The sequence below is a fragment of the Gallinula chloropus genome (assembly GCF_964237585.1).
Source record: "Gallinula chloropus genome assembly, chromosome: 3".
Classification (NCBI taxonomy): Eukaryota; Metazoa; Chordata; class Aves; order Gruiformes; family Rallidae; genus Gallinula; species Gallinula chloropus.
In genome coordinates, this window is record NC_140087.1 from 33,490,220 (window position 1) to 33,562,308 (window position 72,089).

The 72,089-nt window shown below is 40.0% G+C and overlaps 1 protein-coding gene across 1 annotated transcript; it reads left to right on the plus strand.

The window, feature by feature from the left end:
* The first annotated feature begins 757 nt into the window (after window positions 1–757).
* Window positions 758–53,508, plus strand: SHPRH (SNF2 histone linker PHD RING helicase). The gene is made up of 30 exons (XM_084262256.1): window positions 758–876; window positions 2,947–3,618; window positions 3,975–4,104; window positions 10,478–10,696; window positions 10,986–11,064; window positions 11,200–11,350; window positions 13,027–13,132; window positions 13,569–13,825; window positions 14,228–14,923; window positions 18,033–18,284; window positions 19,071–19,149; window positions 20,972–21,135; window positions 21,233–21,489; window positions 24,824–24,945; window positions 27,544–27,632; window positions 29,390–29,482; window positions 31,935–32,042; window positions 32,980–33,122; window positions 34,701–34,874; window positions 35,194–35,256; window positions 36,336–36,561; window positions 39,020–39,163; window positions 40,391–40,492; window positions 41,317–41,388; window positions 43,030–43,218; window positions 47,968–48,060; window positions 48,747–48,833; window positions 49,293–49,471; window positions 51,482–51,562; window positions 52,776–53,508. Exons 2-30 carry the CDS (start codon window positions 2,977–2,979, stop codon window positions 52,867–52,869), a joined length of 5,091 nt encoding a protein of 1,696 aa, XP_084118382.1. The 5' UTR covers window positions 758–876; window positions 2,947–2,976; the 3' UTR covers window positions 52,870–53,508.
* Window positions 53,509–72,089: the final 18,581 nt, after the last annotated feature.

A 72,089-nucleotide genomic window follows, 5' to 3' on the forward strand; every position in this document is an offset into this window, starting at 1 on the left:
ACCGCTGCTCCCAAGACCCATCTCCCAGCACCACCTTCTCCCTGCGTGCGGCTGGCCACAGGAGCAAGGCAGCGTCTCCTCTGCTCCACGAGTTTCTACGCTGGACACGCTTTGTAAGGCGGCGACGAGCACTGCCAGTGAGAGCACCGGCGCTGAGCCACTCGCTCCCCGAGGTCCCTGCCAGCCTCCCCCCGTCCTGCCGCCAGCCCTCACGCAGAAACCCGTCGCCGGGGCCTGAACAGCGTGGGGCCTTAACCGACCGACCGAGGGGCCTCCGGTCTCGTTCCTCACGGGCGTAACCCAGACCGCTGCCCCCCTCAGCCCCATCATGCGGAAGGCTTTGCCCAGGGAACGCAGACCGACTGACACGGCTGCCGACGGACGGGCCGACGGACGGAGCTGCCGCCATTCCCATACACGGTGACACACACACCCCCCTCCTCCCCCGCGCCTGAGCACGCAGCCAATGACGTTACAGCCTCAGTCCTGATCCTCCTTCACCCACGCCCCACTAAGGGCAAGGGTGTTTTCCCCGCCCCCCTTTCCCCCTGGCGGCAGCTTCTGCGCCTGCGCTGCTCTGCGCCCTCCCGTTGCTTTTTCCGTTTCTGCGAGGGGCGGGGAGAACTGTCACCTCCTTCGCAGCCCATTGGCCGCCGCTCGGGCCAGGGCGGGTGCGCGCGCATCCCCGTGCCCGCCTACCTCTCCGCCGCCCCGGGGGTCCTGCCTACTTTGCCAGCGGCTGGGGGGTCACTAACCCCTTGTTCCCCCTTTCCCATCAGCCCCCCCGCCGTCGCTGTGCGGGGGGGCGAGGGGGCCTGCCCCAAGCGGGGAAGGAGCCGCGGCCGAGAGGCCGGGCACAGCGGCGTTGCTCCTCCGGTACGTTGGTGGCGGTTGGCTCCGCTCCCCCTTCCCTCACCCGGGGGGTCGCGGCGGCGCTGGGGAAGGCGGTGGCCGGGTCGCTCGCTGGCCCCGCGCGCGAGGCGACCTGCGGGCTTGTGGCGAGGCGCAGCGGCCTTGCTGCGGGGTGGCGGTGCGGCCGCGGCGGGGCTGGGCGGCCTGTGCGAGCGCCCCTGGAGAGCGGTGGGGGCTCCGGGACGGCTGCTGGGTTCTCGCGTGGCTTCCCGGGCCGCGCGGGGTCCCGGCGGTGTGCAGGCAAAACCGCAGCCCGGTCGGCCTCTCCGGTAGCAGGTGCCGCGGGAGTTAGAAGGCTGGTTGCTGAGGGGCGAGCTCGGCCGCTGCTGGCCCGAGTTTCCAGTAACTTTCCTCACTGGGGACAGCAAGACCTGCCCGCGTCCTGGCGGCGGGCCGGGCCGGGCCGGGGGCGCGGCACAGCCGCGGGCTGCTCGGAGCGGTGACTTCGCGCAGCTGAAGCCCGGCCGTTCCACAGGCCCCGTGGGTAGCGCCGGCAGCGGCGCGGCGTTACCTCCGCGGACCGCCACAGGTTGCTCCGCCTGCCTCTGTTGGCAGGTTGGTCGCTTCACGTGGCAGACGCGGCCGTCTCCCGGCCGCAGGAGCTTTAAACAGACCTAAACCGGGCAGAGCGGTGCGCGCCCGTTCGCGCATCCGAGTGGGATGCGGAGCTCGGGGTGTGCACTGATGCTGCTGGTGCAGGAATCCTTCCTTCGGTGTGAGTACGATGTTAGGGTATGTGTGTCAGCAGCGCGAGCGTTATTTTGAGAAAGTTGACGTTTTGTTTCCTTCTGTTGTGTCTGAAATTCCAACACAGCAACGCTCGTGTATTCAGGTTTCTTTTGACCGTCATCAACTACAGAATTTAGTGTTTGTTTGTTGTTGTTTTGTTGGGTTTCTTTTTGCTTTTTTTTTTTAAGACCCTTTTAACATTATTCAGAATTCTAGGAATTCTGCCCTCTTCCATAAGGTTAGGATGTGGTGTAAGGGATTTAATAGCTTAGAATACTTGCCTCATCTTCCTACACTTCTCTAAAAATTGTATGCAGAAGCTGAATTGACATGGATATCTAAATACTTCCCTTTCTTTGCTGAGAAGAAACAGCACTGTAATATAAAGTCATAAATATATTCGAAGGTTCAGGCTTATTGTAAAAATAGATTTTTAAAAAATTTCCTACTTGTTTGAGTATCTGAGTATGTAGTTATTAGTTTCCCAGATGTGTCTTTCATAATCTGCTTCATGTAAATTGTTTAGCATGTGTACTTTATTTCCTAGTATTTTATCCACATAATCTGCTCACTGCCCAGGTTCAGTCATGGAATTGGATGTGTGTCTTAGCTTTGCAGTTAGTCAAAATCAGGAAGACTATGCATTTAGTTTGCTGATTGGTCCTGCTGAAATGCACAATAGAATAAGTAAGGGCTCCTGTCTCTGCGAGCATTTTGTATATCCAGGTCCCAGGATGCAGAGTTTCCTGGGAAAATGTTCAATACTTGTAGGAAGGTTGCTTGGGACCTTTAAGGAGAGAGCTGATAGTTAAGCTCTAAACCATATTTTAAGTAATGACAGCTTCAAACTAGCCCTGTGTGAAGTTTGCTTGAAGTTTCGTCTCAGTGTACACTTTGGAAGGACTCTCAATGAATCTCCTGTACCTCCTGCGCTTCTGTTTGTGGAATTGCTTTTGCTCTCACCCTCCACCTTTGAGGCTTACCGCCTGCTGTTCATTTTATATCTGTTCCACAAGATTCTCTGTAACAGCTGTGAAATGTAGCATTCTTGTTGATATCTGTCAGGAGATGTCTGGCTAAATGCTATAGTACAAGGCAAATGCTTCGTGTCCAGCTTTGCGTGATGGCACAGGGACAGGAGAGGCTCTGTAAAACTGAAGTCCCTTTTGAACAGGTAGTTTTAGTTAGTGCACATGTCTGTGTACAAACCTTTTGCAAGTTAAGCAGCTACTGCCCAAGGAAACTTTGTTGTGTGCATTTGATTTTTGTAATAGTTATTGATGCCTAATGTGCTTCATCTTGCAGAGGCCGAAAATACGTTGAGAAAACGGCAAAATGAGTGGTCGTCGGAAACGTGCGCCTCCCTCAAAAATAGATGAGGAGAAGAAGAAAAAGCTCTGCTGGAATATGCATGAAGACCGGAGGAATGAGGTGATAACGTTAGATGATGAAATTACTCAAGAGGACCATGTTCCAGGTCCAAGCACTTCTTCTGCCTCTTTCATTGTTATAAATGATGATAGTACTGATGAAGATCTCATGCAAAAACAAGGCAGTGGCTCAAAATCTGTTAAGTTTTTGACAGTTAATGAAGAAGATGACTCTTACTCCATCCTGACTCCTGTGGCAGTACAGCTAAACATTACAGTCTTGCCGTACCGTGTGGATGGTTCCTGGAAAGCTTTGTTGGGAGAATTTGCTCTTCGTCTTCCTTCTGAGCAAAATCTAGCTGAGGAATTGCATGAGAGGAGCTTTACTTTGATGAGAGGAGACTCTGGTGATCAGCTGCAGGTTTGTGTTCATGAAAGAAGCGAAGAAGAGTACAGTAATGAGACAAAAGAATACCTGGGTGCTTATGAACAACGTATTTTGGTGGAACCTACCTTAGGTGGTGAAATATTGGAAGGCTTGAGATGGCTGCAAAAGAAGAAGATAATTGGGCTTTATCAAAGACCTGGAGAGGCTCAAGCTTTAAAGGTATGGGTACATGTATTTGTTTTGCATTTTAAAAACTTTTTTGTTTGAAACACAAAATTAAAGCCCTGAATAATGAAGTCTAATAGTTACCATATATTTTAATAATGTGATGAAGCTTTGTAGTTTTTGCATGCTGATGTAAATGTTTTCAGGGTTGTTTTTTTGTTATTAATGCATTACCCAAAGGAATCATGGAAGCTTTTCACTGCCATGTTCTGTATCCTTTAAATGGTGATATTAGTGGATTTATTATGTGTCTACCTCTGCTATTTTTCAAAGACTGTGGTTATTTTCATGCATTTCAGTTTATAGTATTTCTATCATTCTAACAGTATAACTGTATAACCATTCCACAGGTTGGAATTTATCTTCTGGAGGCTGGGCTAAGTAAAACAGAGTTTCTCAGCAATGCAGGTGGGAGACCCAAGAGAGCTAATCAGCTGATTCAAAAACTCATGGAAAAGTTCTATAGCTTTTTAATTCCAGGTAATGCAATTCAGTTGAATGTTGATAAATATTTTTTTTTCTTACCAAAAAATAAGCAGTAGCTCTAAACGTAAGACAAAGTAGTAAGTTATTCCTGCCATCTAGAGCAGCTTTATTGTCAAGGTTACATTATTAATTATATCTGTATTACTGTCTGACCATTAATTATATGGTAATACACTTATGGTCAGATTACAGGTGATAATGTTTATTCTCTACAGATAAGGCACTGAGAGACACAGAAGTTGGAGACCTTACGTTTTTTGGAATAAATATAAATTTCATTGATTCATGTAGGTTGTTTGAACAAAACTTCAGTCACTTGTCTGATTTACACAGGAACCAGATGTTAAATTTTTTGGTGCTGAACACACAGCTGAGTCAACAGAACTTGTTTGGTTTATATTGTAAAGTAGTTGTAATGTAAAACTCTACAAAATGCACGGTTATGACAGCTTGAAGAATATGCCACTGTAGGTTTACAAATATGGGTCCCTTCATCGTTTTGGAATTGAAGATTGTTGCAGTTTTGCATAGCTGGGTGCTGAGAGAGAGACCGGGGGCTGTAGAAAATGGCTGCTGGAATGCTCTGTCTGGCCTCAAAAATGTAAACATCAGGCAATTCAAGGCACAAGTCGCTCTGACCAGGGCTGAGCCAATCAGAGATGGATTCATAGCGCCTCTGAGAATCACATACAGGAAATGAAAACCCAAAAGCAGCTGCATTTTGCCACCGGAGAAGGGAGCGAGAAGATGTAACGAGCTGTGCAGACGCACCAAGGCCAGAAAAGGTCAGGGGAGGAGGCGGCCCAGGTGCTGGAGAGAAAGATGCCCCTGCAGCCTATGGAGAAACCCATGGAAAAGACCAAGATCCCACCTGCAGCCTGTGGAGGGGCTCCATGCTGGATGGAGCAGGTGGAGACACAGAGAAGATGCTGTGACCCCATGTTGGAACAAGCCCCTGCCAGCACTTGCAGCCTCAAGGAGAATCAGAGACACAGAGATGAGAGAGAAATATTTGTGTCGGAACAGGTTTGCTGGGGGGAGGCTTGGAATCCCATGGAGGACTGGGACTGAGAGACACTGTGATAAAGAGATAAAGCCCTGTGGGAAAGGATTCACATTGAAGAAGTTCATGGAGGACTATCTCCTGTGGGTGAGACCCCACAGTGCAGCAAGGGGAGGGTGTGGAATGAATGCCCCCCCACCCCCATCCCACCCTCCTGCCCCCAGCCAAGAAGGAAACCAACTTGCAAGGGACCGACCGAAGCCCCCATCTCCCAGTCCCTGCCCTCCTGTGCTGCGACCAGGAGGAAGAAGGAAGTGAAATCATGACTAGAGTGAAGTCTGCTAAGAAGGGAGCTGGGGGGGGTGAGGTTAGAGGTGTTTTAAGATCTGGAAGAGGAAAACAGCTCATGAAGAAGTAACAGAGAACCCCATTTTCCCCAGTCCCTGCTCCCCTGTACTGCAAACAGGGGGAAGAAGGGAGCAAAATTCTGACTGAAGTCTGCTAAGAAGGGGGTGGTGGAGGGAAGGTGTTTTAAGATCTGGTTGCATTTGTTTTAAGATCTGGCCATGCTTCTGATTCCAGTTTTTCACTGTTCTTTGTAGTGTAGTGTAATAAATTAGATAGTTTCTCTCGTCTTCTCTTTGTGTTGAGTCTGTTTTGCCCATGTCATTGCTGTCAGAATGATCTCTCCCTGTTCTTATTTTGACTCCTGGGCTTCTTAATATATGTCCAACTAAGAAGGGGAGTAATAGACTGATTTTGGTTGGTGTCTGGCCTCCAGCCAGGGCTAAACCACCACAAAGATGTTTACCAGATGATATCCATAGTGATATAGGGTTTTTTGTAGGGTGATCACTGACTACTTCATGATGTAATGGCTTAGGAAACTCTTAAAAAAACCCAACAACCCAAAACCAACCAAAACAACCTGCCTTGGTCTTGTTTCTGAGCGCAGGGTGGATTCCAAATGGTGGCAGAAGGCTTAGTACCAGTGACTGTAATATACTGAGTTTCAGTGCTTTTGCAGAAGCAGCAGAAGCCTAGCACCCGCTACGTAATTGTTCTTAATTTCAAAAGGCATGATAGGTAGGTTGCTAAAGAGAAGCTAAAAGGGTGAGCTAACAGAGTAGAATCTGATAAATTCATGCCTGCACAAAAAGAATAAACTGCAACTGTCAAATGTGAGAGAGAAGAGTCAGTATAACTAAGTGTGTGGGGAAGGGAAGACATTGCAGATGAGTCATTAAAAATAAAGTACACTGATTGGAGCAAATTTGGCAGCTTAGGTTTAAAAGCACAATGAAGCAGGTCCAAAAATAGTTTGTTTGCAGAAAATGAGCAGTGACCTATTTTGAGACCCAAAATAATTTTCTGCTGAAACTTGAGGCATTTTTCCTCAGTACACAAAAAAATGGCTTTTCCTAGACTACAAGGTTGAGTGTAGCTTAGAGGTGAAGAGGCAATAGAGCCTGTGAAAGGGAAGATGTGCACCTCAAACTTACTGGACCGAGAACGTCAACTGAAGTGATTGGGTGGTTGTGTCTTAATTTACCTTTTCAGAAGCTGAGTAACTAGTTCAGGTTCATAAAGGAGCTGTTTTACCAGCTGGTAAATTTTCAAACTTTTTCAGCATGTACATTTTGACTTGGTGTAAAATAATAATACAGTCTTATTGTTTTGGGCAATGACTGCCATATACATGACTAAGTAAGAGAGATGGTGTGCAGACTAGAAATAAATGGTGGTTAATGTGTATGAAGATCACCCATCAAGTCCTACAAAGACACGTGCAGCTTAATGTATCCCTGATGCCTTGGGAAATACAGTGATCAGTGAGATGGCATTATCAGCAAACTTAAAATGTATTATTCAGCTTAATAGAGACAAAGAACAGCTGAAGGCTTCTAAGCAGACTAGGCAATAGAGATTCAGTATAAATTCAATACAGATAAATAGAAGTGCAGTGCAGAAAAATCCTTACTTCACATTCGAAAATGGCCTCTTTGCTGACTGTATTTCAGTGGTAGGTGTATAGCTCAGGAAATGCATCATCTTAGTGCTCAGTGTCAGTCAAAACAAATCGAAGGCATTGTCCTGAAAGTAATAGAGAACAAAACAGGATCGTTAAACCACTATATAAGTCCACAGTGTGCATTATGCTATGCTCCAAATTCAGAATTTAAGCATATCACAGACATAGAAAAGATTCGGGAAGGAAGACCAGAGGCAGTTACACAGTAAAACCAGGTATATTTTCTGACAAGTTATGAGCATGTAGGGTTTTTTATGTAGCATAGAATAATATAGCCTTGATTCTGTGCCAAAAACTTACTCTGTGTTTGAATTTCACCTGGTTTTAAACAGATCTAATTTAATTTTTCATAAAACTGCAAACAGGCATGTATCTTAACACTTGTCAATATCCTTCTAAAAGTGAACTTTGTTATGCAACAGTGTTCCAAGGTGAGGCTTTGTGTTAGCAAATTCTTATGTTGGCAAAACTGCCCACAAGCATTTACGTAAGTAAGGGATGTAAAGTCTTTATCCCTACTTACAATTTTACATATTTTTTTTCCTCTATGTACTTGTCCTATTAAATGTATTTCTAGGTGGTTTTGAGACTTTGTGGCAGGAATTCCATCTCAGGTTGTGGTAACCATAGGATAGGTGCATTAATGGGCATGCAAGAGTGACAAAATATTTAATATGCAGAAGCTTCATGAGTCCTGAACGTTAATTGTAGACTTAACGACTTCTTTGAGAAATTTGTGTACAGAGGTTTGTTTAATAAATAGCTGTTTTTATAAAACCTTGTATTCTGTACCTGCTGTATGGTGTTACATGTTGCTTCTTGTTTCAGTAAACTCACAGGCATAGATTATTTAGGTATTCAGCTAGCTGCTTTCTTAAGGTCCCTCTTAAGACCCCATAGTCTTTATAATTATTTTTTTATAAAGACTAAAATATCTGTTTATTTGTTGTTTGTTCTAGTGAATGGTAAAGTTGTTTTCCCACAGTGTCATGGGGCTATAGTATGACATACACTAGAATGATGATAGCATATGCTGTTGTCCTTCAGTTTTCCCAAGAATAAATTTTTATCCAAAGAAGAATTTTTTTTTTTTGCCTTTGTATGGTAATTTATGATACCAAATGTGAAACACTAGGTTATCCATTAATCTAGAATAAAGGGGGGGAGGGGTAACATTATATTTTCATTAATACAAACCAATCTGGAACCAACCAAGCCCTACAGATAAAACTGAGATCCTACCGCAGACTCAATAGTAGAACTTGAGTTCAGTCATTAAAGGAATTAAGTAGAATTCTTGATTATGAAACATACCAGAAAAACTGAATTTTTAGGTAGTACAATGCCATCTGTTCCTCAGAGGTAAAAAATTCTAAGATGAAAGCTATGGAATTGAATTCCACTTTGAAATGTTTGAAAGCATAATTAAGTATTCACTGTTTCATAAGTAACAAAGAGAGATAAACTTCCTTAGCATCCTTTTGAAAGTCTCTGTGGTACAGAGAACCATTTAATCAGAACAAAAATATGTTTGAGAGAATAAACAGAGCTGTAAAGGTATGGATAAAACACAGACAGTTGTATGAAAAAAAATTACTTTGAGGTATGTTGTAGTCTTTGCTCCCCTGTAAAACTTTGGATAGACATAGTTTATATAGAAGTCAATTTATTATGCTCTGAAATGTGAGATTTGAAAAATGTTATTTTAGCAAGTACAATGATAGGTGTCATCATAGATGAACTTCATTGACCAAAGTTAAAGGCTGCAATCACTCCAGTTTCTCTGTTCTTTCCATGAAGTGAAGAACGTGTGGGAGAGGATCCCTTGGAATGTTTCTGTGGTATATAAAGCTGCATGCTGTGCCTGCTGCTTTTCCTTTGGATGGAACATTAGTAGCCCCACACATGCACTGTGATTGCTGCCTTTGTGTTACAAGTCTTCTATATATAGTTTTCATGAATTTGTAGAAACTTAATGTCTTTCAGAGCTCCCCTTTGCCTTGTGAAGCACTGGAATTTTTCCATTGACTGAAAAGGATTAGAGTAGGGAACTGGTGGCTGGAAAACATAGGCACATCTTTTCCTGTTGTTTTGGAAACCATTCTTCACGCTCACCATTCCCTTGAATGAAGGGAAGTGTTTGCTTTACTTGTAAGAGTCCTAATAGCTGTCTTAGCTTAATATTGAGCTCTGGTGTTTGTACCATCTTTATAGGGTATAACTTGATTTAATTGTGCCTGCCATTAGCTATTTACTTTTTATCAGTATATTATACTTTCAAATATATCTTAAGATCACCTTGTGATGAAAATGATGGTAATGACTTGCTTGGGGTTTTTTTGTTTGGTTTTGGTGTTTTTGATTTGGTGGGTTTTTTGTTTGTTCGTTCTGCAAGGTGGCTTTCTCTCTAATACTATCAAGGGTTAATATCTTTTTTTGAACTGTAGAGTTGTACAGCTGTTCTTTGCTAAGTGCTGACAACTGTTTTATTGGTTCTGATGCTTTTTGAGACCTGAAACACTTTTAAAACCTGTTCCCAAAGTCTTTTGTTCTCTCCCCTTATGTCAGTTTCCTAGAATGCTGCTGCTTAAATTCTTCCTCCCTTTCTCTTCACAGTTCTCTGTAGGCTCATATATCCAAATTATGTGAAAAATATATAAGCACAAGGTCTTACCTAGAGGGTAAAAAGAAGGGTGTCCTAGAAGGTGCATCTATTGAGGTGGGATATTAATTACTGATGTATGGCTCGTCTGAATTTTTGCAATGTTGCAAGCAGTGAGAACTTCATGTTATCCTACTGCTATAATTTTCTTATCTAGATAGATAATAACTTCAAATTAACATGAGAGCTTATGGGAAAGAATCTGTTTTTTTTAAAAAATATATTGTTTTATTGAGAAAGGCTCTATTTCATGAAAAATGTACAAATCCTTGGCAAACCACTCTATTTTTTTCTTCTTTCTGTGAGATTATTGACCCATGTTAACATCTAAATCTGAAATGTGAGTAATTTGTTGTTCTATATTAGTTGGAAACGTTTAGTGGAAGGTCTGAATTAAATAATGTCTGGTCATTCTATCCCTGAATTCTGAAGGAAGAGCTTTGGTGATTATGTATACCTCTGTGAACACTGCGGCATTTTCATCTTAACTTTCAGGAAAGTAGTGCTCATTGTTTCCTACTGCTGCTAGCTTAGCCAGGTGCACTCAGATAATAGGTTTAAAAAGCTGTTTTGCTTTCATGTGGTAACTAAATATATTGCAGCAAAGTTTACTGAAGCGTTGACGAAGTTGAATCAGTAATGTGTGTCTTGAATGGCTTGGTGTGTGCAGATGTGCTGGAGGAGGACGAGGAAGAATCTGACATGGAACTAGAGCGGCAAAACATTGAAGAGCTTTATGACTTTGTAAGGCACTCCCATCAGCAGGAGATCCACTTACTGAGAAAGGATGTGCAGCACCCTGCCTTAATTCCTATCCTGAGGCCGTACCAAAGCGAGGCTGTCAACTGGATGCTTCACCGAGAGACCCTCGCAAGTGATCCAGGCAGTGGCAAGTACATGGGTCTCAAACTTGCATAACTGTGGGAAGTGAAACTGTGGCGTCAGCAGTAATGTTTTCTTGCTGTTTGATTAGAAGCTTTAATTATTTCATTACTGTTTTCATAAGCTGCTGTGTGGGTAAACTGTAAACTAAGCTTTGCTGAACAGCAGTCGATGTTGGTCATGAAGCAGTGTGCTGCTAGATGTCTGCTTTTTGTCTGTAAATGGACAAGCAATTCTGAGTGGTCTGCTGTTTGTAGGGGAACCTCATAATAGTAACATGAAGTTTTTCTCCACAGAAAATGCACTGCACTTCTTATGGCGAGAGGTCGTCACTCTGGATGGAGTAAAAATCTACTATAATCCATTTACTGGCTGGTATGCTTTCATAGTTATATTCTCCTAAGAATACCTTCAAGGTTCACACACTCTGTGTGTCCCTGAGCAGATGCTTCTGTAGCTACATCATTCTGTAGTTACTGACTTCAATTTGGGAATGTACTTGAATTTTAGCATTATCCGTGAATATCCGATTGCTGGACCCCAGTGGCCTGGAGGTATTTTGGCAGATGAGATGGGTCTTGGAAAAACAGTGGAAGTGTTGGCTCTTATTCTGACTCATACTCGACCAGACATTAAACAGGATGATCTGACATTGCCTGAGGTAAGAAAACCAGGATGAGATTTAGTGTTAAGAAAATGCTTCTCAAAATTAATGGAAATACACTTCTTCACTTGAGTTTGTTACTTTGTTTTATAGAAGTCCAGTTTTAAATCTGGATTAAAGTACAGTGAAAGTATTTGTTTTGTAGGACACGATACCTGGTGGCATAAATAGTGGAGTGGCTTGCATGAGAAGTATTTGATAATTTGATATTGTTGAAGGGCACCTGTGCTGTTAGCAGGCTTTTGGTAGTTTACGCTCCAGGAGTGTATAAATATGTAATTTAGCCTGCTATGTTGGAAATCATTCTCCCCTTCACCTCATTGTATTAAGGGGTATCAAACATGCATTTAACACTAATTCTGTGCTAGAATTGGGACAATTTAAACTCAGGGAATAAAGATTTCTCTACCCTTCTATATCATATAATAAATGTGCCTATTTAGCAGCGGTTTTCTACCTTTTCATTTTTCTTGTCATGCATCTTGTGAAAACTTAACACAACCACTAAACCAAAAAAACCTCTCTCTGGACGAGACAACTGTTATCCTGAAGTGAACTCTTACCACTTCTGTTGGGTCCATCCTTTTGAAATCATGACAGCCAGTTTCATTGTACATCTTTACATAATGATCTCTTGTCTGCTTGTAATTTTATCAGTTAAAAAGACCCAAATCTCAAAATAAGATTTGTCAGCACTGAGGAGTGTGAGGAAGGATAGATTACCGCTAAAGCATCTGGACATCAGCTGGCAACAACAGCTAGAGACCGTAGCATTTGGCAAGCTGAGGTTATGAAATTGTTTTATGATTTGAGTAGCTGGGACAGACAGCTAGTATTTTTGGCATTGTAATGGACAGAATTATGTGACGTTGCCTGTGGCTAAAAGGTGCTATTCCATTAATTCAGAAGGCCTCTTGTCATCTGTATTTTTCTTGTCTTCAAATATAAAATATCTTTGTATGATGTGCTGGAAAAAAAACCCAAAACAATACAAGTGCTTTATTTCTGGATGACTCCTGGCTCATGTAAGCCAATTGTCAGAATTGCTCCCAAGTATTTCAATTCACTGTAGGGTTCAGTGTCTGGAGTTTCATTTCAGTCACTGTTAAGAACATAGCAAAGCAATCAAACAGGGCAAAGGGGAGTGTCATTTGAATACAGCTATAATGCAGAAATATTGGCACTGCATTTTTTGGGATTCTAGTTCTTGAGTATGCATCTCTTTGAATGAAATTACTATTCCCTAATCACTAATAGTAATTTGGAAGGCAGTCCTTAAAAAGATAAATTTAGTTGCGATACAACTATGTAGGGCTTTTTAATATGCATTGTGTACCTCCTTCTGTGTTTCTAACTGTATGTTATATATGTATTTTTCCCCTATAGCTACCTTACAGCTATAGATTCCTGCAGCTTAATTCTGAAGTAGTGGAGGACCCAATCAGCTTGCTTTCAGTTCTCAGTGTAGGGGCTGAACACCATTTGCCAAGGAGCTGAGCTGCATGGCGTATCATTCTGTACACTGAAAATGAGCTTATCTGAGCAAACTAGTGAGATCAGAGCACATATTTATACCAGCTCATGGTTTTTTCAAATGTGAGAAGATTAATGAAGTTTGGAATTACTATGAAGAGATGTGAACTAATAACTGAACTTAAATGTTTCTGTGTTAGGGTAAACTTGTGAACTTCTTTGTTCCACCTCAACCTTTAGAGGGAAATAAAAAGAAAAAGCCAAGGGAAATGGACCTTAAATTGAAGGAGAAAATACAGTATCCCAGTAAGTATTTTTGATTTTTTTAATACGTATGTTTTAAAAAAAGCATCGTTAGCCACCAAGTTCAAGGCTATTCTCTTCAGAATGAAATGATTCTTGTGTTTAGCACTGATGTAGGATTGCCTGCTACAAACAAGTGATCCCCACTTGAAAGTTACCGACTCAGATCTCTGATAAAGAGCTCTGTGTAACTAAAGGTCGTTGTAAGAGAGTTTATGCATTTCACCTCTTTTTATAAGCTTCAGTAAGAAAACTCAATGATGTGTTTCTATTGCTACTCAGTATTGTCTTAAACTTGATGAAAAAGTGATTTGTAGGACTACCTCAAATTGTCTGCTGCCTATTTTTTTGTACATTTTTCAGTGTTCCCGTAATACGTATTATCTGACTCACTTTCATTTTATGAGCTGTAACTTTTTTGCTTTGATTCTGCGTATAGGCTTACGAGTGATGATATTGGCAGCTGTGAAGGAAATGAATGTGAAGAAAGGAGCATCTATTATTGCAATATTTAAGTACATCAGTGCTATATATAGATATGACATACAAAGAAATAGACGGCTTCTCAAAAGAACCCTAGAAAAACTAATTGCAGAACAAGTAGTAGAGCAAGTCAAAGGACACGGTCTGGCTGGGTCTTTCAAGCTGGGAAAGAATTACAAGGAGCAGAAGAGGCGAGAAAGAACCAAAGAGCAGGTAAAATGTGCCTCGGTTACTTCCAAGAATGTTGGAAAGGTAGATCTCATTTCTACCAGTTGCATAATTATGTCAAATGTGTTGCCTGTGTGCACTTATTGATAAACATGAAGAAAATATGAGCATTTGCTTTGACGTTCATGTTCAAAGAAGCAGAAAACATAAGTAGATCAAATTTGGGGCTAAAATATTAACTGAAACTGTCATAAATACTTCTGAAATAGTGCTGCAGGATCTGGCAGATGTGTTGTTCTTACTGTGAAGTTGTGTGGTAGACATTAACGAAATCCCCAAACTGAATATTGATACTAAAAATGGTAATATCTATGTCTTGATGTGTTCATATATTTTAAAAAAATGAGGAATAAGTCTGACTTTTTTTTTGTTGCTCTTACTTTGTAGGTAACAAGGACTTCAGAATGCGTTCGGAAGCAACGTTCAACTAATGCTAAAACTCAAACCAAAGAATCAAGAAATAGTGATGTCACTTCTGAAAATGTCCTTAAAACCCCTTCACGGGTGGATATCACCATGGAAGAACATGATTATTGTACCACTAGCAAAAATACCAGGGAATATGAAGCAGATCATGAGAACTCTGAAAAAGACAGTAACATTAAGCAGGAAGCTGTGGTCCCAAAGACTCCTGACTTACATGGCAGACTCCTTGTCTCCAGTGATGTGAGCAGTCATCCTGATTCTGATGTTTCTAAAACTACAGCTGATGTCCAGCAGGAAGCCCCAAGGGACCAGTCCTCAAATCCACAAGAACATGCCAGCAGCAGCGTACAACATACCAGTTCTGTATTCCCGTTTAATACCTCTGAATACCGTTTTGAATGCATCTGTGGTGAGCTTGGATTGGCTGACTATAAAGCTCGTGTGCAGTGCCTGAAATGTTACTTATGGCAGCATGCGGAATGTGTAAACTACAAAGAGGAGAATCTGAAGATTAAGCCCTTCTACTGTCCCCATTGTCTTGTGGCAATGAAACCAGTTTCCACAGGAGCAACTCTGATAATTTCTCCAAGTTCTATTTGTCATCAGTGGGTAGATGAGATCAACAGGCATGTAAGATCATCTTCTCTTCGAGTTCTGGTAAGATTATATAGCTTCATAGTCTGGAGAGTTATTTTATCAAGGCTTGGGCCTTCCTGTCTCGTTCTGTATCATGTCAAGTTCAGAGTTTTCTTTGTCCTCTGTGTCAGCATTATATGTTTCTTGCTCTTAGATCTATGCTTTGGTACCTCACAGTATATTTATGTCATAGAAAGATTGCAACCATTTAGTTCTTCTGTTTTTCCTTATTGGTCGCTGGAAGATGATACAGTGGGCTAGGTATCTTCATCAACTGCAATGAAATTTCAAGCAGTTGTACCAGGTGATTTCTGAGAGGGAAGGCAGTTTGTGTTGGTTTTTTATTTTTTTCTTCTGAAAAAACTTCAACACATCTCACTATAACTGTTTTGGCAGCATCAAGTCTCACTATTCCTTTCCACCCAAGCAGCTCTCTGACAGTTGCTTCTCTCTTCGTTCTAGATAAAAACAAATGTTTCAGTAGGTAGAGTGTACTTTTGAGTTTCTTGTTCTCAGACTACAAAAGATGTGTTGGGCCTTGATGTTTACTGAGAGTAACACCTTTACAACTTTGGCATTGTCTCTAATATCTACTTTATTTGGTGGGATGTTGCTTATCTGGAGGTCTTGTATTGTCCTTTTACTTGATTTTTTAATAGCTCTATTGCTAAAATAAACCTAATTATACATGTGGTAACTGGTTATACAAAATTTTTTGAGTATCTCGGTATTCAGAGGTAGCCATTGTCTTTTATTAATGATGTAGTCACATGTTTGTCCTTCATATTTTTAGTAGGATAAAACATTTGTAATGATGAAGTAATTTGAGAACCCTTATATTCTGAATAGAATAACAGTAGTATTAAATTATAGAGAGGCAGCTTTGTATTCAGTAATATCTCTGATACCTTCAGCTATCCTACATAGATGCCCAAGGTAGAAATGAATTCTAGGCCTTCAGTAAGCCATTGATGTGACCAATATAATTAGGTTTAGTGCAGCGACTACAAAAGCTGAAAAATTTGCCCCGTTTTCATAGGACCTAGTCCAAGTTTTATACCAAGCTCTGATGAAAGCTGTCAGAAATAGATTTACATGGTAACAGTAAAATAGCTTAAATACTGAATGTCAGTATTTTAAGCTGTGTGACACCTTCCATTCTGATACTGTTTTAATTTTCTTTTAACTGCCAACTGTAAGTCATCCAGACTTGCTTTCAGCGTTGCTTCAAAATGAAAATTTGTTGGTTTTTTTCTGTGAAGTTAAAATGAAAATAGTGCAGATGTTTCAAAGAATCAGTTTGCAATGTTAACAGGTTTTGCGTTGCATGTGAAAAGTGTTTTTCTTTTTTTTCAACTGCTTACAGCCCATGGGAAATTCTAATGGTTTTATGCAATAGAACAAGAAATTAAAATTTATCCATAGGTCTTGATTTGTGGCAGGTTGTCTTTTCCTGCTGCTCTGAAAAAAACAACCAAAACTTGGCTGAGTTATAAAAAAACCTGTTCATGAATACTTGGAAATGGTCATTAAACTTCTACAGCTTTCTTATTTAATTTTTCTTCTTAACAGTTACTTCAGCGACCATGCTCTCTTTTTTTTTTTTTCCTCCCCCTCTCCCGTTTTCCCTCTTCAGTTCATGTGCATTGACCTGGTTGTCACAGTCTGGGGCTGAACAGCCAATTTTGGAGGTGTTTGTTTCAGTTGATAGAAACACTGTTGCCCTATGTACAAACATAGAGGAAGATGGTTACTGTAAGGAAAAGTAGAGTAACAGTGAAATTAACATTGAAATTGTGTGCTGATCATCAGGAGGTACCTCATGAGGGGGAATCAACTAAGATTTTATAGAATCACCTTCATTTTAGTATTTTTAACAACTAGTAATGCGAATTGAGAGTCAAGTCAAGCTTGACACTGAAGGGCTGGGAAGACTGTGGATTTCATAAATGGCAGAAGCGGTTGTAGGTGGTGGCAGATAGAAATGGGCCAGCTTGGTTAGTGTTTGTATGATAAACCAGGAACTCTCCGAATGAGAGGGGAATAGAAAGATGCTAACTATTTGAAAATGAGACTCGAATATAGAGCCTGTCTAAAACCCAGGGATATTTCTCCATCTGTCAGAGGAAAGCCTTATCAATTTTGTGAACAGTGTTAATAGTTAAGTGATAAGAAGTATCTGATGATACAATTGATTTTGATAGGTTTCTGTGGTAAATTGGGGACAAGAGAAAAAGGTTGTATGAGAAGGAAAAAAAAAAGGTGATTGCTATATAGCTCTGGTAATAATAGCTAAAAATCCTAGAGATGAGAAAACTCTGATTTTAAATATATTTTGTGCTGTACAACACATTTGAATTCTTAACATGTCTTGGTATGGTAAGTATATTGGGACTTACATACTGTTTTTCTTTAGAAGTAGAATGCTACAGTCAGACAGCATATAGTAAAATATTTGGTTTAGCTTGTTCATTTTATTTAAGCTGCTGTTTCAAAAAAAATACATAAAATGATGAGGGCGATCAGAAATATACTTCTGCTATTAGAACAAATGCTAATATGAAAGGTTTATAATAATACACTGTTGGTGCATGGGGATTGTTTCCTGCTAGGGTATTCTTTCTGTTTCATAGTGTCTGTAGAAATCCTTTTTTGTAGATAAAACATTACCTGAAGTAAAACTTCTGTTTTTTTAAGTACTTCACTGCATACTTCTGTCTTTGCCTAATCATCCATGAAGTTCTTGTGGCAGTGGGGAGAAAGGTAAAGGAGAGGACAGGACATGTAACACTGGCTTATATAATGTTGCTCTGTACAACATTACAGAAAACTTAATCTTGCATTTAATGTTGCAGCAAATACTGAAATCCTCTTTTCAAGGGAAAAAAAATGCTTTGTGATGATATAAATATTTGTATGTAAATTTTGCATCACTGTATTTCCTGTTACTTGTATGGATTTCTTACCATGCTGCTATATGAACACAGGTGTTATGAATGATTTCATATTATAGCAGGAACACTTGTAAAATCATTCACTTATTAAGCTGTACTGGTATTTTTGCATTTTTATTAAGATGTCTCTTACCTTCATCCTCTGCTGTTGTGCTGTTGAATACACATCTCCCTAGGTGTATCAAGGTGTGAAGAAGCATGGCTTTTTGCAGCCACACATGTTGGCAGAGCAGGAGGTGGTTATCACGACATACGATGTGCTCCGCACTGAGCTGAACTATGTAGATATACCCCACAGTAACAGCGAGGACGGGCGCCGCTTCAGGAATCAGAAGCGCTACATGGCCATCCCGAGCCCCTTGGTAGCAGTGGAGTGGTGGAGGATCTGCCTTGATGAAGCACAAATGGTTGAATGCACCACTGCAAAGGTATGGCATTCCCAGTCATGCATTTATTTAACTTGAAAAGGTTGTGACAAGCTCACTGTAAATAATACAATAGCCTTCCCTCTTCTCTTAATGTTCAGTGCACTCAGGTAATTTGTCCTTGTAGCTTGTTCTTTAGAAGTGAAACTTTTGTTGGAGATGTTTACTATTAAATGGTGCTCTTGTTGGAATTTTGGCTGCCTGCAAAGTATATCCAGCTCAAAAAATACTTAACATAATCTATACCGACAGTTTGAAGAACTAGGTCATCATGTTGTGTATGGTGTTTGAAAACAAGACCCGAGCCTGTTCAGTGACATGGTTCAGAGGCACGGATATGTCCTTTGGGTCTAGAAGCTAAAATAGTCAGCAGTGTGTCTGCAGACCAGGGCCACAGTCTGCAGAGTGAGATCATTTTAATTAGTATTCGTCCAGTCTTTTTGCCCAAGATGGGAAAACAAAAATGCTAGTTACGTAATGGCTTGTAGGCTTAAATTATTTATTTAGATTTTTAAAGTTTACTTTTGTTGACTGTTTGCCTTCTGTGAACCCTTAGTTGCATTTGATTACTTGTAAGTGCATATGGCTTTTACCAGCTTTACTTTCAGAACATCACAATAACTGTATACACGTTTTGTATATGTATTGTACCAATGGTGCTTATAGGTCTGCTAATTTTACATACTGGAAGGATGTTCAGACTTTTTAAAAATACAGTCCATGTATCTTCAGACTGTGTTTCCACTCTGCCTTTGGTTTTCCATTCCTGGTTCTGTCTTCTTTTGCTAGGCAGCTGAAATGGCTCTCCGTTTAAGTGGAATCAATCGCTGGTGTATCAGTGGTACTCCGGTGCAGCGAGGGTTAGAAGGTAAGTTTTTTATGTATTGGTGTCATCTGTGGACTTTTCTTGTGCTGGTCATTAGGTAGCAGTTTAAAGCAGTTAAAATGACTGCTAGTTTTGCCCAGAATACATTAGGTACTCTGACTTAGTAAGCCATAAACTATAAACATGTAATAAAGCCATCAATAAATGTGTCAATAGAAAAATTGCAGAGCTGAAATCTTTATCTCCCTGAGTTAGAGAAATGCTTTGGGCAGCAGAGAAGCTGTATGTCAGAGAGCTGACTCAAGTCTGTTCTTCAGTGTTCACTTAGCAGAGTGGGTAAATAGTAACCCCTCTATATCACAGCTAAAGATAGTCTGCTTCTGTCAAATAGAGCAAGCAAAGCTGTATTTGCTTTTTGTGTAGCCCTGTAGGAACTACTGTTGGCATCAACAGCTGTGAATATAAATTCTAAAAGTTGTCCTAAAGCCTGAGCTGTGTGGAGTAGGGAGCTGCGTGTTAGCAGGTGACATTTATCTTGTCTTTTCTGTGAGGTACTCAGTTTCTGTAGACAGGCTTCAGACAGAGATAGAAAAAAGAAAGAGAACTGACTTGTTTATCTCCCTGTGTTCTTTGATCGATTTAGAATGTGCTGCACATTGAGGCAGGGAGTTTGAAAGTGGATAAATCAGTGGAGCGTTTGTGAACTGTTGTTCAGATATATAACTATTCTGTAAGTCAATATTGTAGATTAATTCATTGTGGAATAGTAGATTAAATTTATAAATAAACATAATGTTTATAAATAAACATAATAGTTTTGAGAATACTTAGTCAGTAAAGCAAACACTAGAGAAGGAAGTGATTTTTTTGACTCTTATGACATGTTCAAGTCCTTCTGTGTGATAGTGTTGTCCAGAATACACGATGGCCAGGTGCTGAGGCTGTACTCAGGCAACCCCCATCTCGTATGGAGTGAAAACTGCTGACTAATTTGAATCTCTGCCAGCGCTACTGTAATAAAGTGGTATAGAACTTCTGGGTAAACAATTACTTTATGCATAGAAATGATTCCCAGGAGTTTTCTTCCTCTGGCCCATGATGTATTTGGTGAATGTCTTGCAGCTCTCAGCTTTATGGTGATTTTGGTATCCAGCTAACAGAATAAAGAATGTAGCAACCAGATCTTTAAGTACTATCAATAAGGTACCATCACGTATTTCTATTTTTGCATTGCTTGCAGGCAGTACTGAAACGTGAGCTTCTGTATTTTTCCAGTAAGACTTTATCTAAGGACTTAAAGTCAGTAAGTCCTTAACTTTCGTCCCCCAAAATGCTGGGATTCTGAATTGGACAGAACATGCAAGCTGTATTTTTTCAGTTAGTAAGAAAACTAAGAGCGTTTTGTTGATTTCTTCTGCTGTAGCAGAAAAGTCTGTGGAATTGCAGCCCTTTTTAGGATGGTGGGCAACAGACAGTTGGTGCACAGCAGGCTGTGAAGTAATGACACTGAGCAATATTGTTATAGAAAGACTTGGCAAATCCAGTTAACCATATGCAATCGTGGAATTTCTGCCCTCACGCCTGCTCTGAATAGGTTTAAATTCATCACTGTGTTCTGCTAAACTTGAAATTAGGACAGTGGCTCACAAATAGTTATATTCCAGGAAGTTCTATGAAAATCTGGTCTCCTGTATCAAATTAGCTATTTGGGTGAGGGAATGACTAGAAAACAAGTAGAAAAAGATAGTGGTCAGAATGTTGCTTTATGTCTGGTAACTTTTCTATGAAATTTAATTTTTTTTGAGGCATATTGTCAAGTATTAAACCAACAATTTTATACTAAAACACTTTGTTTTCTTGGCAGATCTGTACGGATTAGTCCTTTTTCTTGGAGTTGATCCTTACTGGGTCAAACATTGGTGGGACCAACTTTTGTATCGACCTTACTGCAGGAAAAATCCACGGCCACTCTACAGCCTAATTGCCAAGATAATGTGGAGATCAGCAAAGAAGGATGTGATTGATCAAGTAAATATGAGCTTTGGGGTTTAAAATTCCTGAACAACATTTATCAATAGCCTTATTTGAAAATTACTTATTTTCTTTTTTTTTTTTGTAATTTCAGATTCAAATTCCCCCTCAGACAGAAAATGTACACTGGCTTCACTTTTCTCCTGTGGAGAGACACTTCTATCATCGCCAGCATGAGGTGTGCTGCCAGGATGCTTTGGCAAAACTCAGGAAGATTTCAGACTGGACTCTTAAGCTTAGTAGCCTAGATAGAAGGACCGTGACTTCTATTTTGTACCCTTTGCTGCGGCTGAGGCAGGCCTGCTGTCATCCACAAGCTGTTCGGGGAGAGTTCTTGCCATTGCAGAAAAGGTGAGTTTCTGTTGCTTCCTAAATGACTTGCTTTATTTAATTGTCCCTGACTGTACATGATCTTGTACAGTTCTCAAATAATCCTAATTTTGAACTTCTTTAGTTAAATGTGCAACTAGGTCATACCAAGCTATCTGACTTTAGGAGTTGAATAGGATGCAGTGTAGGGTATTTAGTGTAATTCTTATGTTAAAGAATGTAGTACTGAGGCAGTTGTGTTTGCAGTAATGTTTTACCCTTACAGTGGATACTAGGGTGTTGCAGGTGACAGATTGGGTGTGAAACAAACCAGATTATTTTTCGGTTTTGAATAAGCCCACTGATTTTGTTTTGTTTCTTACAAAACTTGTGTTCATGAAGGACAAAATAGCAAAATGAATAAGCACAATGGAGTAATTCTTAAATTCAAAGAAAATGCTGTTATTGTGAGGTTGCAGAATTTGTAAATGTAGATCCAAAACTGAAAGCTGTTTTTAGATGTTTTTTCTTTTTTCTGTTTTTTTGGCATGCTTTCAGGATCATCTTCCTCACAAGTGCCCTGCAGATACCAGTTTGATATCAGCTTTCATTAGCCCAGAGAGCACACTGAGCTTGTACTCTTAGCAAACAGTTAGAGGGAGGTTGTGACGGAACAGGCTCTTTCTGTTCCAGGCCCTCAGAGCACTGCTTCTTTTTTAAACTACAGGTAGCAGATAAGGCTGTGAGTGTTTTATTTCTACTGTTTCCTGCTCTTGTTCATCCATTCTATTCAGTCTCTTTTTATGCTTTTTATGAAGTTGTGTTCTACTCCTCCTTTCTTATGCAGTGCACCTACAGTGCTGTTGTGGTTTTACCCTGGCTGAGAGCCGAGATCCACGCAGCTGCCTGCTCTTTAAAGGAAAAGAGCAGGGGAAGGGTGGGGATGTGAGGGAAGGGAAGGGAAAAGGAAGGGGCAAATAACAACCCCAAATCAAGAAACCAAAAGCCCGTGGGTTGGGATAAGGATAGTTTACTAAAATAGCAGAAAGATAAAATATAACAATGCTAACAGGACTTCAGAGCAAAAAATATATGAAGCTGTTGATACACAATGCAGTTTCTCACCGAACCCACAACTCGGGCCGTGCCACCCAGAGCCGTCCCGGAACCCGACCGTCGCCCACAAACTGCGCGTCCCAGAGCTGCCCCCGGCCTTCCTCCCGTCAGCCCCCGATATCCTGGGCAGGACTCAATTGGCATGGAATACTCTCTTTGGTCAATTTGGGTCACCTGTCCTGGCTTCACCCCTCCTTTCTCATGAATAGAGAAATATGAAGAACTGAGAAAGTCCTTGACTGTCTGACAGCAACTAGAAACATCAGGGTGTTATCAGCACTGCTCCCATTTTAACTCTCAAACACAGCATTCCATCCGCTGCTACAAATGAAGTTAACTCCATCCTGACCAAAACCAGGACAAGTCCTTAAGCACCTGTAACTGACTTTGTACCTCTTTCAGCAGGGACCAATAGTAGTCATTGTGCTGTAGCACTTTGTCTGACAACCTGTGAGTTTAGAAGCAAGGACTCAAACATGGGACAGATCAATATTACCATCAGCCCCTAGAAGGTTATTTGATTTAAAACAAGCCACAAACAAAATGTGTGAACTGAATTGAGTATGCTGGGGTCAGCTTAGCACTCTGATTTTGGTGGAACAGTTGCAGAGTGACAGCTGCATTGTAACTGTGGTGGAAAACCTAGCAATGAAAATGTAACCTTTCTTAAAATCATACGTACAAAGAAAAGTAGTTTCTCAGTGCTCTTTACATATCATTTGTATGAACCAAGCTTGAATGTAGCAGTGGATGTTCCTATAACAGAGAGAAGATTTGGCTTCTGGTTTGGGCTATTTTTTTTTTGATAATGATGATCAGTGCTAGGAACTTAGAATAAGAGAAACTGATGGAAACAAAGTTACTGTTGGAGTATATGGGCAAGAGAAACTGGCTTGGAACATGAACTCTGAGTTTGGAGTGTATTTTATAGGTGACTTTTTTCCCCTACCTGTGTAGTGAGGGCAGTAAATGAGCACAATTAGCAAAACAGAACCTTCAAAAGGGTGTTTTCTAGGTTCCACTTGTTAAAAATCCCTTCTTTTTTGTCTTTAATTGTTAGTCTCAGGATATGTGTCAAATTGCATTCTTTAGATGTGCATCCTCTTGCTTTTAGATGTTTTTCTTGAAACTGCTGATGGCTTTGCAAATGTAAGTAGTAATGGGAGAAGCATCAGAGTGTGAGCAGCAGGTGCTATGTGTACTGCTAGTACCTCTGCGGAATTCAATTCAGCTAATTATTTACTATGCTTATGCTGATTTAAAGCCTGCTTTAGTGTAGCACTGTAGTGTAAACTCAAGGCTCAGTTTCCACAGTTGGAGCGGTGTTGCAAGGAGAGTGAAATAAAAGGGCTAGTCAAGGATACCCTCCTAGTGTATCAGGAGCCCAGACTGCACAGGAGTTATGTCGTCTCCTAATCTATTCCACGGCATTAAATGCCAAAGTGTAGATGATTCTCCTGAAGGTGAATGAGGGTGAGGAGCAGAGTTTCAGGGAGGGGAGCAGTGTCTGGTCTCACAGCAGCAGCTGGTCATAGGAGGAGCCTCAGGTCGGGTGTTGTAGACAGACTCTCCTGTCTCTTCCCATCTGTCTTCCTGCCTGGGTTCCTTGTCCCTTGGCCTTACTCTAAGCTATCCTTCATGCTTCTTTCTCATCTCTCTTCTTGCTTCTCCCTCTTACCTCTTAATTTCCTATATCTTTAAGTGAATTCTTTTCTGAATAAATTCCTATGATTAATTATGACTATTACAAGCCAGTATAGAAAAAGAAATTTAAAACAATGCTTGATAATCTTCACTGTTCTCATTTCACATGGTTTCCTCTTTACCTTGACATCTCAAACATTTTGCATGGTTAGATTGGTTGCAGAGGGGAAAAAACATAGTCTCTCATAGCTGTTTTCATTTAAACAGCTTCTAGCAAAATGAGATCTATTTTTGTTTCTGTGTCCTATTCACCACGGTAACAGAAGGAGCAAAATATTTTGCCCTGTGAAGGATTATTTTACCTAGTTCTAATTTTCCTATTGTTTCTTATTTCTTTCAAATTTTAGATGATGTCCACCTCTTGACATACTCAAGTTAGGGTAAAGCTGTAGCTGGAAGAAAAGCTGACAACTGTGGGTTTATTAATAAGTAAATAAATCTCAAGTAAACTTTTTCACGGTATGCTGGATGCTTGTAACAGTCTCTCATGTTGCATGGTGTAACAACACTTTTGTGATTTTTGTTTCAAATTTGAGCTATTTGGTCTCCATTTCAGCACCATGACCATGGAGGAACTGTTAACATCTCTGCAGAAGAAATGTCGAACAGAGTGTGAGGAAGCTCACCGGCAGTTGGTGTGTGCTCTTAATGGCTTAGCTGGTATCCATATCATTAAAGGTAAGATTAGATGGCTGTAGCATATTATTTACTCCTTTTAGTTGGCCAATTATGGTTTAGCTGACACTGTGCAGAAACAGGGACTTCTTCAAATTCGGGAAAAAGCTGAAGTGGAAATCTCTCTAGCTTTCCAGGATTGTAACAGTGTTTGTAACAAAACCCAACAATCACTGTAGATGAAGTAGGAAGGAATATAGGTAGTCTGGTACATCTTTGAGGTGTCTCAGAGTATTTCTGTCTTTTCCTGTGTTATATCCTTTCTCACTTCCACCTCCTGTGTGTGCTGGGACAATAAAAGAAGTCCTATTTGTATAGTTGTACTGAACGTGCTCCTAAGTCCTGCTTTCTGGGCTTTGTGCCCCCTGCCATGCAAACTGCTATGCTGACTATGGAATCTCTTTGCTGCAGCTCTGTCATTGTTTTGTGTGAATTAGGAGGGGGGAAAAAAAGCTTTAAATAGGAAACAAACAAAAAAATCTTGAATGTCCCACTAAACAAATCAAGTAATTCGAGTTTATTATTGTGAATGTGGAAAAAAAATAAATGCCTCTTTCCAAGTAATAAGTCTCTTAAAGTTGACAGGCTGCTTGAGTTTCTCCAGCTCATAGTAAAGTCTGCTTTCAAAGAGGAAAAACAAACTGCCTGTTCTGTTACTTGCCTTACAGAAAGAAAGACAGCATTCAGCTTCTCTAGTATATAGTTAGTAGGTTTGAAATACATTGTTATAATTGCAGCACAGAGATAAAATTTTTGAGAGAATTATGTGCTTAAAAAGATTGAAAACTGCATCTGGTGAGGAACAAAACTGGGACTGAGGCAGAGATCTTGTCCATCGCTCCCCTCTGCACCCCAGCATTACTGTTCCATTCAGTTGTCTTTATGGGTGAGGAAGAGGTGTACCTTATGAGCAAAGCCATTAAGTTATTGTTAGAATAATTGAAATCTTATAGGTTTTATTGTTGTTAGTCCAGATCTAATTGTTACAGACAAAAAAAAAAAATCACATTTACTTGACATTTACTTGTTTCTGCTGCTTGTCCTGCTTTTATGCTCACCTTTTTACTGTTCTTCTGGGTCCTGAGGTCGGTGATTTCACAGCTGTGGCTGTGCTATGCCTAGCTGTCACCACCTGGAGTTCTTCAAGAGGCATAACATGTTTGGTTTGTTCTTTCTCACTGGAGGATCCAAATAGGGTTACTTTTATGCTTGCTAGCATGCTTCTACACCTTTCTCTTTCTTCACTGATCTATAGCTCCACATTAACGCCAAATTTAGTGTACATGATGCCTTTTATGAATGTCACATACTATTTCTGTGTTCTCTTTGTTGCCCCTAAAACCAGTTTTGTCCAGCTCTAGGTCTGCATTTCTTCGAGGGTGAGTTGTTGATAGCCGTGGCTTCCTTCTTCACTGCCAAGCCTGTGCACCATCTCTTAACATCCTGTGGCTGTACTTTACACTGCATCCTGTATCTTTACTTTTCAAGGCCTCTGCTTTTGTTACTTGGCCTGTATTTGTACTGCATTGTGTTAGTTGTAAATATCTCGTTCTACTTGGAGCAACTGCTTGTTACAGCAATGTATATAAAGCTGTGATTGTACAACACAGTGATAAACAAAAGTTAAAAACAAATAATAAAAATTAGCCGTAGACACCTAGTAAATTAGCAGAATTGCTGCCACAGCTAAGCCAAGTAAAAGATCACTGCAGGTTAAGAAAGTCAAAAGAGGTATGACAAGCTTCAAGCTTGAGGCCTTGCAAATTCAGCGCATAGCTTTTGGCCTGTTACTAGTAATGGCAGTAGTATATTGGAGGACTACACCCCTGCAACTGGTTCAATGTACAAAGCAACAAATCTGTTGAAATAGGGTTGTTACACTTCCAGATGTCAGAAGATGATTTCTGTTAAACATTTCCAGTCTCTGTATTTATCTGTGGTTTTAAGTGTCTTCTAAGACTATTACTAATTAAATTTCTGTCAACTGAGAAAAGAAAAAAATACGTTCTTTTGGCTGCTTTTCCATATGCACCTTCAACTTTGTATTTCTTTTCAAATTAATGTAGTCTATTTTCTGAGAAGTGATTGTGATGTTAGCAGCTTACATCAGCAGTTATGTTCCCTGCATGTATATAATCATTTCTGCGTTTCTCAAGTATGACACAGCTTTTTTTTTTTCACTGGAAGAGTGAATAATATATTTGCAGTGTGACTTTAATACTGCATCACTGCAGTAAATTGTAAATTTATTTCTCTTAGTGTAATATATGAGATTTTTTTTGACTTACACTGCTGTCAATACATATTTTAAGATCAAGAAGTCTACAGATCTTAGTGACAAAAGATATTTAATTTGAAAACAGCTTTAATCTTTGTAAAATATAATATACTCTTTAACCAGTTATTTGGATTTCTTTTGTTTTGTGTTTTTGGTGGGAGGAGGGAGGTGGTGAATAGGAAAGACTTGCTTGAAGACAAGCAGATATTATACAGCCTCTCTGAAAACATTGTAGTGTGCTACAAGTGACAGCCAGTCATGGCTTGCTGTATGTTTAAAACCAACGCAACATGTGTATGTTTTTGTTACTCTTTTTAATTCAGGAGAATATGCACTGGCTGCAGAGTTGTACAGAGAAGTGTTAAGATCATCTGAAGAGCACAAAGAAAAGCTCAAAACAGATTCCTTGCAAGTGAGTGAGCATTCAGATGTAAAGAGATGTAGTTAAGAACTGAAATACTTTAGATTTACTTTAACAGGTCAGTCTTCTCTTCATTCCTGTTGTGTGCTGAATGATTCTTTCAGCCTGCTGTCATTACCACAGTCTTATATAGGAATCTGTCCAGTGAACGTTTTATGTGTGTGTTTTTTGGGAAAGCTACTTTATTTCTAAAAACTCTTCCTTGTGAGTCTTCATGATATCCAAGAAGCAGTGTATGATCTCCACCTACTGTTCTGCGTTAAATTAACAAGCTGAACTTCTAGATTTGTGTGTGTGCAACTGTGATTGCTCACGTTCATGGCACTACATTACATCCTGCAAATGCACGATGGGGTTACTCTGAGATTTATATTAATGTGCCAAATGATATAGAATAAAATTGCTGCACTGCAAATGTTCTCTGAAAGGACATCAAAACCTGAGAAATAATTCAAGTTAATTTTCTCCTCAGGCATTATATTAATATTAATTTTGAATATTAACAAAATATATTTTTCTCCAAACCACAGTGGTTCTTGAAGTAACATGTTGATGTTTCTTCAAGAAATATAGGCCAAAAATTACCACAGTTCTCTTAAGTGTAACAAGATATTTAAAATATTAATGATGAACAACTGATCACATCTTATCTATTTCTTTACTTTGCTTGCTTTAGGAAATTATTGTTTGACATATTATCATATGTGGTTATCTGATAGTTCTGTTGCACTGCTTTGATCCTTCTTTCTCATTTGTGACTTCCCAGAGACTTTTTTCACTTAGCATAGCCATATCAGCATAAACCTGTTAAACTACTCGTAACAACATTGTTCATTAAGCTGTTTTACTGCCTGATGTTGCCTTCATGTAATGAAACTCAACTCCTGCTGAGTACTTCCCAGTTGTGTAGGCTTAGCTCTTTAAGATAATGGCAAATCTCTGCTGGCCAGTGCTCTTGGATGGCTGAGATAGTAACAGTAAAAAAGTGGGCCCTTCTTGGCTTCACCTCCTGGGTTCAAGTTCAGGATTGTGGAGATAATTAGTATGAGCTTGTGGGAGATACATAGAAGCAGCATATTATTAGGGGTCTGGTTTGGGATGTGGAATCATAGAATATGTAGCGTGATCCTAGGGAAGAACAGAATTGTCTTGTACCAACAAGACGCTTATTTTTCCTAAAAAAGAACAAAAAGGTCATGCTTTGTTCAGTCATGTTTTATTTCAGGAAAGTGAAAAAAAATTGAAAAGTATTGAATCTCTCAGGAGCTGGTTCCCCCCTTTCTACTCCCTTTTTTCCTTCCCCCTTTCAACTCCCTTTTTTCCTCCCCCCCTTTCTACTCCCTTCCCCCTCACCCCTTTCTACTCCTTAGTGAATTATATCCTTATAATATTGTGAAATATATTTACACAAGACTATCATTTGGGATAATTTGTTTCCTGTAATAGTGTTTTAATTAGTAGGGTGAATATGGGACAATCTGATGACTTGGTATCAAACTTGTCTGCTGATTTGCTTTTGAGGTATTGAAGAAGGCCTTGTTAATGCTTCATTTCCTATCTCATTAAAATGAGGAAAAGAATGTTTATTTTTCTTCTAGGAAGCTTCCAGATTAACAAAGGGGGAAAAAAAGAAACTAAATTTAATACTAATTTTGTGCTGTGAGCTTTTATTGCTTTTAATCCTTTTTCTGTCACAGATGTTGCAATGTATTTTTTTCATGATTGTTGTTAACTTTGTGTATGTTTAGAGACTTCATTCCACACACAATTTGATGGAACTGTTATTGGCAAAACACCCAGGAATTCCCCCAACTTTGCGTGATAGCCGACTGGCAGAAGAGGTAAACATTGTTCAATTTTACATGAATGTGTTTTGAAGAGCACTTGTTCATTCCACTGTGGTGGGTTGACTTTGGCTGGTGGCCAGGTGCCCACCAAAGCTGCTCTGTCACTCCTCAGCAGGACAGAAGGGAAAAAATAAGATGGAAAAAAACCTTGTGGGTTGAGACAAGGGCAATTTACTAAAGCAAAAGGCTGCATGTGGAAGCAAAGGAAAAACAGAAGATGTATTCTCTACTTCCCATCAGCAGGCAATGCCTGGCCACTACCAGGAAGCAAGGTTTCAGTATGTGTGTAGTAGTTGTTCTGGAAGAAAACATTGTACATGCATGTGCTTATTCCCCCCACACACACACACACACAAACACCTCTCAGCTTTTATTGCTGAGCATATATTAGATGGTATGGAATACCCCCTCATCAGTTTAGGTCAGCTGTCCTGGCTGTGTGCCCTCTCAAGATCTTGCCCAGCCTATTGGTGATGGGGGGAATAATGTTGGAAAGACAGCCTTGGAACTGTGCCAGTGCTGCTCAGAAGTAGGCAAAACACTGATGTGTTATCAACACCTTGCTAGCTACAATACACAGCACTATGAGGGCTGCTCCAGGGAAAATTAACTCCGTCTCAGCCAGACCGAATACATTATCCTTCAGTATTTTCTCTAATTAAAGAAATAACATTAAAATGCTTTCAAATTAATTACATTTATTTCTTTTCAGGTTAATAGTGTCAAGTGTTGTTTACTGTGTGAGATGAGAGCAGAAATGTCCAATGAAGTGCTGCTGCTCTGAATGTTTGGTGAACTGTGTGTTTTGTAGAAGGTTTAATAAATTTTATCTCTGAAATGTCATATCCCCACCACCACCCCCAATGTTCTTATGTAGATTTTAATAACTTCAGTACACATTACTGATAAAGAATGCATTGTCCTGAATTCTTTATCCTTTATTTCACATTTTCTTTAGGTTTTCTCATTTTAACTGCAGATAGTCAAGATTCCTTTCTAGGAGAAGTTAATTTTTCTTGCATACCACTTCAAAATGCTTCCCCATCTCCTAGTAAATACAAGCTACGCTGTCTAATGCATCCTCTCTATCCTGCATTGAAGCTGTTTTTCTACCTCTCTTTGGTTCTGCATGTGGTACTGAGATCTTATTTGAAGTTATCTTGAGAAGGTCCTGATTTGTGATGTTCTTCATAACCTAGAGCAGCTGGTTTATCCAGCACTGATGTACTGTCTAAGCATCTAGAAAGGATGACCGTCTTTGGCCAGAGAAGCAAGTCACCATGTTACTACTTGTGTACATAAGCATGTTTATTTGTATCCTTAGACTTAACTGGGGAAATATCTGGTGAGATAGCTGGGATCACTGTTCCCCATTGCTTATTTGTAGCGGATGCATGGACCACACTTGCAAACATTGTTACTGAGTCATAGTTTGGGTTGGTAAAGACCTTGGGAGGTCTGTGATTGAACAACCCTCTCAGAGCAGAGCTAACACTGATTTCTGACCAGATAGTTCAGGGCTTTATCCAGTCAGGACATTAAAACCTCCAAGGAAAGAGATTTCACAACTGCCCTGAGCAACCTATTCAAATTATTCATAATCCTCATAGTGGTGAAAAAAGTTCACATAGAACCTTCAATACCAATTTATAGCCATTGTCCCTTGTTTACTTCCATGTACTTCCATAAAGTGATTCCCAGCTGGCTGCTGGAAGGATGCTACTTTGTTCTCCAAGCTGTGCGAGTCCAGTTCTTTCAGCCTCTCCAGTTATGTAGTAATGATCAGTATTTGTCTTAAAATGCACAAAATAAAGATATCTAGTGAAATGGTGAAAGATGGGGATGTGTGTACATCTTACCTGTAGGAAATATTTCTTCTTCGATTTTTAAAATACCAAGTAAACTGGTACTGACTATATTGGAGACACCTACATGCCAAGAGGGGGTTTTGCTGTCTGAAGTAATTTTTATGAAAAAAATTATGCCTGCACCTTAAAATGAAATTTAGATATTTCTTGTTATTCTGTGGAAAAGTTTTATATGTAGCTTAATGAAATTGCCCTGTTTTCAGATTGTTCTAGGTTTTTTTTTTATTGTTTGCTTATTCAACACAACATATTGTACAGAGAAGTAGCAATTATGAAGCAAATTCCGGTTACTTTTTGTAATGCAGTGTAATCCTATTGTGTTGGCTTGGCATGTCCAAAAGCAAAATTGCATAGTTAGCATCTTTGTAGTCATTTGTCTTCTCAAATGTTTTTTGGGCCTACTAGTAAATACTATATTCTGGAGGGAAAAAAAGCTAAATATTGCTTACAGATGAAAGTGGGTGGCACGTAGGTAGCTAACCATTTGAAAACACTGTAATACCTGGGGGTTTTTTACACTTTCAGTTATTCCCTGTAAGTATTATTTATGCATAATATAAACTCTTATTTCCATACAGGCAGAACAACTGCGACAGCATTATATGAGCAAATCCAATGCAGAAGTTGCAGAAGCCCATCAGGCCTTACAGCCAGTTCTTCAGACCATTCGGGAGCTCCAGAGAAAGGCAGGTACCTCTTACATATTTAGTCTCTGAAATTTCAGATTTTTTTTTTAATATTTTCACCTGTTTATCCAGAACCCCATGTGTTTATTATTTCTAGCAGTTCTTTGAAGACCTATTTGGAATGGGAATTTAGCAGTGTGTGTATATGAACACACACACAGAGCCCCAAAACGTATTCTAGTGTTCCCCACAGGGGCACACAGTATTTGGACAGATGACTAAAACCAGAAGTACATGCTTAAGTTCTATATTAACTTGGCTTCACATGTAATGTACTTAAATAAGTGATAGGTTTTGGCCTTGAAACCTTGAATTTCTGTGGTTTGCAAGATAGTATTTCAGTTAGTTACTTTCAAAGGAACTGCTCTTTGATACCTTATTGTCCTTAAGGCTTAATTGTGTTTAATTCAGGTTTCATGGAAAGCGTGCACCCTTAGTGAATTGCTGTGCACCTCAGTTGAAGTGCTGCTTGTCTCTTGCTTAATAGTAAGACAAAAATTAAATAGGGGCAAATAGCACATGAGGAAGTGAACTGCAACTTCTTTCACCTTTTAAAATTACATGGTCATTTCAGTGTTGCTCTGTTAGTTTCTCAGAGTGCTTCCTTTCTCTGAAATGATCCTTCAACCTCTTTTTGAAAAAGAAAGAGGAAACTTTGATATTACAATATCTTGATGTGACTATTCTATGTAGATGGCCTTGGTAATATAACTGTACTGAAGCAATTTGCAAGTGTGGATGTAGATGAGAATGTAGAAAACTTATGTATTCACTGAAACAGGAAAAGGGTATTTTCTTAAGCACACTTCCATCTTCTTCTTTCCATGGACCAGTCTGTGTCTGATCATGGTCTAAAAAGCAGTATAAGCCTTTGCTGCAGTGAGTAAGCTGGTTGTTTGTTGAATATTCATGGTTAAATCTGTTCTTTTGCATACAGATACATGCAGGTTCTCCTTGGTGGTTGGATGTCATCCAGATAGCGATACAGTATGCCATCGATGAGGAGCTTGTTCAGCGTGTGCAAAATGAAATAACCAGCAACTACAAACAGCAGACCAATAAACTCTCCATGGCAGAGAAGTAAGAGAATAGCTAAAATAGGCTAATGAATACAGTTAAGTCTGCTCAAGTCCTCTTACCAATTAGTGCTAACAGCTGCACTTAAATAGCAGGCATTTTTGCTTTGGAGCATCTGGGCTTCAATTAAGTCTCAAGAAGGGTCCCCCCAAAAGCATAAGTAGATAGAAGACTTGGAAAGAAAAGCAGGAGAATTGCAGTTTTCTCCTAGACAAGCATTCTTTTAAATATTCCTTTGTATTATCTACTGTGGTTTTACAGTCTTCTGTGCTCATGCAACTGCTAAGCAAGAAAGATGGAGAAGAGTTTGGCTCAGTCTTCTCTGTACCTTCCAGTCATATAGATGTAGAAAGCAATAAGGTCTCTCCTGAGCGATTTCATTTTCAGGCTGAGCAAACCCTGTTCTCCCAGCCTCCATTTGTATGCTCTGTGCTCCAACTCAAAAGTTCATCCCGGAGAAGGGAGATGTAGGAAGGGAAGTGCTCTCACAGTTTAACTTCAGGCAGTTTTCCCAGATACACGAATAACCATTATGGTCTTAAATACAGTCCTTCTGAATCATGATTTGGTTAAATACGTAATTGTTACTATATATAAAAATATATTTATATAAATGCATATACATATCTCATGGGTATGTGAAATGTGTATAAATTTTAAAACTTTACATATTTTTTATTAAAATCTGTGCACATTTGGAGACATAACCTCCACCATTACTACTCTGTTACCATGATCATAACAGGTGGCAATTCCTCCTTGCCCTGCTGGAAATGAGTATATCTTTTACTTTTTAATACTTTTAAATCCCAAACTTTAGTAGTGCTGTTAAACCTGTTTTTTTCACACTCCATAAAATAGATGTTTTGGAACAAAATTTCCATACGGGATAGAACCACTGTCTTGTATACTAACACCAGACCTTGTGTGATTGGTGCACTCTCAGCAAGAGACATCTGCTCACAGGCAAAACACTGTATGGGAAGTGATGAACTGGTCTTCATGTTCCTACTTGAATCAAGAGTGGCAGCTCGGTTTTAGGAAAATAGTTCACAGTTGTGTCTGGTTAATAATTTTAGCTTTGAAAGCTAACTTGCAAAACATGGTATATTTTTGTGATGGGTACTTGAAGCTACTGTGAATTGTACAGGTGCACTGAAAATCAGTTTGGCCAAGGTGTAAAATAAGACTAAGTATGCACAGCTGTTAGCCTTTAGTAGACTTGCATTGTGGGTCAGAATGTTGCAGTCTGGTGTGGACTACTAACATTCAGTTATATCTCTCAAGTCTTTGAAAGAGTCTTTCTATTCTATAAACACCAGGCATCAGCCCGGTCTGGTGTCAGTACCCATGGTAGGGGGGAATTGGAACTATTTGGGCTTTAATGTCCTTTCCAACCCAAACCAATTCATAATTCTGTGATATCTGAAAGCATTACACGTCATAATAAGAAACATTTGCTTATGGTATGAACTTTGTATGTTATATTGCTATTTAGCTATTTCTCTTGTATTTTAAAATACTGAATTGTTTGGATTTGGTGACTCTGTGTGCAGTTAGTTCCCTTTCTCTTTAAATCAGATTCCGTGACTGCAGAGGCCTTCAATACCTGCTGACAACCCAGCTGGAGGAAGTGAAGAAGTTCCAGAAGCTTGTAAGAGAAGCAGTGAAAAACTTAGAAGGTCCTCCCTCTAAGCAGGTTATCGAGGCTGCCACTGTCTGCCATTTGCGACCTGTTAGACTTCCACTTAACAAGTATGTCTTCAAAATAGATAATATACTTCAGAGGTGTATTGGTCATTTTTCCTGCATTTGAAATAAGAGATTAAGGCCTTTATTTTGTACTCAGGATTTGTATGCATACAGATATTACAGATCCGTTTGTTAGAACTATGACCTTAATTTGGTTTTATTCTTATAAAACTTTGACAGTTACTATATCAACTGTACATAAAATTGTTAAATTTCTCTTTAAGGACTTTGTGTGGGGTTTTTTGTATGTTGGAATAGGGAATTACAAGAATTTGGTTTCTGATGATACTGTGCTTCTGTTTTCAATTTTTCCCTGTTGCAGCTGTGTCTTTTGTAAGGCTGATGAGCTGTTCACAGAATACGAGTCGAAGCTCTTTTCTCATACGTAAGTCCATAGCTTTATACATTTCTTACTATTTAAAAAGGTGAAAGGTGGATTGGTTTCTACTTTTAAGTTTCCTGAAATAATTTTATGAACAAATCACAGCAACTTCTTGCTAATGGCCTTGATAGCAATTTTATTTATCAGGTTTAATTTTAGGTGTGAATTTCAATTGAAAAAGCTGTGTACAAGGAATGAATACATTCTGCTCTTTCTCAACCTGCTGTAATCATATACGTTTGAAATGAAGTGTTGAGGTGTTCAGAAACTCTGCACACATTCCAGTATGCTAATTAAACACATGCTCCCATTTGTGCAAATATTTATCTGCAGTCAGGTTGAAAATAGTATAGTACTATACTTGTTCATTAATAATTTTTTTTAAAAAACCTGACTAATTTCATATAAGAATGCAGCTGAGAGTGGAAAGGAGGATTGCACCAGCACATGGTGTGAGAGGAGTCTGAATAATGGGCAGCAATGACAGGCACAGATTTGCAGCCTTTTGCATGCCTTCTTTTTGACTCTTACCTCTCATATTCCTCAGTGTCAAAACTGGATTTAAAAATGTTCAGATCACTGAGGAAACATTTTGAACTGTCTTTATCAATGGAAGTTCTGTTACATAACAATTGCTGGAACAATTAGGAAGTGTTAGTGTGTTTCTGAATTAGTATATGTTGAGGAGGCAACTGGGCAGCTGTGGTGTTCTTAAATACTGAAGTGCACAGCAGATTTTGCATCAGAGTTTAACTGTAACTTGCTGATTTAAGAAGTCAGAATTGCAGGTTTTTTAAATAAATGTGGCATTGTTAAATAGCTACTGAAAGATAAATAGGATGCATTAAGCTTCTATAAAAGCTACTGATGATTTTGAGGTGGCAACATAGCCTGTACAGTGGTTTTTATTGCTAGTACTGGGGTCACTATTGGAAGCAAGCTTTTGGGATATCAAGTTTATATTTTTTGTTTGCTTACTTTGCCTTTTAATAAAATACTAAAAGGCTTGAATATATGATCAGTAGAAATGGATGTGGAATTACAAAGTTAGTCATAAGGACTGTGTTGGGTTTGTTTTTAAGTGTTAAAGGCCAAATGGCAATATTTGAGGAGATGATAGAAGATGAAGAAGGGCTCGTTGATGACCGTTTGCCCACCACAAGTAGAGGACTGTGGGCGACCAGTGAAACTGAATGTGCCTTGAAAGCTATTCTCTCCTTTGCCAAAGCCCACCGAATGGATATTAAGCTAACTGAAGAAGGCAGCATATTTCTGGAACTCTTCGAAGCGTGGAAAAAGGAATATAAGGTACAGTAAATTAGATGGTGATGGAAGAGCTGTGTAGTCCATTTAATGTAATACAAATAAACTTAAGCTGAATATGAACAAATCTAAGTCGTATTCCTGAAATTAGGGTTTGCCTACACAGAGCTTTTTCACAGTGATTATTACAGGTTTTGATTTAAAATGGTATGTATACGATTTAAGAGTTTCTAAAAGCTATATTAGCTACTAAACAAATTAGTAATGTAATTGCATTAAGACAGTATAAAGATATCATTAAATGTGTTTAGTTAGATAAAAATGCAGCAAGACTCAGCAAATTAAATGGTCCATTCTGTAATTCAGTTTACCTTCAGTTTTGTGCTAGCTACACTTGTACTTTTGCTATTGCTTTATTTCCTGCATCTTGTTTACTTCACAATATGGCCTGAGATAATTAGTCTCCAGTTGTTTGGATCAGAAAATTACTGGAGTATACTGTGGCTTTCTTCATGCTTCCTTGTGTGTCTGTGTTCCTTTGCAGTGAATGCATACCAGTGGTGGAGAAGGAGGAAGAGCTGTTGCACACAAGGGTCTCATCCTGTCTTACAGCTTAGGTGTAATCAAAAGTGTTTTCTCTTGAATGCTTCTCCTTCCTATTTTTAATTAACGCAGACTTCAGCTTCAGTGGAACACACTTGGTATACTAGTTTCAGGTTTATTGACTCTTTTGTAACCTTTTTTAATGTGGTTTGACATCAGAGGAAATTCCTGTTCCTTTAAAGGCTTTTACCCCATCATCTTTCTCCCAGGCCTTCTGTTTCATGATTCTAAGAAACTGTCACTTCATTTGCTTTTTCCTAGGAGGTTTTGAAAAAGAAAAGATACTTCTTGCAGAAGTATGCTATTCAAGAATGTAAACATCTGTTACTAGCTTTAGTCTTCAGCAGAAGAGAATATACTCTAGAGTGATTTACTTTATATATCTTGGATTAACTAATGGCGTTCATGGTCTTTGTTTTTAGCAAACTTGGTTACTGATCACCTACTTTCCTCAAATTGGTGGCAGTACTGAGGAGTGAGACTTAATCCAGAGCTGCCTCATAAAAAAATTACTAGGTTGCAGCGCAACACAGTGCAAAACGTTTTTAAACAAAATGACATCTCAGTCAGCATTTAGTTAAAGTTAATGAGCAGGTAGGGAAGCTGTGCAATGTTCAAGACTTTAGAGAGTAATGACACTAGCTGTTCTCATGCTTCATTATGTCCTTGGTGTGTAGCAGCTGACAAAAAAGAGGAGGACATAAGGTAGCCAGTAACCTGGCATTGTGTTGCTATGTGTTGGACAGTTTTTGCTGCAGGAAGGCCACACAGTCTCTTTGTGTCCTTTTACTTTAGGAAACAGAAGGTGGGACTAACATGCCAATGAGACTGAAAATAGTGCTGTTATGATTCCATCTGTTGAAACCTGCAAATGCTGACTCAGTTTTCTGTTTTACTATAATCTACATTGAGCTACAGATTCTGCATTGTAAAATAACACTTAAATCTAAAACAAGCTTTTTAATGTTGGGGGTTTTTGTTAAGCACAAGTAATTTTAGCTTATTTTATCCCTTATTTTAATTTAGGCTCTTTAGTTTTGGAGGAGTAAGCTCCTTCCAGCTTATTCTGTCTTTACCCTGTATGGCAGGTTTATTACATAGAAATTTTGTTTTCATCTAGGCATAGCTCAAAACAAATGTTTGAGTAGTTTTTCCTGAGCTAAAGGAAAAAACCCCAAACAGTCAGCACACCGACCCCCCCCCCCCCCAACTGTTTAGAAATAGCTTTACAATTGGAAAAAAAAGTCACGAATTAACAAATAGTAATTTCTGGCATTTGAAAAAGGTTTTAAAAGTTCAGTAAGATCTTGGAGATACGTAAACAGTAGAAAGCTTGGGAAGAAATATTTTACAATATTATTAGTAATTAAAAAATAATGTCAGTTGATATGTACAGTATGCTTCTAGATGGAACAATTTCTTCTGTAGAAAGCCAGATTTTACTTTTTCTTGGGAGAATTGAATCTGATGTTATCTTCACCTTGTGCTTGTCTGTGCCTTTATCAAGACCTCTTAAATTATTATTTCTTTAAAACATATTTCATCTTTAAGAAGCAATCTTAGTAGTATAATAGCTGTTTAAAATAGCTTCATCATTTTTCTTTATTTAATGTTTACTTAGTCTTACAAGGCTTTTTTTCTGAACTTTTAGTTGCATTAGTTACTGTAATAGTTGTAGAAGAAATGAGGCAGCTATTTATAGTTGTTCATAAAGAAAGCAGGCAAGATGCTTTATATACTGTTTTGCTTCGTGATTTTTTTGTTGTTCTTCTGGCTGCATTACTGTAAAGAAGCATTATCTTACTCCAAAAAGATGTTCATGTTATGCATTGTATGGCAGAGTCATATAAAGAGAACTCAACTCAGTTCTGCTACTGATTTGTTTGGGTTTTTCTTACAGTTGCTTCATGAATATTGGATGGTACTTAGGGATCATGTGTCTGCTATTGATGAACTGGCAATGGCCACAGAACGGCTGAGAGTGCGTCATCCTGATGAGCCAAAACCAAATCCACCAGTTCTACACATCATAGAACCCCATGAGGTGAAGTACTTGACAGGAAGGAAATGTGGAGTTTGGGGGTTATTTATGTGGGTTTTTTCTTTTGAAAGAACCTACCTCCTACAAAATTGAAATTTGTATCTGGATTTCTGTATGGAGTCTACAATATGCCTCTGTTTCCATTTCAAAAACCTTCTTGAGTGAAGAGTTCCTATTTATTTCTACACTCCGTCTATAAGCCTTTTCCAGCTTCTAACTCTTACTTTACATATATTTTTGTTGGCCTTCTGACTGTGAGTGGTGTGTTTCCTGAAGACTGCTTTCCTTCCAGCAGCAGTATTGCTACTTTCCACAAGGATCTAAAAAACAGCAGTGAAAAACTGAAAGACTAGTTTTTTTCAGTATCTTAGAATTTCTGAGCCACCTCAGAAACACTTTCTGTTCATAAGGATAGAGAAAATGCTGGGTTGATTTAACCTCTTCATTATTTCTTTTTTGCACCAATAGAAATATGTTTTCAATAGAGGCATTTTGTGTTTTTTTTCCATGAGAATCAGTGTTAGATAGAAGTACTACTTCTCTTTGAGCAGGGAAATACATATTTCATTTGTGTATCAAAGCAATATTTAAAAGGGAGAACTCTGCCTAACAAAGTCTAAGATTTATGTATGTATTTGCAGGCATAAAAGAAACACCCATTAATTTGGCCTTCATCCTTTGGCTGCTTGCCTCTTTGGTGGCATTAATAACTACACCACTACCAACTGTAATCTAAAAAGGAGTCAGCTTGATGTTTCCATCTTTGTATAGGTTAAATGAAAAGTCAAAGTTTCTGAGAAGTAGAAATAAAGAAATCAATTGTTTCTTACACATTGTTTTTGGAACCAGCAGTAGAGCCTAGGACCTACTTGGCTATAAGAAAAGTAACAAATTGAATGAAATTTAAAAGAAACTTTAAAAAGAAAATAAGTTATTTTCAATTGTTTTGGTCTCTGGAAATAAGCAATAATGCAAATAAAACAATAAAGAGCAGGATTGTATGCCTCCTGGGTCTCTGTCCGTTCATAGTACTGTGGTCATACTGGGTATAGGAAAGGAATAAATAATCAATATGGCTTGGAGAAAAGAGTATCTTAAACTTACAGCTTGAGCTGCTCTTCTGTCTGTTCCTGGGAAATTATTCAGTTGAAATTTGCAAAAAAATGAGTTTAAGCCTTATTGTAAACCTGAATTATTTTTTTTAGTAAGCGTTTAATGTTATTTCTATAGGTAGAGCAAAATCGAGTGAAACTCCTGAATGACAAGGCAGTTGCCAAATCACAGCTTCAAAAGAAATTAGGACAACTTCTGTATCTCACAAATCTGGAGAAGGCAAGTTTTATGGTTCCTTGGTCATTACTGAAGTGATGTACTGTGTTTACCTAGTGGAAGAAACCTGCCATTATATTTATTTAAAGCTTACATTTTAAAGTAAATGCATTTTCTCTGAAGATTCATTACATGTTGGAAGTTAAGTGTGTTGTTCCGTGTGTTATGGTGTAGTCATAAAGTCATTTATTACATTAAATAGTTTGGAAATTTGCTTAATTACACAGTTATAAAACTATGAACTAGTTTTAGATAGTTAAAACTTTCATTAAAACTGACTAGGGCATGTTTAGTTAGAAGCCTTGTAAAATTATGTACCTTTCTGCATACCATTGATGTTTTATGAAGAGCTTACCATCTAAAACAGAAGGACAAGCTGGTCTGTAGGTCTAATAAATGGAAAAAATCCCCACCCCAACAAACCAGACAAACCACATGTATGTTACGTTATTTTAATATATTTATTATTTCACTTGTGCTCAAGTAAGTGCAATTATGCTTAAGCATAGTTAAGCATGATTAAATGTACTTAAGTGTTTTTTAAACAACATGCAGATGATAGAAAATGAGGAGTTTCTTGTTTGAAGCTTGTATTTTACCAGGATTTTTCAAAACTGTAGTAGAGTTGAAGGTGCTGTCTGAAGGACAGCAGTATGAACAGTTCTCCTTTTGCTTACCATAAATTATTTTTAACTCATCTAAACAGATTTATTTATTAATAAAGTGTGAGTAAATTAAAAAAAAATATTTTTTCTAGAAGCATGTTTTAAATGAAGCATAACTCTTTATATATTAAAACACAAAGTTTATATTTTTCTACTTTATAGTCTCAGGATAAAACTACTGGGGGAGTTAACCCAGAACCATGTCCGATCTGTGCACGTCAACTGGGAAGACAGGTAAGTTGTTTAGTCAACAGGTTTTGTTTCTAGAAAAACTTTACCTAGATCAATGTCAGTCATGTGTCAGATTTTTAGTATCTGTTTTAAAATGAATGTGATATTGAAACAGGGGAAATAAGCCCTTTCCTGTAAGTACCTAATAGCCTGTCCCCTGAAAGGGGATGCATGTGTCTTGCTCGTATGCAAGCGCCTCTACTGCCTTCAGCTGCTGAACATCAATGCCTAAATGTTATGACAAGTGTTCCAAAAATGTGTGTTGCTGATTGTTTCATAACTCTGAAGGTTTATTTTTGTACTGTTGTCAAAAAAAAAACAACCAAATTTGCTATTTGTAAGCTGATGGAATGAACTAATAGGTAAATTTCTGTAGTACACTTTATACTCTAGCTACCATGCATTAGCTAAAAACATGAGGACTCCTGTAAAGTCAGGCTAAATTGGCTTTTTTAGGGTAACTGTTCTAAAGTGTTACAGTTTGTTGGCTATGTAAATGTGTGTAATCGTGAACTGGTGTCTTGCTATGGTTTTAAAATCCCTTCTGCACTCTTCCAGGGGTGGTACAGGTTTTTAGAGAACAGATGACTGCCCTGTTAACTGCCATTGTGCTTCATCTCTGAGCTGGAGTAGCTCACTGGAAAGAAAGACTCACCTAACTTGGTCAAGACTGCCACTTTAGCAGTCGTGTTGCAAGGACTTTGCATCATGTTTCTGCATGATTGAAAGAGCCTTACAAAGCCTAAAAGATATTTTGCTTGACAGCAGTGATTTAGTCAGTTCCCTCTGCCACTTGAACCAATGAAAACACTTTTTTTCCTCTTAGTATGTAGCAATCTCTTTTATAGGCCATTATAAGACACTGCTGCTAGGTGCAAAACTAATGGTTTGCAAACTACTCCTTTGTTGTGGAAGGTTACAGCTGACATGTAGATGTTGTAGGCCCACAAAGGAAGGACAGCATCTGCAATGCAGTCTTACGTTCCTGATGCATTCTGTCAAAAAAAGATAAAGCCTCTCTGTTGACAGTCTTCTTAAATACAAAGATGTTGTCTAAGACTTAATAGGTAAAAATTAAAGCACTTTATCAATACAGTCATATCAGATCGATCTTTATTAAAAAGTCTAAAGAAAGACTCTTATGGAAGGCCAATACAAACAATTGTGTAGTTATTTTTTTTTAACTGTGGAAGATGAAGGCTTGATGAAGCTCTGAGCAACCTGATCTAAAGTTCTCCCTGCTTTTACTGCAGGGGGGTTGGACTAGATGACCTTTACAGGTCCCTTCCAACCTAATGTCCATTCTGTGATTACATACTAAGTGTGTATTTAATTCTGCACTGAGAGTCAGCATTCATAGAAGTGAGACTGTAATATCTGTCTTCCAGTTTAAAGCTGGGAAAATGCAAATAATGAGCAATAAATGCAAATAAATTCTGTGGATCATGCATATTTCTTTGCTGGAAAACTTTTGAAATCCAGGCTGACATCTGGAGTGCTAAAAACTAAAATTGAAGAATTTTCATCAGATTAATCTCATTAATATAATGTTTCCATGAGAATGTAACTTACCTTGTATTGGTACACTGTTTCTCTCTTGCATTGATCCAAAACTGATCCTGGTTTTTTTAACTCCTTGCACAGTGGGCAGTGCTGACATGCGGGCACTGTTTCTGCAATGAGTGCGTGGCCATCATCGTGGAGCAGTACAGCGTGGGCACCCGCCGGAGCTCGATCCGATGTGCCATTTGCAGACAGACGACATCTCATAAAGAAATATCCTATGTCTTCACTGCAGAAACTGCTAATCAGGAGGATGATATTCCTGTAAAGGTACGTTGCTCATGAGCTCTGAGCAGTGTATAGTTGTTAGGTTTTGTTGCATACTGCGTTTAGGCAGACAAATTTACCGTATAGTTTTTTAAGTAGGTTCTTTTTATTGTTTATTTTTAGTTAGAGCTGGTATAGTTCTTTTGAATTGGACATATATTTTAGGCATTTCTTGTAGTGTAATCAATGTTTTTACATACTTCCCTGAGGAAGGATATGTGTTTTCCTGTCAAAAGTTTTCATAACTTTTCAAAGTTTTGGAAACAAAACATGAAATCATTTGAAAGAAGGTATCTTTTTAACATGTCCTCTTTAAATGTGCCTGAGGAAAGACCTTGTAGATGGATTACAAAAGTACACCTCTCTTAAAGTAATGCTATCTTGGGGTGTGGGGAGGAGGGACGGCTGTTGCTGAGCTTTACTTATGATTTATTTACAAGCAGTTGACACTGGATAGAAATAAATGCTGTCAGTATGCAGGTGATTAGAGTTTTGTCATGGTGGCATTTTCTGGCTGTTTGTAGCTAAGGAGAGCTGAGCCTATTTGAAGGCACAGTTTTGCTATGTTTGCTTGAAAGGAGTAAGCTGCCAGTGCTATAAGGCTGTTAGGATAATGTAAGTGTTTTAAATTGGTAAGCCTTCATTGTTAGCCAGAGGACGTAAATCCTGATTCTTAACTTCAGGATAGGTTTCTGTAATGTTTCTTGAGCTACCTGACAAGTACAGTAGTTGTTTTACGTTTGGCATATCTGTGTAATTTCTCTGCTATGCAAGACATAGTTAGGAGGGGAAAAAAAGCCTACTTTTTTAATATGGGTGAGTGAACATTAGAAACTTGAAGGGAGATTATATCTGTACTTCCTCTAACTTGTGCACTAAAAAAATAGTGGACAGGTTCTAATGAGTACCTACAGCAACTTGTCCCCAAGTTTATTCAGTATTAAGTCAAATCCCAGTAGAGAAAACTAAAGAAAAAAAGTTAATCCCATAAAATATTGTTTCTAAGAACTAGTGCTTTCCCTTGGAACCTGTTGACCATGAATGCATTTTTGGAGAAAGGTTTCTTTGGAGTAATGTTTGGGACATTCACTTTTCCCTACAAAGGGTGTCATTAGTAACATGGTTGAGGCCACTTTCTTCAAGCTCAACCCCAATTCTTGTGATCTAGTTGTGTGGTATAAGCTTGTTCTCTGGATTCTGTGTGTTGACTCTGTGTCTCTGCAGCTGGATACTCTGCAAATATTCCTTTTTTGGAGGGGTGGGGGGGGGAGAGGAGGAGTGTTTCCTCTCAATTTTTCAAAACCAAAACTTTGGAAAAACTATTGTGCTTCTTGCCTCTCAGCATTTTCAACTTTTTGGTATTTTGTTAAAGCCTCACTGGCTGGGTCCATCTACCTGCTAAAAAGATGATTGTTGAATCATCTTCTTTTTCTTAGAAACTGCCTGTCAAGGGGCTGCTTTTCTCTCAAGGCTTTCTGCTGATGATGTACAGTGCTGTTGAAGACTGGTAGTTCTGTGACTGTTAATTCGTCTTAGCCTGGCCTTCTGAGGAGACCAAGTCTTTTCATTGTACTACCTTAGACTTCTCCCTTAATTTAGCAACCCATTAGATTAGTTCAGACAGCTTGGCAGAGAGTCTGAGTTTCAGTTGTAACTAATTTTATGCAAGTCTTATTAAAATTACCAGACACGTAAGGTATGGATGGCTCTTACTTGGCAAAATACTGTGGGGAAAAAAACCCCAGAGGATTCTGGACTAAAAGGTAAAGGTCTAATATTGATAATATTTTGATTTAGATGATATTGTGATCTTCAAAATATTATAATATAGCTGGAGTTATCAATTGTATTTTTAATCTAGCTAGTGTAGTTAAAAACATTAACAAAATGAGCTGGCAAAGACATCCATGGTGCTTGTGCAAGCCCCCTTGAACCTTGCGGGTATCCTGGGCTTGCTGGCCCATACGGGAGTCAGTGCCAGCATGTTCACACTAGTTAGATCAGCCTCCCTGGACAACTGGAATTCCATTTTATGAGTGGATAGATGTGTCCTAACTCGAACTATTAGATTTGAAGTAGTTGACAGCATGTGGCACCAGGGGGAGTAAACAGGCTGTGTTTTTGAAGTGTTAGGTATTGGGACCTGGCTTTATTGGTGCTTTTACCAGATAATTTCCTCGGGGATTAGAGATACCAGCCTGTTTCTAACAAGAAAATTTCAAATATTTTTCATAAAATATGTTAAAACAGAATAACTAAATTCCATAAATAAAGCACAGAAGGACAGTATCGTCTACTGTTGTGGGTAAAGGGTTGTGGTGTTTTCTTTTGAAGTATTTCTGCATCAAAAACTTAAGGCAAAGCAAAAATATGAGTTGTATGTGAATTCACATGTGACTTTGAGCAAGGCCCATTGTTACTTCATGAAAAACCATAGCGTAACTTCACTGTATGTATTACCAAAGCTAGCAGCATCCTTAAAAATTTCTGCCTCGTTCCTTTAAGGACAGTTAACGAAGAATAACTAACTTGCAATGATTTCTTTACAGGACTGAGGTTAAACTCAGTATCTTGCATTGTATATCTGAAAAGCATGTGGTTTATTCAGGGGTTATATTCTCGTCTGAACTTTCTGTCCCTCTGATACTCTTTTCCTGTTGTGTTGTGTGCATCTTGCTCTTCATTGTACCAGTGCTAGCCATCTTAAGGGAATGGCTTAAATGCAGGAGGACTACTGTAAATGGGAGCGTTTTATACTGAGAGAGGTTACTGGCATCCCTGCATGTTTTTGTTCTGTAAAAGCTTCCAGTGTCTGGTCAGTGTTACAGTGGGTATTGCCAGCCTGTCATCTGAGACAGAAACTGTTTGTTAGAGTAGTTAAAGAGATTCTAGTGTGTGCTGTTCCATAATTAATTAGAACTAGCTAATCTGTTTAGAAATACTTATCTGGATATTCAACAAAATGACCAACTCTAGGAGTATGAGTAGTAAGTGGGTTAACATTTTTTAAGGCAGGTGGAAAGCCAAGAGCTCACAATAGCAAGGGTACTTCTGTCAGTTTCATCTCTCCATAGATAACTGAGAACAAGATTGAAATTTTATGTCCTGTGAAACAAAGCCTTGGTCGTTGTGCTGTTCTTTCCTTCGCCATAGGTCCTCTGACTTGTCTTGTACAAAGCCACATGAGTAACTCCTGAGTCACAGGAAGCCTGAAAGGTGGAAAAGTCAACAGTGGCTGAAGCTACTGTGTCTTATAGCAGGGAAAAGAATAGGACCTGTGGTAAGGTCCGAATCAAATCTTTGATGAAAAGACAGTCAGAGCAGATTAGGCAGACTCGTTGTCACTGAATCTGAGCTGAATGGTAGCAGAAAAACACATAACTGACCCTGGGGGAAATACCAAAAGCTGGTCTCCAATTTCCTAACCGTAGGTGGTTATGATTGGCAGGCAGCTGCCGCAGGGCTGCAAGCGTGTCATTCATGCTTCCAGATCATAACACCTACTGACAGAAGCGTTTTTATTTGTCTCTCTGACTTTTGGAGACAGTGTTAACATTAACCAGGTGCAACAGAGATGGCACGAAAAAAGCTGATTTATTTCTAGGTCTGTGACACAGAGATGGAGTCACTGTGGAAGACCCTGGGAGATAAAATGGTACTGATCAGTGCAGCCTTTCAGAAAGCAGCCTGCAGAAAGTCCCTTACATGTATTTCTGGAGCATTCACTTAGCTGCGGAACGTATGAATGATCGAGCAGCCCAGCATTCGTCCCCAGCTTGTGCTTAGACTGCTGCCATCCTTCCCTGCCAATTCTGCAAGCAGCATAGCTTCAGTGAATTTGATCTGTCATTGTAGCAAGCCAACATAGTTAATTCAATGTTCAGAAGACAGGTGCAGCCAGAAATAAAACAATATTTATCCTGCTGAATCTAGTGCAGCTTGGAATTACCATGCATGTTAGAACTAGTAAGGAATTAAGGGCTTCTTTAAAAACCCACATTAAGTAAAATTGCTGTAATACAGAGTGCAAACTGAGGGAAATAGAGGGAGATACTAAAGAAGTGTTTCTTGGAATCCTTTTCCTGACTTGTGGAGAAAGGGACGAGTACAGAAATCAATGTGAACAAGGAGTGGAATGTAGTATTGGATTCACTAAGCACTATAATACTGAATACAAAATATGAGCACGCTTTCATTGTAGCATGCAGTCCTTCAAGAACTAATTTAATTATATTTAACAGCTGCTTCTTATTTAAAATGTAAATAACAAGCCACATAGTATTGAGCATGAGTTTGGTGTTGCCAGAGTGAGAAACAAAAGCAAGAGACATACTGTTTGGGTAGGTGTGTTCCTCGCTGGTTTACAAGAGGTGTGAAGGGAGGGAAATCTAAATGTGCATTTGGGAGATTCTATAAAGATTGTGCCAGTGAGTTAAACCTCAGCAGTCACAGCTGGCACGTTTGGTGCAGCTGTGGTGCCTGGGTGCCCATTCTGCCTCACGCAGAACCAGACAGGTGTATCTGTGTGGCACACGTGCTGCGATACTCTGCGGGTCCTATGGGAGGGCATTACAAGGGGGGATACAAAAGCAGTTCAGTACTACTTAACCTGCCTTTCCTCCAGGTTGCTAATTTTTACATTTATGTGCCATATGTAAGAGCATGAATGTAATGTCATTTAATAATGCAGTGAATGAGGAAGGAGTTGTTTAATACCCTACTTTACTAATGCTCTTCTTTGACTTTTCAAAGGGAAGTCACTCCACCAAAGTGGAAGCTGTGATCCGAACGCTGAAGAGAATTCAAATCAAAGATCCAGGGGCTAAATCCTTAGTTTTCTCAACGGTATTATTCACCATTTTCTCTCTTGTTTGTACATGAGAGAGTTTAAAGTAGTCATAATGTTTTCAGGAATTAGTTTCGCTACCAAAAAGTTGAATCACTCTGTACAGCCGCTTGTTTGTTTTGTGAATATGTAGGGCAATTCCTGTAACTGGGACATGAACAATGATCACAGTCAACAGCTGTAAAAGCTTGCTTCTTTAAAGGGCAAGCACTTAGATTTACACGGGAGCATTAGAAATTCTAGATAGTTTTAAACCTAATGTCCATTTGTCTTTTTTGATACATTGCAAAACTGTTTTTGTGATGGTTACCAATTTCTTTTATTCAAGCTTTTTATTTTGGGAATCAGACTGGTTTGGGTTGAAAGGGACCTCAAAGTCCATCTAGTTCCAAACCCCTGCGATGGGCATGGACACCCGCCACTAGATTAGGTTGCCCAAAGCCCCATCCAACCTGGCCTTGAAAAAGATATACACTTATTTAGTCTTATGAAATATTTGATTCCTGGCACACAGATCTTGGTTGTTTGGGGTTTTATTCCCCTTATTTTTCTAAATGCTAGGATCTTGAAATGCTTTTTGTCTATTTTCTCTTAAGGAGGCTAAGTAGTACAATTTAGATTTTACTGCTGCTTGCAATGCTATTTTTATTGTGTGGTTTTTGTGTGTGTTGGGTTTTTTTTACAGTGGCAAGATATGTTGGACATAATTGCTAAAGCCCTGTATGACAACAACATGATTTTTTCTCAGATCAACGGAATTAGTAAATTTCAGGTACAAAAAGGATATTTTCCTGATTGTTCCCTCCCCCAATAATTTTAATTTCATACAACTTAACTTGATCCTTTTACTTCACTGTTTCATTTGAGAAACTGAAAGAGCAGCACATTTGTTTGGCAGAAGCTTTGATCTCTAACTCATTAATTATAAAATTAAAATCATAATTGCAAAAAGAAACCTTAAAGCCTTTGGAAAAACACAGTGCATTCACTTTTGAAAAAGAAGCATTGGCATGGATGTTAAGGATGAGAGACACTGATCAGTGTTGCAAGAAGTTCTTGCCTTCCTGATACCTGTCAAATATCTGTCCTGAGATTGACAGGTCTTAAATCATTCAGGCTGCAAAATTATCATGCTGGAACCTGTAGTAGCTGCTGCCATTACTTAAATATAGAGATGGCCCCCACCTTTTGAAGTAACTTTTGTCATGCCACTGTGATGTTTGTCTTTTAGGAGAACCTCTCTGCATTTAAGTACGATCCCAACATCAATATTTTGCTGCTGCCTCTTCACACCGGTTCCAATGGACTAAACATCATCGAAGCAACTCACGTTCTGCTTGTGGAACCCATTCTGAACCCTGCACATGAGCTGCAGGCTATTGGCAGAGTACATCGTATTGGCCAAACAAAGTAAGAGTTGAAATTGCATGGGGCAGTTTAGATACGGTCCAGAATAGAGTTCTCTAATCAAAATAAATCCAGTTCACTGAACATCTCAGTGCTTGAGATAAGGGTGTTCATAGGAATCATGTTTTTAAAGATGATCTCATAAGTGGCAAAGATTAAAATTAAATTTTAAAAAGTTTCCTGAAAATGTCCAGTGTGTGATTTAGGGAGTCTTGTGCTACAGGGCTAAGATGCAGAAGCAGATGGCATTTAGGAAGAGCGCAGGCTCCTGAGTCCAAAATCCTGAAAAACCTTGTTCCTCTGCTCCCCTGTTTCATGTGTGCCAGGGATGCCTTAGCTTTTAACTTTGAAGTTCTGCATGTCCAGAAATGTTCTAGCTTTGTGGGTCAGGTCGGAGGAACTCATTATTTACCTTGTATGTGACTAAGCCCAGGTACAGCCCTCCCCAGCTTCCTTCAGAGGCTCCTTATAACTGGCTCCAGATTAGAAGGTGTGTAAGTTGTTGGGAGGATTTTTGTTTTCAGGTTTTTTTGTTTGTTTTCCAACAAAGAAAGTTATAGCACACACTCTTCAGAACTGACTGTTTTTAAATTGTGGTTCTGCTGTCACCTCTGTCTACATCTTTTTGAAAACATTAAGGAGTTTGCATATAATTTATTTGTTTCAGTGTTGTAGACTTTACATGGGTGGTGCTGAACACTTAACAAAGGTTTTGGAAAGTTTGTAAGATTAATGTTTTTCCTTAGGCTTCATGTCACTTTAGAAAAAATAATTAAAAACCTCTGTACATAAGGAAGAAAAATAGCTGGAATCAATTCTAAATTAAATATACATGAAGAATATAGTGGGGGTTTTGTTCTGGAAATGGAGGCAAAGCAGGAAGGCGTGACTGAGCATGTGCATGAAGGAATGGTTACAAACAGGTGGATATCTGGGTGTGTTGGTAAAGGTTTTGAACTGACTGTGAGAACATGGGAAGGACTGATGCCAACAGCCTGTATTGTAACTTTAAGTGATGCTGGCATAGAAGGTTTGGCACAAACCTTGCAATAAAACCAGCAAGAACGTGTGTTGTGCTTAAGCCTTGCTGAAGTGGTGTTTTTATTGGAAAAGGACTATATTCAAGTACAGTGAGCACAAGGGAATACTCTGGTTTCACCAATGCAACTATTACCAGTTCAGTTGTTCTTTCTTCCCTTTTTGGGGTAGACCTTCACCTATGAATCACCAAGTATTCCCCCAGCATTCCTTTGTGTAGTGTTACCTACCAAAGTTTCAACTTAAGATCTGACAACCTTCCAAGCAGTTTCAAGGGTTCATATCTCAAAAAAAATGTTTATACGGGGAGCCTGGGGTGATTTTTCTTTTTTTAATCTTTGGAGCTGTCTCTTTTGCACTTCATTTTCTTGACTTGACATTTCTCTTTCTATTACAGATTTCTTTTTGAAATTTTATTCTGTAAATGGAGTTCTTTATTTATTGTCACTTTGGGTTTTGTGTTTTATCAGTGTTTACAATTTCATGTTCACTGACTACAATTACTGGCTGGTTGGGGGGTTCTTTGTTTTGTGTTTTGTGGGGTTCACACAGTGTCCATCACACTGAGCTGCATCTCTTGGACTAACTTATGACCATGCAATGAAAACGTTATATACCTGGTGGGCCAAAGTAATTTTTTTAAAATAACAGGCTAAGTTCTTGAGGACTGTTTGCTTATAGTAGGGACACAGAAAGGACTTTGCCCAGCATCAGCTTTAGGATTTTACTTAATACAGCTTGTATTTGTTTAGTATGTGATCCGGCCATGTGGAAGTGCGTGCTCTGGGAGGCACTAGGCATTCTTAAATGCCAGTGGAAGTTGTTAATCACCTTGTAAGGTTTCTTTCTTAAAATACAGAGGCATTTTTTCAGCACTCTTACAGTAATTGAGTGAAAAATGTGGTCTTGAGCTTGGGCAGTAACAGGGTAACTTCTGCTGACTTCTCGTCTTGTTTTTTTTTTAAATGCGTTCAGATCTACGATTGTTCATAGGTTCCTGATAAAAGCAACAATAGAGGAGAGAATGCAGACTATGCTGAAAACTGTAGATAGAAGGTATGTGTCGAACTTAAAATCATCCTTACTGCATTACTAATGAAAAGGTGGTTCTCAACCACACTTTTATTACAATATGGTACATATATCTTACATATAAACTCCAACTGTTCTCTTTCAAATTGCCTTGACAATAAATTTTAAGACATGAAAAATTGCTCTTTTAACCTGGTTCCAGTACCTTGAAGCTTAAGATATTTTAATTTTCTAGATAATGTTTTATTTACATTTTCTGCATATTACTTCATAAAAGCCCAATTAAGGATGTTTTATGATTCTTCTTTTCAGTTTACCTATTTCCATTAATATAAAAGCATTGTGATTAGTGGATTAATGACTAAGCCTGTCACTGGAGTTACAGCACAGGTTATAAGCTCTAATGTAGGACATAAGTTCTTTCTTTTGTTATTTTGAAATTCTACAAAGCTAGTCTGTGACACACAGATTGGCTTTGCAGTCCGTGCAGGAGTTGTCCAGATGCTTGTTTGTCAGTCTGGTGTGCAAACACAGAAGGTAGTTTCCATTATGTTTTATCTTTTCAAAATCTACAAGCATCGTCAGAGTGGGAGTGGAACAAAAGTGGTATTTACATCCTTTATGCAGAAAGCGTAAGAGGTTTGTACCTCTAACTACACTGTATACACATAACAAATCTAGGAGGGGGCCTTAGGTTAAGAAAATTAGGTCTTTTTCCAGTTTTTTGGCTGCTACAAATCATAAGACTAAAAATGTATATGCTGATGTTTGGCTGTAGTTGGGAAAGATTTCAGTTTTAGCTTTGGAAGAATTATTTCATCAGTCTCCATATCTGGGAAGTAGCACTACTGTTGTGTATAAAATCCAGGTGAGCACACAGCAGCTGAATGATCCAATGGGGGATAATGTTTTGAAGTTAATATCAAACCTTATGCTCGGAAGCTGAAGTCAATCCTGTAAATGTTGAAAGCAAAGCAGATTGTCCCATTCTCTGCTGCCTCTGCAGTGTTTGGTGCTGACCACTGTTAGGGACAGCAGATGGACTTTGTATATTGTACTCTGAATGTGCAGGAGACGTAGCCGATCGGCATATGTATTTTCCCTGATAGAAGGTGTGTTTTCCTGCGGAGCTTCGAAGCCTATTGGACTCTGAACTGCATGGTCTGTCTGCAATGCCTATAGTTTGTTACTTGAGCTGATTCCTTCTCTGATGTCCATATACAATTTTCTCCTACAGCCACACAAGCTCTTCCATGAAGCAGTCGGAAGCGTCAGTTCTGACCGTGGCAGATCTGGCCGACCTTTTCACAGAGACTGAAGAACTCGAATAAAAACTCTGGCTCAACCTAGTGAAGTGGGCGAATGCCTGACGTAATAAGCACCGGTATATAATCCACTTGACCTGTCATTCCTGTAAACGTTCTCTAACATTTGTCTGCTAGCTATTGGAAATGGAAAAGTCTTAATTGTTAGTTTTATTCTGTGGTGAAGTTCTTTGCAGCACGCACTTCTGATAGCACTGGAGAAAATTTGCACTTTGCACATTATACAAAACCATGGATTTTATTCCCAAAGAGCGTTTGAGCTGGATGCTAAAAATGACAACTTGGACCCTTGGTTGAGAGGACTTTTACCATCAGGTTTGATTGGCTTGTAGCTCAATCTCAGAGCAAAACTATGTGGGTTGTTGGGTGGGAAAGGGAAGCAGATAAACACAAATCTAACTTTTTTTTTAACTGTACAAAGAATTGTTAGAAAGAATAGACTATAAATTAATATTCTTCTAGAAAGGGCTTGTTAGAATTTAATGCAGAGTTATTGAACGTCTTACTGGCAACACTTTAAATAACTAACCTTTAATTTGGATATTTGTATTAGGCATTTAGATATTAAAAAAGATTTGTGACAGTTAAATTCATTGTTAATGCTTATTCACTGCAAAATGATAATTAAATTATGCTTTTTGTATGTGTGTTGGTCTGGAAATCAGTTAAATACTTGAACTTACTGTACACATTCGGTTTTGTGGGGTTTTTTATTAAAGCACTAATCTAGCCATGTTTTCAAGAATAAGGAAAAAAGTAATGCCTCTGTTACAGATCTTTTTAAAAGATAATTGGTTAAGCTGCTGATCACTTTTATATTGGTGTCTGTGTGCGTTTTCTCACTCTGATTTGTTTTTTGGTCTAGTTCTCCCCTTCAAAGATGCATCAATCTACTCAAAATAGATGAGATAAAATTAGTCTGATTATCAGGTACCTAGTCTAAGTTAGATAATCGAGAGAGATAAAACTTCTGTGAAACTTCATCTTTAGACACGTGTGATCTCTCTACCCCATGTCTACTGACAGTAGGGAGTTTAGAAAACAAATCTAGGCTAATTTTTACACTGCTGAAAGTAGGCTAGATAAATGTTGTTTGACATTTGCTTACTACTGTTTCTGAAGGTATTACAGAAGCAAGTTCAGTTACACAGTTGATGTCAAACACAATTTCATGTTTCAGGACTGGGCAGACGTCTATGTGTACGCAGCAGGCTACTTCAGCTTGCAATATTTACTGTTTCAGTAGACAATGCTTTATACGTATTCTAGAAATCTTGACATTAAAGTGAGTCCTTTAACAAATTTTATCTTAGAGCTTTTACTCTAAACCGTCAGCTAAATTCATCAATTTTCATCTGTTCTCCTTCTGGAACAATTGGATACTTTGTTCTAAAGACTATTTGAGTTAATTTGCACACATTGTGTCTTGATTTCCCATATTTGTAATATGTTTTGTTTTGGAGATTGCTAATTTTTTGCAGATTGCAGCAAGGGAAATAGAATAGGAAATAGACTTTTTAAAATGAGATTGATCAAATGGTTTGCACAGAGACTGTGACATCTCCACCCTTGAACATATTGGGAACTCAAATGACCCCAAGCAACCTGATCCACCTTCAGAGTTGGCCCTGCTACGAGTGGTGTTTTGGACTAGATGACCTCCATGGATCCCTTCCAGCCTGAATTCTTTTATGGTGTACCGGAGGTCGTGGTGTACAGACACTCCAGGAACTCTGAGAGCAGAAACATTTCAGTTTCCTCATCGTCCTCAGAGAATTTTAATATTGTATGACATAATGTGACCGAACAAGGAGCTGCTGCTTGCTCTAAGAAATGATGTATCTCTTGTTAAAAACTGTGGAAGCATGTAGTGTTTACATTCACAGGTCCCATTTTAAGTAACTACGTGTGGGAATAATAGTTCTCAGAGAATGTGAAGACAGAGAAGCAAACTGAAAAAAATCTGCTATCAGGGGTTTCTCCAGCTCTGCAAGATTTTTGGCTTATTTATGTATAGATGTTGGTTTTATTGTTTCTTTACAAAAATGTGGCTTATGGATTCCAAACCAGAAGCACGGCTTCTCATCAATCAGTGCTTGAGTCTTTAGTCCTAAGTCTTCCTATGCTCACATAGCAGCATGGACTGCTAGGGATGGGATTTGAGGCTGAGCACCCCACAGCGCCAGCTCTGGAGACAGAACGTTAAGACGCGTATGCTACTGGTGTTAGAGCCCCTCTTGGAATTGGAGGGTTGAACCATTGGTGTATATAGCCTGTTTCAGTAGTAAAATGCCCTCTTCAGGTTTTACATTAATAGTAAAGCACAGAGACTAACTTTAAAGAATAATTTTGAAAAAGAAACCAAACTGTAATTTACTGCTTTTTGCCATTCATTGCAGCACTTAAGTTTCGTTGTCAAAGGCTTTTTCCAAACATAAAGACACCGCACAAGGTAAACTTTCCTTCACTCTCTTGTGCATTCACTCCTCCTTGGTTGCTCTGTCTTTTGAAAGACAATGTCTTGTCTGAGAACAAACTGCCCTGTGGCAGTAGTTGCAGTGTACCCATAAAAATAGCATTTTCTTCAGAAGACAGAAATCTGTAAATGCTGACTGCAGTGTTTACATAGTATTTGTGTGGACAGGGTCTCATGTACCAGATTCTCATGTGTTCTCCTGCATGTAAACATCATCTGAGTTTACAGTATTGCTTATCCAGTGAAGTCAGGCCCTTTACAAATGAGGCTCCAACTAATTTGGAAGAATTTGGTGCAGACCTTTCATTTCTCTTAGTTCCATGATGAGTAATGTTGGGAGGTTTTTTGACTTAGTTGGTGAGGATTTCAGGACAGGTTCTTGTCCCTGTACATAAACGTTCAGTGCCTCGTAGAACAGATCTGCCATCTGATTTAGGTATCTGTAAACACCTGGTGCAAATAACAGGCTTCCTTGAACCACACAATGTCATCATGCTGGAAACTGAACAGTGGATTCCCATGTGGTGTTAATTGAGCCCTCTGAATTTCACTGTGGATTTTTAAATGAGTTTGTAAGTTAAGGTCCTCTTTGCTCTCTAAACTGGTGTGTGCCAGGAAAAGGTTGAGTTTGAACCTGTTCAGTAACCTCTTTAGCAGGCTAATAAAGGTCCAGGACACACTATAGTTTTAATACAGGTCAGATTTTTATATTAAGGGATGGAGATAAGAGTGGATGCTTTTTTGTGAGATGGGTCTTCCAAACCAACTTTTCTGCCAACATCTGTAGATGTGTTCAAGCTGTCTGCCAGCAGAGCACCCTCTACTTTGGTAGTGACAGTGCTTCAGTACAAATGTGAGTGGGATCCTGCAGAAGGAAAGATGCTTAGATGTTTCTGGTGAAAACCGTAATTAGACATACTTCTTCCTGGAAAAATCTGTCTGGATTAGTGGCTGAGGATTGGTTGGCACCACTCTAACACTGTCTGTCACACAGTGCTGTCCTCTTTCCATCCCTTTTTGCAACCCTTATGTGACTACATTATGGTTTTGAGGACCCTGAGAATTACTCATTTAATTAGCAACTGTACTTCAGTTAAATTGGAGGGGGGAAGAAATCTGAATTTGTCAACCTTGCATTGACCACTGTAAGAAAAATTAACCCTGAAATTTATTGCTCCTCTAAGGTAAGGAATTTAATGAGTCTCTGAAGGAAAATCTGGGGTGTTTTTTCTAGCTATAAATGGAGCCTGTCTGAAGCTTAATCTAAAGATTTACCTCTTAAAGTCTGCACGGTAAGCTTTTCCATGGACTGAAAGGCTGTTTGTGAAGTCACTGTGCCTGTGCTTTTCCTTTTTTGGCTGCCTGAAACAAGTCAAGTCTCCACAAGATTATACATTGTAAATGTAGGTTAAAGGAATTTCATAATGGAGAGAAAAGGCCCAAGACATCTTTCTTTCCCCCTCACCGTCTTTGTCTCCCTTTCTGTCCCATATGAATATCCAGGGCTTTGCAATGGTTGAGCAACAGGGAGTATTTGTGGAGCTTTAGCCCTGTGCCACATGTTTTAAGGTGTTCACAAGAAAAACCATCAGAGCCTCTAGCCAGGTGAGTGCTGTGGAGTTGAGCGGGGTAACAGTTTAAGCTCATGTGATACAAATGTATAGCCCTCTCTGAAACAAGCTGACAAGCTTTTGGTAATAAAGGAAGGGTCACGAATGGCTTCTGCTGCCAATGCTCAGGTGTCTCTGAAGGGACCGTGGAATTGGCACATGGGAAGTTTTGCTCCTAGCGAGCATGTGTCGGCAGAGGGGACGAAAGGCAGTAAGCCTGGGCCCATCTCTTTATGCTGAGAAGTCCCACCAAAGGTTGGAGCTGCCAGGAGATGTTTCTGAGGAATTGCCCCTTTTTTGCATGCTGCAGTCAGCTCTGTCCTGTAAGTGGTTTCCTTCATCAGCAAGGTGCTGCTGTTGAAAAGGACTCTCTGTTTTCCCCGTGGAGCATGAATTTGTTCTATCTTACTTATCCTTACCAAAGATGGGTGCCTCTGAATCCTTTACAACCTTGCTCAAGGCCTCTGAAGTAGACCTGAAGGGTGTCAGCCACCGATGGGGCAGACACAGTGAATGAAGCAAGGGGCCTTCGGCTTCTGCTTAGTGAAGGTCACGCTGTGCTGCTGCTGTAGCTCAGGAGAAAACTGTGCTGTTGGGGCAGGGAGTGGGTCTGGTCATGTTCTGGGGATGTTAATTCTAAAGTGGCTCCCTATGAAAGGCCTTCCTGAGTAGTTCTGGTCTCCCCTCGAGGAACCCACTGTTGGGCCTGGGGCACTGTCTGGCCATTCTGTCAGGGCCTTGTTTCCAGGGAGAGGGTTTAGAGCCCAGAACCATGACCCTGGACTTAGTCTTGAGGGATTCTTTCACCTCCTATTGCACTGGAACACCCACCCCACCCACCCTACTTTTCTTCTACCACAGACAGCAGTTAGAAGAGCAAAGCTAGAGAGGTCTTCAGAGATCCCCTGACTTAGAGCTGCAGAGGGAAGCTTGATGCCAGTTGTGCTTTGCAATGTTTGCTGTTTTACTGGCTGCTGTGATTTCTGTGACTTCAGCAGATGATGCTGTCAGAGGGAAGAGGGTCAGAGGTGTCTCTTTCTTGAAAAAATACCATCTCTGACAATTTATTTCCATGGAGCAGCTGTAGCAACACAAAGCCTGCAAAGCCAGGTTCTAACATACACTGGTGTGACTGTCAGCTTTAAAACTTAACCTCAAGTCAGACTCGGTTGCAGCTACGCAATAGGAGAAGGTGGCACTTCCTTGCTGTTGTGCTGACCTACAGTGGGATAGAGAACAAGTTTAGATAGTACCAAAAAACATTTATTTTGTGATGTTTGGATTTTCCTACTATAACTTTGTTGTGTACAAAGTGCCCAGGGCTTCTGTAGTGTTTTAAACCTAAATAGGTACAGATATTAAAATTAAATGGTCAGTTGTCTTAGTATCAGCTGTGCCAGTTCCTCATCTATTCATGTTGTTGTTTGGTTGCTAAATAATGTTAAATTTAAAAATAACGTGCAAATTATTCCTGAGATGGATCTCCGAATTTTTTTTTTTTTTTTGCAAATGCTGTTTTAGTGATCAAAGAATCTAGTTATAGACTATAAAGTCTATAACTTACCTGCTTCTTGACAGAAAATGTTCTCTTTTATACAAATGCCTATTACAAAATACTTCGTCGGGTATTTGCAAGCAGTTTGATGTCCTGTAATTTAATCACAGATTTCAGTGAGGAAACGGGGAATAATTGTATTGTTTTAAGTACAGCATAGTGAAACAGACATTTGAGTGGCAAGGCAATGACTTTTAGAGCGTGGTGCCTGGGAGAGCAGAGAGCAGTTTTCAGCTGTGTTCCAAAACCAAAATAAGCCAAGAAAGAGCACTTTGATTACCTGATCTGTGCCCTGGCATTATTTCATTAAAATAAATTATCTAGAAAGTAGCAAAATTATTTATTTGACAATTACCAGGGACAGATAAACGTACAACATAATGTTCTCTTGGCCTCTGAGTAACTTAATATTCCCATCAGTAGCCTTTCACAATTTGCTGTCAGAATTACATCATCCTGTCCCTTAAGATTTGCAGCTATTTCTAAATGCTTGTGAACACAAATGTTTGTCTTGTATTACCCTGCTACTGAAACAACACCAATTGTTGTCATTAAATACCCTTTTCTTTCTTTCTAGCTTGTGGAAAAGTAGCTGGTGCCTCTTCTGAGAGGTGAGAGGTGGTGGGTGCTTAATCATTTCCCTTCCCAGTCGTTTTCCCCAGTACGTCACTGACTTGTCTGGTAGAAGCTGCCTGTTAAATGGTTTCCATTAATGGGAACGCTCTGCATGTGTAAGTAATGGCTATTGAAAACCACCATTATGATACGTGGGCAAGCCTGAGGCTCCATAACTTCTCTTTTCAGTGTGGTACAAGTGCTGCCTTCTGGAAACAGCTAACGCTTCCCTACAGCACGTTGTCATTGCACTCTCCTACTCCATCAAGACCGGGCCTGTGACACCTCCACTAGAAAGCTGTCTGTCAGATCAGTTGCACCATTTTTTTCTTCCTACTAGTGTAAATCAGCCCTGGTCAATCTCAGTATGCAAGGAATTCTTTTTAATGCTGTTGTACAATAGTACAATTGGAAGTCATCTTTGGCCCATTCAGTTCAAGCATATAAATTTCTTTTTTACCTTTTTCAAAAAGAAATTAAAAATTAGGAAGTTGTTTGATTGATTGATTAGTTCTACCCTGATAGAACCTAAAGTACAAAGGAAATAGCTGGTACATCTCAAAGAAACCCCAACTTCATGACAAAGCACGAGAAATTATATTGAAAGTCTTAAGATGGTTGCTAAGTCAGCACTCCAGCAGGTCCTTGCATTTCTGGTCACTGTACAAACACTTGGGCTATGGGAGCTTTTCCATTGAGCTAAAGGTCTGTGGGCCAGTTACAGAGCGAGAGAGAACCTGCAACCCCACTGCATAGAAGCATCAAGGGATGAGAGCGTGAAGGGACTTGCCCAAAGTCAGATGCCAGCAAAGAGGGGACACGCACCCTGACCTCCCAGGTGCTGTGGGGGAGCTGAGGCCCACCTGCACCTGTGCGACTGTGTCCGGATGCCTGTTAGTGTGACACACATTGGAGCTGTTTGTCACAAGCTGTTGTGTGCTACACCTGCTGGCATGAGCCAAGATGCTGTTCCTGCCATTCTGTGCTGCTGTGTATCCATGCAACCCCCCAAAGGACGTGATGACTTGCTGCATTGCTCCTTGCCAAGATCATCCCAGAGAGATTTATCTTCTGCATCCCCTGCCCCATGGCCGGCAGCCTTCAGGAGCTGCCTGGTGTGGAGCAGCCAGTCGGACTTCCTCTCAGGATGCCAGTTCTAGCAATAATGTGGAGGCAGTACTGTCCTTGGAAAAAAAACCCCGCATCCGTTAACAGGCCAGAGCATTTTATGATTTGATGTGCTGAAAGGCCAGTGATGTAAATAGGAGCTGAAGTTTTCCTATGGAAAGGCAGTGATCAGAAATGCTGTGCGCACTGATCACAGAAAAATAGATGTTATTGTGGGATCTGGATTCTCTCCACTTACCTATCCGTGGCATCCTGAACACAGGAGATGGTGCAATGGGACTGTTTTCACAGTTATCATACTAAACTAGGGGAGGTTTAGGCTGGGTATCTCTTCACAGAGAGGGTTGTCAGTTGTTGGAACGGGCTGCTCAGGGAAGTGGTGGAGTCTCCATCCCTGAAGGTATTCAAAAGATGGTTAGATGTGGTGCTGAGGGACATGGTCTAGTAGTGGATGGCGGGTTAGGGTGGTGGTTGGACTTGATGTTCTAAAGGGTGCCTCCATTCAAGACAATTCTATGTAGTGGTAGGGCAAGGGGTAATGGCTTTAAGTTGAAGGAGGGGAAATTTCAATTAGATATAAGGAAGAAATTCCTTACTGTGAGGTTGGTGAGGCCCTGGCACTGGCTGCCCAGAGCAGCTGTGCCTGCCCTCTCCCTGGAAGTGCTCAAGGATAGGTGGGATGGGGCCTTGGTCTGGTGGAGGGTGTCCCTGTCCATGGCAGGGGTGTTGGAGCTAGATGGGCTTTGAAGTCCCTCCCAACTCAAACCATATTATAGAATAGGAATAAAAGCTGTTTGATGTTTGTATGGTGAGGGAAAAGGGAAAATCTGGATTTCTGGCAGACCTAAAGCTAAACAGAAGTCACAGCTGGAGAGAAAGGTCAAAAGTTAAGATGTGATGCTGGCCATTTCCAACAAGATGTTTAAACAAGTCCACTTGTTTGAGTTGTTTTCAGGATCTTGGGACACATTTTGCTGTCAGTCAGTCCACTGTAAATCTGAAGCTTTAAGGAGTTTTTCTGTGCTTCTTCCAGTGCAACTGAAAGTAACCTCCGGCTCCAGTTACATCCACCTAAGCAAGCCATGGCTTGCCTTATCCACAGAAGAATTCCTGTTGACTTCATCAAGTTTTTAATGAGTTGGGACATCTGGATTTGGTACAGTTGCACTTAACATGGGGATGTTGCTGTAAACACTGGGATGTTTACAGAAATGAGAGACGAATCAGCCCCCTGCTATGTATTTCACAGGAGTACAGGGTTTCTTCCAAGAAAAATATCTGAGCACCCTAGGGCAGCATCTGCTCCCAGTATTCTGTTCTGTAGGAAAACCTACATTCCGGGGGATTAAAATAGGCTTCCCTGGGTTCCTGTGTAAAACTGTCAGCTCGAAAATCTCCTCTGTCTCACGATTGCTAATTGCACTAATTCCCCGAAGTGTCAGTGAAGCCCTAATGGGTGCTGAGCAGCTGTCTCCCATCCCTTGGACGTTCCAGCCTCAGCCTACCCTGAGCTGGGGCACGATCGCTTGATAATTAAACGCTTGGCCCCTCTTCAAAGTGAAGAGGAAGTGAGCTGCTATGGAAACTGAGGGCGCATATGATGAGTATTTAGAAAAGGAGAGCTGTCTTTTAGCTACCCTTCCCTTGAACCTGAGCCCAAATTTTGGGGACTTTATCAGTCAGACACACCGTACGGTTGCATTTCTGTTCCTCAGTTAGACCCTTCTTAAGTACAAATCATCTGTTCAAAGCAGAATCTGATTTAGCCTATTTTTCTACCTTCTGCAGCTTGTGACCCCCTCCAGCATGTAAACTTAAAATGAGGAGCCACCATGACAATTTGGAAGATGATTAGTACATAAAAACCTTTGTAAGCTGCTCAAGTTTTATAGTAAGAACTGGTCATAAACTGGCAGGAACTGACTGCCATGTGGCAAAAGCATCTGCAGGTCTCTGAGCCAGAGCCTGGCTAGCAGTGAGAGGGAACTGCTGCTGCTGAGATGGAATTAACCAGCTGCAGCTTACGTGGATTGGTCCTGTGGCCTTACTGAGAGAGTCACTTAACTTAGCATCTCACACTGAGGTGTAGGAATGTCTCTTCAGTACCTCAGAGATCTCAGTGCTTACAAGCTTCCTGGGTCTCTTGGTATTGACACGTGTACCTAAGTCAGACTTCGCACTGAGAATGTCTGTGTGAGCTCCACGCATGCTGCCCTCAGCACCACGAGCGGCGTTCCAAGGAAGAACCTGAAAATGAGGTACTCTTTCCCTAATACAAACTCCACATTAGGGTTTGTCCCTTCCTTACACCGTTTCCTAGTATCCAAGCGGAAAGGTCCTGCATCTGACAGGGAAAACCAGAGGATGTTCCTTCCCATTGCCCTCTGCTTCCCAGGGATGCCACGTCCCTGCGCTAGGCACAGACGTGAGGAAAGAAGCACTCCCAGTTCTGCACACAAGCCATAAACATTCTGCATCTCCAGGAGCCAATTTCCAGTTCCTCAGAATCTATATTTAGCAGCGCTAACGAAACTGCAAATAAACACCTTGGGGGGACGTTTAACAGATGATTGATGTATATTTTTTCTGTATCCTTTAACTATCTCTCAGGTTCCTGTGCTTCTTGCCCCACGACAGCTGAGCTGCCCCTTGCTTGGCTGCTGGTCTCAACCATAACTTAAGCCTGCGCTGTGGCCGTGAGATCCCTTGGTGAGCTCAAAGAAAGGAACCTGTGACATCACCAATAATGGAGCATGGAGGAGGCTTGGTTTCTTGTTTGGTCTTTGCCCAGACCTCTGCTGTTCTCAAGAAGGAATTGGCATTGGAGAAGTTTGTATTGCTGCTGTTTAATGTGATGTCATTTGTTAAGGAACCTGACAGTGGGTGGCTTGGGTAAGCAAAAGGAAGACACAGGCCCCTGAAAGTTGTTTAAATTATTTCTCAAAAAAAACATTTTCAAGCTTGTGCTGTATTTCACCACTTAAAAATTGGCCTATCTTGAAGAAAAAAGATAAAGTAATTGTTTCCGTGACGGAAGTTAGTTGATACGACTGTAAGGGCATGTAGTGACAGGATGAGGGGCAGTGGTTTTGAACTAGAGTAGGGTAGGTTTAGATTAGACATTAGGAAGGAGCTCTTCACTATGAGGGTGGTGAGACACTGGAGTAGGCTTCCCAGAGAAGTAGTGGAGGCCCCATCCCTGGAGATATTCAAGGTCAGGCTTGATGGGGCTCTGGCTGACCTGATCTAGTTAAAGGTGTCCCTGCTTAAAGCAGGAGGGGTGGCTCCAGCCACATACTTGAGCACAACTCTAAATAAAATTGACCTGAAATCAAACATTTTCATTCTTAAATGTCAATTTATTTTTTTTTAATGGTCTGTGGAGACAGGACAAGGAGCAATGGCTGCAAGTTGGAGCACAGGACATTCCGCACCAACATGCGGAAGAACTTTTTCACAGTGAGGGTGACAGAACCCTGGGACAGGTTGCCCAGGGAGGTGGTGGAGTCTCCTTCTCTGGAGATATTCAAGACCCATCTGGATGCCTATCTGAGTGATATGTCCTAGGGAACCTGCCTTGGCAGGGCGGTTGGACCTGATGATCTCTGGAGGTCCCTTCCAACCCCTATGATTCTGTGATTCTGTGGTAAACTTTCAGTTTTATAGAGAAGTTGCTATTTCCAACTCAAGATGAAAATAACGATCAACATATTAGGAAATTATGAAAAATGGACATTCTGCCCCTTTTTTTCCCCCTTAGCTGTGCTTATGTCATTGTACATCTTGTAACTGAGCCTCGGAATAGTTCTGTTTCCACAAAACTTTCTGTCCAGCAATCTTTTGTTGACCTTTAGGGAGAAGGGAGTTTGTTAAATCCTGCATTAGGATTTAATAGGATTAAATATCAAAGAAATAAGGCTGTGCAAACTCCATGGTTAATTTTAATGTTTATAGAGAAATCAGTGAAACCCTCATCCATACCAAGGACTGGCCTGAGGTGGAGATTCCAAGTACCTTTCTGCTGGAAAAGAACCCTCCAATTCTAGTAAGCACTCAGGATAGTTTAACTGCAGGGATTTTTTTTCCTTGCAATCCATATAATTTCATTTGCTCTCAGTGATAATTGCACACTCCTGCAGCCAGTCGTGCTGTAACATTGTGAAACTGACTGACCCTGGACAGATAATGTTTGACTGACTATGGGTGTCAGGGGAGAACTACCCTTGCAGTACAGTGGGCTCTCTAGACTTCCATCTGAATTCAGGTGTCTCACTAGACGTCTTTGTGTAAGAGAAAGAGCAGAAACAATAAATATTTCCTCTTTAATTCCTTCTACTTCCTCCCCCCACCCCACCCTCAACTTCTAGTAGGAAAGAAAATGAGAGAGAGACAACTCCAGGCTATCAACACAGTGGAAAACCAGAACATGGTAGGACAGAAATGACAAAACAGCATCCATCCTGTCACTTACTGAGTTCAGCCACAAACCTCTTCAGCTTAATGTTGTCTGATCTTCTCAAGGACTTCATGTGACACAATAAAATGTGTTTCTCCTCCAGCATGAATCAGCAGAGGCCTGGAGAAGTCAGGTGGGGAAGATCTTCCCTAATGGCTCTTTCCAGAATCAATGATGAGAGATTCTGTCATTCAGTCATCAGTTTCTGAAGCACGGAGGAGGAACCAGCAGTAGCTGGGATTCCTACCTCATTCATGGTGGATTTTGATGGATGGCATGTTAAGAAGCATTATGAGTGTTCAAATACAGGAGAGCTTGCGATGAAAAACCTTGGCACAATTGTAGTCCTGTTAAAAGTCCTACAGGAGTCAAGGTTTGCTTTGCAATTCCTGCACTTGAATAGTTTATGTCTTTTTTTTCTCTTACCTTTGCATAAACAGATTTAACCTTTCCAGCCTGTATCATAAAACATACAAACCTCGGGCTCAGTTTGTCATGTAAAAAATCCATTTTTGTCATATCTACTTCTAATTTTTCAGTAGGAGACAAATGAAAATGTGATGGTGGGTATAGGACTTCTGTTTTCCCACGTGTTTATGTATTTTGCTGAACCATGAGAGGCTTGCATTTCTGCTTGTTGGCTGCCTACAGCCAACGGGGTCCAGGGACTTACATTACAGGATGCAAGAAGATGCAACATAGTAAAGAACAGGAATATGGTAAAATCCAAGTATTCTTTGTATGTATTTTGCTGGAGCTGGATAGTCAACACCTACATGGTGATTATTGTGTCAATGTGGTGTTTACTGTTGTGCTTCAACTTCTTACCAACTGTTGGGCAATTAATTATTCTCTCAGCCCATTAGCCAAACACAGCTGAAACATGAAATTCTGTAGGGTAAGAAAGGGGGCAGAAGCCACACACAACTTCAGGTTGAATTTTCAGTGTGCTTCAGCCAAAACAAGAAGCAAAACTGTGAAAATAATGAAAACTTGATTTGAGATTTTAAAAACTTGTTGCAAAAGTAAAAAAAAAAACCCAACCATATATATATATTCCAATGTCTTCAGAAAGATATATGTTAGCTGGCTTTAAAATCATATTTTGCAATTACCCTAAGGGAAAAATAGAATATTTTAATGAATTCAAAATGTTTTTGCTTGGTGGCCTGCTTGTTTTCTTACTGATAAAAATCCATTTCACACAACTTTTTTTGGTTGTTTTCTTCCTTAAGTTTGGCAATTAATTTCAAAAGGTCTTTATTTGTCCAAACACACTGACAACACTGAAGTTATCAGAAGTGGAATCTGTTATGCAAGAAAGCTGTGCTGTGCAGTGTAAAACAAACAGTAAAAGAGGAGCAATGCTGGACCTCCCTAAATCAAGCTCAGAGGATTTCATTATGGCTGCCTTCCAGCTCAGATGATCCAGGCAGATGATCAGACACATGAGACTTGCCCCTCACGATTCAACAGCAAACCTCTATAAGAACAAACCTCAGTGCTTTTGCCTGTGTAACTGCAGAGCTGAGCATGGAGCCTGAATGGGTGCTCTATGTGGCTGCCCCCAAAGCCATTCCAGGTAAATGGGATATAAATCTCCTCCTAAGCGTTCTCCACCAGCACAGCTCCTAGCCACCAACTGCATCCCCTGGTCTGCAAACCAGAGCTCTCCACAACACAGCTGAGAGTCTGATACTAAGAGAAGACCCACGTCCCCATTTTAAGACTTTGGACCTACATTCTTTCCACTATAGTGCAGAGCTGAAATGAATAGCTCCTTGTTTAGCTTATTCTTTAGAAATTAAATGTTCTGTTTTAGAGCCTGGAATATGTGTATATAAGGTAAAGACCATCTAGGTATAAAATGAGCTGATGTTAACATATAACAAACTGCTAAAAATGATCATTTTATCCCAGTTCTCTGATTTATACTGAACAGCCCTGAATGCCACGGTACCAAAAAGGGCAATGTTTAGGTGTTCAGCATTAAATCTGAGTTGACAGACTGGGGAAATAGAGCAGTAATATGTGCAACAGCCTGCTGTTGAAAAGAAACCTTTTATTTTTCCCCCTAAATGCCGTGTTTATTTCTTCTGGTGCTGCAGCTGGGGTGGTCTAAACAAAGAACAGCACACGTGTTTGGCAATAGAGCACACGCTTCTGTATTTTCTCTGTCTTTTATTGCTGCTGCTGCTCCATACTCGTTCCCTGTTATTCACTCCAACTTCCAGGAGTATCGCTTGCATTCCCAGAAAATTTCATGACAGTGAAGAGTTTGCATAAAGTTAATGCACCATTTGAATAACTGATGTCATTAGTAAGGTATTGGAAGCAAGTATGCCTGCAAAACTGTCAATTTTTCTTAAAAGGCTGTCAGCTACTAGTCAAAAAGCTGATATTGCTCAAAGTCCATGGGAACAGATTTTTGTACAGACAAGAACAAAAACTGTTACATGTGTGGCTTCAGAATAGACATTAAAGAAAGAATCTCAGTTACAAAAAGGCCAAATTCACAAGATTTACTGTAGGTAAATCTTTTTTTTTTTATGAGAAAAGAAAACAATCAAGCCCCAGCAGTTTTCTCCACTTACATTCCTTGGATTAATAGCCATCAAGACAGTCTGCAAAGCAAATTGATGCAACGTGCAAGAATTGAGGATGAACAGATATGCCCATTGAGGAAGAGAAGAGAGGAGCCCTTTCCTAGCAGGAGGGGCATTGCACAGGCAGAGGGAAGGGCTGTTGGAGACTGCCTGAGCTTCAGGTTTTTAAACACCAAAAGGCAATGCATACTTCTGGCTCCACTACCTCACACAGTGTGGGTTTACTCATGTCTGGCACCAGGTCTTAGTTTGAAATTACCTTTATGAATGTTCCTTTTCTCCTCTTCTAAGCTGCTCTGAGCACTAGCAAGGAACAGCTCCTTGCAGATCTGCAGCTCACCTCCTGTCTCCACTCTGCTGCAGCAGCACCAGCCTGTCAGTTCCTCCACCACACAGCTGTGGTTCCTTTCAGGTTCTTCACAGCCTCTACCTTCTGCTAAGTGTTTGGAGAATCCACCCCAGAGCCCCTGAGATGATCCTGGAGATCATCTGGTTCCAGCCTCTATTGACAGCTCAGGGCCTCATGGGGCCAAGTCTGGAGCATCTCCCCACCTAGGCTCTCACACAGTGATACCCCTAGCTTTTCCTCATGTCCCTTTTGGTCCTTCAGCCACACATTCACCACCCACCCTACTGTGGTCTGTGCCGCAGGCAGGAGGACCCAGTTTGTGGCCAGTGAGCCACATGTTTGATGGGCCAATGTGCCAAGGGGCTGCCAGCAGCACACATTCAGGATGGAAACAGGAAGGGAGAGACAAGTCCCTTCTCCCTCTCAGCACTGCAAGGTTTCCCTTCTCCATTGGAGTGGTGTTTTTTGAGAGAGCAAGAGCATGTGTTGAAGGGCCCCCTCAAACTACCCTGTTCTGAAAGCCACCCTCCATTTGCAGAGCCACAGCTGTGCGTTAGGGCTGGGAGCCCCCCAAAGCAGAGCTGTCTGTCTGCAGTTCAGGTATTGCTCAGATTGGCAGAGGAGAAGTCTCTCTTCACATCTCAGCCCTAATGAAATAAACATAATTGATGTTAATGATGATTGCTTTTAATGGAGCTGTGCGGCACACGATGATAGAAATGTTCCCATTACAAAGGTTTGTACAAACAGCAACTGCTGACAAGTCTGTCTCCTAATATTTATTTATTAATGCTCAGGCTTCTGATGATGCACACAGTGTTTCACAAACACAACACAGCGTAACTTCTCCAGTATAGTCACAAGAACCTTCGTCAATACCACATTTGCTGGCCAATACACTATTAGTTACAGGGCACAACAGCATGATGGGGAGAGTAAAACTGGTGTTGACATCAGGTAATTATTTTCCCTCCTAACTGGAGCTAACAACTGCTTCAAGATCGGCTAAGACAACCACCAAAAATTAAGTTTAGGAATGTTCCTCACATGCACAGAGTGATTTTTCAGTTCAGACATGCTGCTTCTTATCTGTTCACGGACTGTCTCGCTGTAATTGTGTGACTGAGCTGAATAGTTCCCAGAATTGTTGTACTGAATACAGAAGATGGGAATTTCTGTGTCTCAGTGCTGCTATACAAATATCTGAAGCTTGAGGATATGTGGCCTACTAGAACCTTTTTACCTCTGGAGGACAATATTGTTGTTAAAATCCATTTGGTATGGTATGTGATGAATTGTTTGTTCCAAATACTTCTGAGGTGAGGGCTGAGGTGAGGGAGGATAGGTAGCGATGCCAAACAGCTATGACCACTGTGCTTCATGATGAACAGAAGAGAGCTCTCACTGAGATTTAGTCAGCAGAAAAAAAATACTGGGAAAAAAAATACTGCTTTGAGGCAGATCAGTGTGCTTCATTTTGACTTAACTGATTCCAAATAAGGTTGAAACTATTCCAAAGAAAAGTCCTTACCTTATGACATTAAATACTTCAAAAAGAGCTGTTTCACACTTTAAAATAATACTTTATTGAATTCTTACTTCATGGGAGACTGCAGAAATTTAACTTTTCCTTTCAATTCATGACAAAAGGAAAAATCAAGGTATGAACTTTCCGTAGAGGAGAAATCCTATATATCATCAAACACTACAATAAAGATCATTAGCTGAGCTAGATGCCCTGCCTGACCATGCAACCACTCATATTTTCATATCAGTTCTCCTGTAATTTTATTCCAGATTTTAAGAATGCATTAAGATGGTTGCTGGCTAATGCGGGTAGGAAAGAAAAGGTTACACGTGTTAAGTAAATGCAGCTTTGCACTGCGATACCTCCAGAAACCCCCACAAAACACCTAACTCTGCAAGGAGCCTGCAGCTCATCCTTATGAATTATTAAAATGAAGACTGATATTAATTTAAATATATTACCTTTTCTCTGATGATAATTTGAACAGAAGCACCAAGCTAATGGGTTTATCTGGCAGCAACAAATGGAAGGACAAGCTGGGGATGAGCAATAGCCAGTGCTGCAGACTGGGGGGACAGGGACATGGGCTGCCGTCTGACAAACTATCATCTGCTCTTGATCCAGGATAAGATATTGCTAAATTGTTATTGCCCAGCTGCTCGTCACGTCTTCTTCTCCAAATCCTCATCTCCGCCAGTTCACTGGCTCAGCTGCGGGCTCTGGGATACAGATGGTCTTAGCGTGGAACCCCGTGCAGGAGCAGGTTACTGACTGATGAGCCAAACAGGCAAGTTAGAGAAGCTGTCCCCCCACAACAGGTTTCTTTAAAACATATGTCCCTTCCCTTAGGGCTTGCAGCTGGATGCATGCAACCCTTCACGTCATTTTTGGTGGGAGCACTCAACTGCTTTCCAGAGGGAATCCAAAAACCCACATTGCCAATAATTTTAAGGTGGCCTGTCTTGCAATGTTATTATTAAATCTTCCAATACAATGATCATCACAGCTTTCGCTTTAGGGGACAATTTTAAATTTCACAGTGTGCAGAAAAGGTAACGTGTAGTCTCAAAACAAAAGAAAAACAGAAAAAAATAAGAAGAGAAATTGAGTATTTTAGCTAGCAAAATCTTGCTGAGGCAAATTTACTTATAAGAGACAGTCACTCTTCCTTGCCCCTCTCCACATATACTTCCTGTTTCCAAATTTCATTAAAAAAGCTAAAACATTAAACCTCAAATCCAAACCATTTTGATTCAAGATGGCACTATGGTCCCTAGAGTTATAATTTGCTTACTTTATGATACAATTCCCCTCTATAGACAAGATTTCCTGGCTAAGCTGCATTTGTTTTGCAATATGGAAAGCATCACGAAATCTGCAATGCAGATGGAGAATCTGGAATACCGGGTACCAGATCTACACCTCCCATTAAGAATAATCCATTTAGTTCTAATTTTGATTATTTTGTGGGATGCATGACTCTCAGTCTAGCTACTGGATCCTACTGTTCAGTCAAATCTCTTCAACATTTGATAGACTCAGTTCCAAAGATTTATGACCTCTGGATCTAGCTGGATCATACTTTTTGTTTTACATAGTTGTCCCCCAAGTTGCCAAAGGGGGAACTCTGTCTCTATTGAGGAATGGAGGAGTGGAAGCAGTGGTAAGCATGCAGGTGTTCAGATGTGTTAGCATCTCTCAGAACTGCCGTTTTCTGCACTGCAAAGTTCAGATTTGTCACAACATTGCAGCTGTTCAGAAAGGTGTACGTGGGGCTTTTTTCTGTGTATGTGTGTGTGACATGAGGAAAGAGGTGAGGTTTTGTTACTCCTGGGGCAACCTAAAAAGTTGGTTCCTTACCATGGGTTTCTGAATCTCAGCTGCTGCCATTAGCGGGTGCTTAGCCCCGAGCAAGGTGTTCAGCCAGGGGGCTTTAGCATCCCCATTTACAAGAACAGTAATTCTGACTGCGAGCCTGCGCAATGACTCAGCAGAAATGAAATCGCTGGGCAATCAGCAAAGGTTTTTATCTTAGCTTTCCATTTACAGCTAGACAGGTACTATTAAACCACGATTAGAGAGGCAAAAGTCCCATCAAAACCCATTTGTGTTTTGCCTGCGTTATTTGGACTGATACTGTATGTTATTTATAGAGCAGCCTGTCCAGCGTTGTGCACAGAGAGAAAAAAATCTGCAGTGGTGGTAGTTTACAGTTTAAATTACACACTTGTAGTCCCAAAGGAAAACAAACAGCAAAGAATTTGTGCCTCTCTGATCAGACAATGTAATGTGGTACCAGAAAGCACACGATAATACTTGTTCCTAGAGGAGTCATAACTAGGTGACATTTACAAGCATTTGGCTAATGAATTATGGGCTCTTGAAACAGAAGAGGAGTTTTCTAATGGGAGCACTATGCTATTCCACCCAGAAGAACAGATCCTTTTGTGCTGTGGAATCCTAGAGCGTTATGATAATAGCAACAAGATTTATTATTCAAAGCCCAGGGGGGGAAATATTTTGTAGATCAGAAGAGAAAATATTACATGATATTCTCAGTGCTTATGAGATACTCTGACAGAAAATACAGTATCTGCTTGAGAGGTTTGGGGTGGCAGAGGTTTAGACGTTAATGGCAGCTGCCTCATGACAACAAGGTTTTATGAACCAGTTTGTTTCTTTAAAGATATATCTGAAATGCCACCATGCTGACATTAAACAAGGGAAGAAATCAAAGCAGAAGGCACTATGACATTTTGGAAACAGACTCAAAACCAGATGCCAGGTCTGAAAGTCACAAGATTGCAAAGGCATTCAACAAGCAAAGTCTGACAAAAACAATACTAGGGTTTGCTTCTGGTTCTGGAAATAAATGTCATTTATTGCTTCAGATGTTGTTACGT

Bases quoted from the DNA above. Each gene is read 5' to 3' on its own strand.
- SHPRH (XM_084262256.1), top strand. From the start codon at position 2,977: ATGAGTGGTCGTCGGAAACGTGCGCCTCCCTCAAAAATAGATGAGGAG. The intron at 4,105-10,477 runs GTAATGCAATTC...TGGTGTGTGCAG, and splicing joins CTATAGCTTTTTAATTCCAG to ATGTGCTGGAGGAGGACGAG. The intron at 13,826-14,227 runs GTAAAATGTGCC...CTTACTTTGTAG, and splicing joins GAGAAAGAACCAAAGAGCAG to GTAACAAGGACTTCAGAATG.